Below are 70943 nucleotides of genomic sequence, written 5' to 3'. Positions count from 1 at the left end.
CAGGAGGGATGGTCGACCAAGTAAACAGACATTTTAACTTATTTAGTTTTACACAGTATGAAAAAAACTTTTGCAGACATTTCTCTGAAAAAATAACCTACAATGCAATGTATGGCCAAAAAGAGGCTCATTACCCATTCCACACAAGACACATGGACTCTATCCAACTGTGAACATAAAAAGGTTATGATAATTGCCTAGGGATGTTAGTTTCAATAATTCGATGTTATCTTGTATTGATGATGATGTTGTAATCGTGTGACTTCCAATAAAAGCCAAGGTATGAGTCGAGACTGCAGAGATCTCAACCAGCTCACAATTGGTCTCATCTCACCTGGGCATTATTTTGCCTCTGAACTTCCTACTTGTCGTGGTGAGGGCCATTCCACTAATAAGGTGTGGTTCTCCCTTGACAGTAGCGAACTAAGAAAAATACGTTGGAGAAATGGAGAACAATAACCATCTTAAATAAGTCACTTTACACTACTTTTGCCATTCTTACTTAAACTTCCCTTAATCCCAGTACCTGGGTGTGTCCTCTTCTGTTACAGCCTTAAGGTACCTTCGTCCTCTACCAATTTTCACATTACTGGAGGGCAGGAAAATGGGAGGATTTAGCCCTTTGAAACGGAGAGCCAGTCAGGAGCTATTTTAGTCCCTCGGGTAACCAAGATTTCTGCAACTGCTTTTTTTCTCTTTTTGGGATGACTGGAAAGCTGGAATCTGTCCCGTCTGACTTCACACTTTGGACTGGTCACCTCTCAATCACTGTGTTGGCTCATTGTTCTATAAACCTATTCAAAGTCACACTCACACAAACACATTTAGATTGTTCAACTAACATAAACTAGATGTCTTTAGGCTGCGACAGGAAGCTGAAGTACCTAAAGAGACCCCACGTAAATATGGGAAGAACCTATAAACTCCACACGGTAAGGCCACTCTTCCGTCAAAAAAAAATCTCTATTTCACAAGTACCTGATTTACAAAGAATGAGGGGTCCAATCAATCCTGAGTTTATATCTTTTGGAGTTGACACATGGGAATGATAGAATCTGGTCAGGCAGTTGCTCTCCGTTGGTTTTGGGCTGTGGGAATGTCGGAGGGTCCACTCGTAGGTTACTGTTGTACCAGGAGCCACCGAGTCATCTCCTTTCATCTCAGAGGCGGTACCATCAGGGTATAATGCCCCTAAAACACACACACACACACACACACACAAAGAATAGATTTCACAGTCATGCCTCAACTCATTTGGACGGCAAGATATGAATTTCTCACCCTCACTGCCTTTGCTGTAGTTCAGTCCATGAGGATGTATGCTGTACGGTCTGGATGCTGCATTTTTTAGGTGGACTATCAAAGTGTCTCCCTCTTCAGCCATCAGCAGGGGACCCAGGTAGCCCAACCAGGCTTGTTTCAGCACCTCATTTCGGTATGTTGCGTCACTGTACTGCTTATAAACAGCCTTCTTGTAGGTGGAGCCGATTCGCTGTGGGCCTTTCTTAAGAAAGACAGCAGCTTCTCTGCAGTGAAAATCATAAATGTGTGTCCATTCAGTTAACCATGCTGCAAAACACGGTGTAACATGGTCTGCCTTTGCAGGTCAAAATCGTTCAGAGCATCATAACAAAAATCATTTTAATAGTGTCTACTTACGGTTTATGAGTGAACATTGGTCCTCATTCCCAAATTCATTCAATGCAGACTTGACATTTGCAAGAATGCTTAGAGTAATTGGGGTCATTGCCGAGCTGGGGGCTATCCCAGCTCATTGTAGGTAATCTAGGGTCTTCAATTAGCCCCTCAAACATGGTTATGTAATGTGGGAGCAAGCCTGAGTACTTCAAGAAAACCCAACCAACAAAGGGAGAGCTGGCAAACTCCACTCTGGAGGACCAGAGCAGACATTGGAACCCCAAATCCTAAGACTTATAAAGCAGTTGTGCTATCCACTAGTTCATCATGCTGCCGCAAACTATACTAATATAGAAACAAAATCCTAAATTAAATAAATCTAAATACGTAGGCAGAGTTTAATTAACCTCTGCCAAAATGGTCATACTGATTGAGAGTGACGAGATGTTTTGATTGCTCAAGTTGATATACTGTATTTGGGGATTTCTGCTCTGATCACTACTTGCGCCATATTTACTGTAAACGTGGTACATACTATACATCTAGGCCAGCACGTGGCCCAGTCAGGCTGTCACTAATATTGACAGTCATGGGTACATGGAGTGGGAAGTGATCTCGTGCCAATTGCATAGCAATCATCTATGTAAAGCACGACACTTTCCAAGGTCATGACTTCAATCACCCACAACTTGGTCCACAGTCTAATTGCAGAATTTACAGACTGAGCCAGCGGTACCGCAGTGTTAATGGTTAAAAATACCATCCATTCATTTTCTGATCCGCTTATTCCCATAAGGATTCCCGGGGCATGCTGGAGCCTGTCCCAGCTGTCTTCGGACAGTAGGCGGGTGAAGAAATAATTATGTAATTTAGTTTTAGTTATCATACATTGCATATTAATAATGGTGAATTTATTATCCTTGCAATGAAAAATACTTATGCTCTTAATAAATGACAACGCTTATGCTCTTAATAAAGATACACTTATGCGCTTGATAAATATATGCTCATATTTAAAAATAAAAGTGCTTAGTGCACTGTTTGATAGTTAGGAGACACAACCATCTTTCTGAGAATGTGGTTGGAAAGACATAAGATAAGATCAAACAAGAGCATGGTTGGACGTGGATGGATCTGTCAACACCAGCTGCAGCTTACTTGGTGTTTTTGTCATGATTGCTCACGTGTATGTAATTTTCAGTCACATGCACACACATAGTCAAACAAGTTCAGTGCGCGTCTTCAACGGCCCTCACTCCTTAGGTTGGACACAGCCCTGTATACGATTCCCAATGAGAAATAAATGAGAGGGCGAGCGGTGAGATCCGTGGGTGAAAGAATTGAAACCTAATGCTTCTCTCCGTTCCCCCCTGGTACCAGAATCGAGTGTCTCCTCTCCTCCTTGGGACTTATGAATGTCTAATTGATAACTCTGACAGCGAGGTACACCCTGAACTGGTTGCCACTCAATCGCAGGGTTAAAAACACATCATGGAAAAAGTAAAGACTTACTCATCTTCCTGGATTGTGTGGTTCTGTATGAGGTTCATCCCACTAGGTGCATAATTCCAATTAACTTCCTCTATCTTGAGGAAATATTCTCTTCTCAATCCAGAAATGCATACTGGTGCATAGCACAGCAGAAATAAAACAAACACCGACCGTGGCATTTTAACAGAGTACTTCCACAGTCAGTTAGTCTGTCTCATTGGGATTTTGACCACTCTGTCTTTATACTTGCTCAACTGTCCGACTGTTGGTAACAGCCAATAATGATCAGAGGGTTGGTTCACTGACCAATAACCACCGTGACCCCCTGTCCACTTTACACAAGACCTGAATAATGTTTAACCTGAAAATCCTTTGCCGTCTTAGCTGTTGCTTTTTATGATTATATTTAAACCAAATGTCATGAAATCTGATTTTGTTGATCAGGGCATTATTGTAGGAGTAATTGTATATAATTTACCACTCTCCGCTTTTAGATGTATGATCAATTTACACTGCAAGGACCTCATTTACGTACAAAGCATCCAATCGAAGTAGCTTATCAGCTGAAGAGACAAGCTTGTTCCTGTTTGTTACACCTCGGATAAACCGAGTTTGGGGGGATCCAAAAAGTGTAGATAAAGACAAGGTCTCCGTAGGAAAAAAGACAATTTAATGTCTCAATCGCACCGAAAATAAGGCGACAACATAAAGCGCTGGTCCCCAATAAGGACCAGGAGACAAATCCAAACGAGTAACAAAAAGTGCCTGCACAAAAAAGCAAGGACGAAAAATAAAGATCACAAAATACGAACGAAAAACAATGTAACACCAGTACACGCACAAAAGCCAGATCATCAAAACAAAACAGTACTTACTCAAAAATGGGTACCGAGAACTATAACGCAAAATCACGACGAGGTCAAAAGCCAATAAGTCAAAGAACAGCGAAGACAGCATGCCATAGAACAATACTCCCACAACAGGTGAATGGCGGAGGAGTCCTTAAATGCTGAGTCTAATGATTACAGATTGGCAGCAGGTGTGCAGAAAGTCCGCTCATGCCACCTGCTGGCCAGACCGCAAAACCGAAACGTGACACTGTTCACAGCCTTAAAGTTAAGATCCCAGCCTCAGGATGGTGTGCCCGTGACACATCTACAGCTGCTATCACAAACCAACCGTTAGCATGACTTCAATTACCGAGGAATACATTGTGGGTGCGTCCCCTCGACGCAGAAGTTTGTGTGACAGGACATTCCCTGAGACAATAAACAGGGCGGAGATGAGCGAAGTTTATCCAGAGCTGTTTGGTGATTGTAATGGTTACACTCGTTCACTCTCCTTGTGTACAAGTTAAAGACAACTCTGCTTGACTACTAGTCTCTCTTGTGTTTTAAAATTTGTCTTAAGGGTCTGATTGCCTGATACATCTGACAATCATTATCTCTTTCATGTTGTTTTGTTTCTAGGTGTTTATAGTCGTTCCTCTTGTCTCATGTCTGCTCATTAGGTTTTTGTCTTCCCCTTCGTTGTCAGCCCTGTTTCTTGTGTCTATTAATCAGTTCACTCCAGCCACTTGTGTTATCCACCAGAGGTGATTGCTCTAAGACTGCAAGGGAAGCTCAGCTTCCTCTAAAATGGCAAAAAATAAGTGATCAAATATACGTGTGTACATACAATTGTGTACATGTCATTGACTAAATACTGTATGCGCGACAACGCGCTCAACTTTTGTTCCAAATCAGCTTCTTATTACTGGTTACGACGCGACTCTCTTCTCATTCATTCCCACAGCTTCACTGTGCTTTAAACTGTGTGGACGCTGACGTCGACCGCGCAGACCCTGGGCGTCTCGAGAGTTCGGAGTAGGTTGTCCCAAAGCATAGAAACGAGACGAGTCATTGGATAAATGCTGGTTTTGTCCCGCCCACCGGATGCTCAGCGTCTCTGGGAGTGGATGGACCTCGGGCGTTTATAGGCTGACCCGGACGCTCAGCTTTTCTGCATCATGATTGGATGATGTGTCTGAGGCTGAATCTCGTTTTGATTGACAGCAAAATGAGCCAATCACCGATCTTTTGGTGTAGGCATCCGTGGGAGCATTTTTCAAATCTGATTCTGTTCTGAGTTGAACTGGAGACGTCTTCTTATCTTAGCGACACTCTCTTTGTTGAAAACGACTTGCTACAAATTAATCTTTCATTTCTGGTGGGTTTTATTGTAGTTGCTTGTGCTCGCAGACTGATTTATATCACCACAGTTTCCCTGGAAAAGACACCTGGTTCGTATGACAGGGTCACAGATCATTTTCTTGAAAAGGAAAGGAGAGTAGAATTCATGCATAAATAAATGAACACATTTTATGATATAGGCCAAAAATGAGCTTCCCCTCCTTGACAGAACAGAATCCGCCACTGTTATCCACCTATGCCTCATTGTCTCTTTAAGTTGATGGCATTTAGCATGCTGATTTCTTTCAGTTTAGGTTTATTTATTGCTGTCACAACAACTGTGGTTGTACCAAAGTGCTGTAAACAAAACATGACATAACTGAACAAAGTCCTTGACTCCATCAAAAATACACAATGGTTCCCTTAAGTTTGGCACTTAGCATATAGGAAGTGCTGAGTTATACTCCCTCGTGTTGCACGTTTTGTTCGAAAATGAGAGGCGAGGGAGATAAAAATTTCCACGAACCAGTATTAAGGCACTCGTAACACAGATATCACTCACTTTTGCTACAAGCTAAATTTGAAAGTAAACAAGCAATGGAGTTTTCAAACAGCCCAAAGTTCGGTCGCCGGCGAATAACACATACAAAAATGAATGATGCAATTCTCCAGTCGCATTTAGTCATGCCTCTCGTTACACTTTACTTTTGAGCGCTGACTCGTTCCTCTCCACATCTCCTCTATGACACTCGGCTCCACATTGACGAGCTCCTTGCCCTACAGTTCCTCCAGCCATACCATCACAAACAGTCCTTTGCACTCTACATAAACAAGGCTGTCGATGATTGTTTTCTTTCCTTAAGTTGCTTTGTTACCTTGAATCTTTTTGGGGACTTTATTAATTTGGTATTTTGATTCTCCTGTGTGCCTTGTTTGTGGTTTTGAAAAAAAAAAAAGAAAATATTTTTTTTTTTATTACTCATGCTTCCAATGTCTTGCCTTTGCTGTACACCTGAAGTTGAGTCCACTCTTCATTCTCCATTAAAACCTCACATGCCTAACACCAAAACTTTCAACTTCTACAGAAACAGCACATTGCCATTTCATGAACATGCATGTCACAGTTATTTCTTGATCCAAAATTGATGAACTCTGAATAATGTAGCCATTATTCTCAACGAATGGCAAATTTGAATGACACTCAGAGTTTCCAAATCGTCTGAGTTAACAGGGGTCACGAACATGGTGCCCGCGGGAACCAGGGAGCCCTCAATCAAGGACAACATGAGTAGCCCGCGGGCCTTTCCCAAAAATAGCTCAACGATGATTAGACACTGCGACTCTCCAGGAATATTGCTGAAGCAGTTCAAACCGAGCATCAGTATGGGGAGGAATGGTGATTTGAGTGGCTTTGAACGCGGCATGGTTGTTGGTGCCAGAAGGGCTGGTCTGAGTATTTCAGAAACTGCTGATCTACTGGGATTTTCACGCACAACCATCTCTAGGGTTTACAGAGAATGGTCCGAAAAAGAAAAAATATCCAGTGAACAGCAGTTCTGTGGGCGGAAATGCCTTGTTGATGCCAGAGGTCAGAGGAGAATGGCCAGACTGGTTCAAGCTGGGGGCACTGACAGGCGGAGGGAGGACGAGGATGTGAGGGAGCGAGAGGGGATATGCACCTGGAGAAGGTCGGACAGGTAAGGAGGGGCCAGGTTGTGGATGGCCATATATGTATATAGAAGCAGTTTGTAATTGATGCGATGTTGAACAGGGAGCCAGTGGAGCTGTTGGAGAACGGGGGTGATGTGCTGCTGGGAAGATGTTTTTGTGATGATGCGAGCAGAGGCGTTTTGAACCAGCTGGATTTTATGGAGGGACTTTTGAGGTAGGCCAAAGAGGAGAGCGTTGCAGTAATCAAGGCGGGATGTGACCAGACTGTGGACAAGAATAGCAGTGGTGCGGGGGGTGAGGGAAGGGCGAAGTCTGGTGTTGATATGTGAGTGGAAGGTGAGCATGCTATCCAGGATGACACCCAGACTCTTGACCTGGGGGAGGGGGACACTAAGGAGCTGTCAATGTTGAAGGAAAAACTGTTTACTTTAGATAAAGTGGATTTGGTGTCAAGAAGGAGGACTTCAGTTTTATTAGCATTTAATTTAAGAAAGTTTGTTGTGAACCATGTTTTGAGTTCAGAGAGGCAAGAGGTGAGGGAGGGGGGTGGGAGTATGGAGTTTGGCTTGCAGGAGAGGTAGAGCTGGGTGTCATCAGCAAAGCAGTGAAAGTGGATATTAAATTTGCGGAGGATATGGCCAAGAGGCAGGAGGTAGATGATGAAGAGAAGGGGACCTAGGACAGATCCCTGTGGTACACCTGTGGTGACTGGGGAGGGCTTTGAGGTGAAGGATTTGAGCTGGACAAACTGAGTGCGGCCAGTGAGGTAGGAGTGGAACCAAGTGAGGGGAGTGTGGGAGAGACCAATGGAGGAGAGTCTATTAAGGAGGATAGGGTGAGAGATTGTGTCAAAGGCGGCGCTCAAGTCCAAGAGGATGAGGATGGAGACTAAACCGGAATCAGATGCTATAAGGAGATCATTTACATTACGGATTAGGGCAGTCTCTGTGCTGTGGCGGGGGCGGAAACCGGACTGAAAGGGTTCATAGAGAGAGTGAAGGGACAGGTGGGAGTGGAGTTGAGCAGCAACAGTTTTTTCTAGGATTTTCGAGATAAATGGAAGGTTGGAGATGGGGCGGAGGTTATCGAAGTTGTTGGGGTCAGAGCCATGTTTTTTCAGTGTGGGGGTGATAGCAGCGGTTTTGAAGAGTGATGGGACAATACCAGAAGAGAGTGAGGAGTGGATAACAGCAGATATGAGAGGAAGCAGGGAAGGAAGGCAGGATTTAACAAGGGATGAAGGGAGGGGATCGAGCTGGCAAGTGGTGGGCTTGGATTTGAGTATGAGGTTGGATAATTCAGCAGTCGTGGGTGGAACAAAACTGGAGAAGGAATGACAAGGAGATTTGGTTCAGATGGGGGTGGAGCAGGCAGGTTTTGATGGAGGTGGTGATGGATCTTAAAGGCCAAGTGTAATTTCATGAAATGCCAAATAGGGTCACAATGAAAGTACTTAAACATTGTCCACCAAATAAAGCATGAAAAAATAATTTATATGTTGTATATTTGACTAAATAATCGATTTTCCGAAGTTCCAGCCTGAAAGGGGCGGAACCCGGAAGTGATACGTCACATGGAGAACAGCGATGGCAGAGCTCCATACGGCCACATGCAAAGCATTTCAAACAATGATTCAAACAGAGATACAAGCGATCGATCGAGCGCAAGTGAGGATATCCAAGTTTTTGAAGAGTTGGATGAAGAAGAGGAGGTTGGAATTTTACATGTTGGACCTTACATGTAGGAGCCAGACGCTAATCAGGATGCAAACAATGTGCCCAGACGACCTGACATGGAATGGAGACAAGACCCATCAAGATTGGTAAGATATAGGCTGGTATTATTTTTATGATTTGAGGATGCAGGCATGTGCACATAATTTTATGTTTTTGTCTATCTGATGACATTGTTTAAAAAAAAAAAAAATCAGACTTCATGTTCAAGCAGTTAGCCTACTCGGTACTTGAGCATTCTTTCTAGGAAATCATTTTTTGACTTGTACTTGAGGGATTTTTGTAATGACTTTTTAAAATGTGTACAGTATTCCATCATATACTTGTATATTTTGAATCAAATGTTTTCATAAACAACAGAATTATTGATTGATGAGTATAGAATCAGATTCAGAATCGTCTTTGTTGGCCAAGTATGTAGAAGACACAAGGAATTTGTCTGCGGTATAACACGCTGCATTAGTATCATCATAAACAAGGACATGACAAATAAGTATGGCAGGACATTCCGTAATGTAAGTGAACCGTAGTGCGGTGCTACCACACAGTGACAACTGTGAGCAATACTTGTTCAATAAAATTTATGCTCATGGTGTCATTGCTCAGTATTTTACTTTTGTATTTTTTATTTTTTATTTCAGGTGTACTTGTGGTAAATGCCAGCAATTGCCTACAGCAGTCGAATGTGTTTGCTGCCATGAAATTCAAGGAGTGACTGTACGTCGACAAGGACAGGAACACTTCAATCAGGTGCTGGACTGCATCACTGACCATCCTGGACTCAATGCTGTGTGCCTAGACCCATATGGATTACAGGTGGCATGGATGACCTACAAGCAGCAGTACAAAGGCAAGGCATTTGATGGGCCACAGGATGCGCTGATGCTGGAAGTTTCTTGGTCAGGACAACCGTGTTGTGCTCCCAGCATGCGCCGTGTCTTGTATCAGGGCACATTTTCCACCACCACGACAAAAGTCAGCTGTATTTAAAGGGTTTTGTGTTTCACAGAGAAATGTTCCAGAACTGTGATTTGGACTGGTTTTAGAGTGGTTAATGTGGACATGTTGTCTATCATAACAAAATGCTGGAATAAAAATAAACAAATGAGAACAACTGAATACAGGGAATGCAATTTTTTTTTATTTCCTGAGGAATCTAGTCTGGTGCTCGGCAATAACGGTTGACTTGTCCGGTCTGGTCTGTTCAGTGCTGCTGTCAGAAATTGCGGGTCGACACACACATCACCAGTTCTGTACTTATTTTGTCACTTTCTGTGGTCTGCCAGCATTTTTATTATAATGCATAGCAGCAAGAATTATTCTGGAATAGAACAAAAAATGCCTTATCTTATTTTTTAAAAATTGTCAAATTTTGATGAAATAACTTTATATCTCAAAGTTCTACATTTCACTATAGTCTACATTTCATGCATATCAGTTTTCTTTAACACACATGCTTTTCATTCCTTTATACGAGAAGTGGTACATCTTTGGGGCAAAGTGATTCACCACACTGTGAAAAGCTTCCACGCCACTGGTCTGTCCGAGGTGAGACATCTTCATGACATCGTTGACAAACATGGTCTTTGTCAGGAGTTCCACCGCTGCAACATTGACTTCAGTACCTTTAAATGAATTTACAAGGTATGACAATATTTCTATTTTTTAGGGTTAACTAGCAGGCAACACCTAACAAAAAAAAAAAACTGGTAATAGCCACGCTTTTTCTCTAGTAATTGTAGGATGTAAACAACTATCGTGCAAGTTCTGCTGGTGGTCCACACATGCCAGCCACTTGTGCTTCTTTTCCTCCGGTGTCTGGGAGGAAAGTGCACACCAGTACAAATGGCACTTCAAACTTTGTACCCAATACTTCAGGATCGACATGCTCTTCTTTTTGGCCAAGGAGTCCAGTTTCTTGCACATACCTGTATATTTAATATGATATGAAAACTCGTGAAGTGACGTGCATGATATATGACATAATCCCAAAACTAGCGTATTTATAAACATTGAAATAAACCAACCTTTAGCAATGTGCCAATCATAATAATGGATGACTTGGGTCCAATTCTCCCTGATCCATTTCCCTACCTGGCGCTGGCGATGCCTGTCAGTGACGACAACTTTTGCATTGAAGCCTTCCAACTCCGAACGGCATCTTTTCAGGCCCTCCAGTTCCATTCCATAGCTTCCCCCAATCTCGTTACTCTAAAGGATAAGTTTAATACGCGTCATGAGACTAAAATAATTGTCATGTACAGTAATTATGGCGCATATAATCTACAAAGCAGTTCACTGCCTATGGGCTAGTTGCACAGTTTTCCAAGAGGACGTGTCATGTTCATTCGTCAACAAAGCAGCGCTGCCAACCTCTTGAAATGTACTTCCAGAACAATTTGTCTGACTGCCATTATTACTCATCGCTGATATGAATAGCATCGATCGGGGTTTGCCTCGAGCCGAAAACTAACTTCGCTATCGCTAGCTTCTCCTGTTCAACGTTGCTAGCTTCTCGAGTTAGCTTTCGGCTAACGTCGCTACCTTCTACTGTTCATTCCACAAGAGTTGGCAGCTATGCTTTGACAAATCACCATCCTCTATCCAAAAATCACACTTACTTTTTTGCAAATCCTTGATCATAAGCAGACCGGTTGAGAAAGCAGTCATCTTTGAAGTGGAGATGGCAGAGAACACTCGTCGATGATGGCGTGAAATTCATTCGCTTCGTGCGAATAAAAGATGTCCATTTAAGTGCCCTGCTATCCTTCGGCCACTGGCACAACTTTTCTGTCGATTGCGAACAACACATCGCCACACACCACCGTGGCATCTTACCAACAAGCAATGCAACAATGATGTTCAATGGAAGGACTTCCCTCGCATCTCTCCATGTGACGTCATTTCCGAAGATTTCCTAAGATTGCCGAAGAAAAGCATTTTCATTGTCAAGGGCGTTGCTACGGGTTAAACAAAGAATCTGGAAGGGTTGCGTTAAAAAAAAACGTAAATATGCTTATAATTGTTCAGCCATTGATATTACTCAAAAACATGGTTGGCCAACTTTACTTCACACTTGGCCTTTAAGGATTTTGTGATTGATTATGGAGTTGCAGGTTGCTGTGGAGTACAGGTGGAGGGGGATGGACTATAGCAGCAGAAGACCACACCGGGTGCCACTCCTTTCAGCTAAGAACAGGAAACTGAGGCTACAATTTGCCCAAGCTCATCGAAATTGGACAATAGAAGATTGGAAAAACGTTGCCTGGTCTGATGAGTCTCGATGTTTGTCTATTTCATAATTATTGCGATAAATCGCTCATGTGATCAGCATCTTCTCAGAAATGAATATCAATCATCATTAATTATAACATATAAAGGTAGCTTGAGAAAATGTATTTCAAAAGTGCATACTATCAAACACCCTCCACATTAATCAGTAGCCAAGAAGGAACTCTTAGTTTCAAAAAGGTTGGTGAACCCAGCTTTGGATCGCAGTGTCGCTCTATATTTTGAAATAATGGAAAGTCCTCAACCCAAGGTCTGACCCAGAAACTGATTACGAAACATAGCAGTTGGTGCCCACCATGCATACACACTTGAAATGAAAATATTTTTTATTCAAGACAGCACAAACAAAATTTATAAAAAATATGCCACAAAAATCTAGCTAGCTAGCTAGATCGATGGATAGATAGTATTTAATTTGAATTTAAGAGCCAAACAGCCAAAGAAATAGGCACAACAAAATACTTCAAAAATATAACCATTGTACAGACAACAAACACACATTTGTGTGTGGTAGTGAATTAACACTACAATATTGGATAGATCAAATACCTCCTGGCACATCATAATCATCTTGTCCATAAGTAGGCACATTGAAGTCAAACTGACAAATACATGACAGCCTTTCAAAAACATGCAAACGGCATCTTAAGTTTATTCGTGAACTAATAAGAGTTTGATGTTTGAATTGTGTTCATTTTGTCCCATCAGTTCCTATGAAACTCTTCAAATTAAGAGATTATAAAAATGAATGATACGATTAAAATAACAGAGAAGTAGGACACAGAATCGACTTCTAAATCGATGTCTCGGAGTGCTACGTTATTTCACCTTTTAACAAAGTATGAGCATTAGTAGACTTTAAACCGACCCAATACCACAAACTGTCATCGTCTGAGTCCTTTTTCAATTTTACATTTCATGGATAACATGGAAGGCAAATGTGTATTGTGTAATCTCAGTGATGATTCTGTGAGGTGCTTTAAAATGAATGCAATAATGAAGCTGCGCCGTAGACAACTGTGTGGACATTTGGCCTTCAGTGTGTAGAACTTGCAAGTGTATATTTATTTATTTATTTATGTAAATGTTGCGTGCGAGTGTCTAAGCATTCAAACTATACTCCTGCTTATAGCAACAAGGCCGACAGATGGCGTTAACTACACCGCTGGCCAGTTGTAAGAAGCACAGGATGAACTCCAGGACAGCAAGTCCCAAAAGCACACACAGAAGAGTCACGTTCCACTCGACAATGTGGAGCGGCTGAAGGCACAGAGACCACATCGCCGACTGCAGCAGATACCTGAAACCAAAAATTAGGAAAGAAAATCAAAAGAAATGCAGGAGCATAACCTGAAAAAAAAATCCATAAGAAAGTGCCTCTATTTTAAAATACAATAGGACAAGGTTGAAGGTAGATTAGTATTTGGTGGTGTGTTTCAAATGTCGGTAGTGTGGAGACTAGTGATTCACACCACCGCCTCACAGTTCTGAGTTTCTGGATTAAAAGTGGATTCACACTGGCTTGTTTCCACAAACCCATGAACTGAATCAATGAAGACTTGAAATTGCTCCGAGATGTGAATGTAAGATTTGGTGGGTATCTACATCCCCTGTGACTGGCTGGTGACCAGTCCAGAGTGTTGCTAATAAGGACAAACAAATATAAGGTGCATTATGCTTATGATTACAGGTAGTCATGGCATCACCTCAGTTACTTTATAAAGTACAACCATATTGGCCCAGGGGTGCCCAACCATTTTTGACTGAAGATCTACTTTTCAAGCAGCCAATCTCCCCTGATCGACCCCTTACTGCATGGATATATGCATACGTGCTTACATACACGTGCACGCAACAGAAATATTGTCATGCTCCTGTTCTTGTGTGTCTCCAACAGATGGCAGAGGAGGGCCTTTCCTCCAGCGTGCACACCTGTTGCCTTTTTGGTCATCAAGTTAGCCAAGTATTTAAGGACTGCCAAGATCCTATGTCTCTGTTGTATTATTGGTCAATGCTGTTCTTGCTCAAATTTTGTTTTCTAGACGTCTTGATCTCATTGCTGTCGTTTTTGCTCTTTATCTCTCCACTTGAAAGTATTTGTTATTTTGTCTTTGATCTTGCTCATATATATTTTTTTTGTGTGAAATTGCACTCTGGTCAGTTCGTTTATATAATAGGATTTACGATTTCCTTGCCTTTGTAACCTTTTTTCTTAATGTATTGTTTTTCCTGGTTCTTTTTGACCAGCTCTTTCTGTTTATACTTTGTCGGTATGCTTTTGTAATTAAATATAAAAATTTGGAACGGATTTTGTTTGTCTACGTTTGTGGGATCCGATCGTCATTCAGTTCATTCCCAAACTATGTCAAAAGTACAGTACAGTAGACACAAGAGTTTGTGAGTTTGGGAAAAGGAAATCACTGACTACCTTAGTGGGAGACCCAAGGTGGAGGCAAGGGATGCGCATTTGCAGCATGTTAACGATTGTAGCTCACGTGTACCGTTTTAAAATGCTTCTCCTGGCACTCCAGATTCCCATTTTTTTTCATCAGCGGATTGCAGATGAAACAAATTTTGAATGGGAGGAATAAGAAGGAGAAAAAGATATAGCGTATTTTCGGCACTATAGGGTGCACCAAAAAGTCTTCAATTTTCTTAAAAGCTCACCGAGCGCCTTAAAATACTGTGTGTCTTTTGTATGGTCATTACGGTAATACATCGACTCCAAGATGGCTCCTTCCTGGAGACATGCTTCCAATGTTATAACTTGCTGTTGGTTCAGTGAACTGTGTCGCTGCTTTATTAAATACGTTTTTGTTGCAGCTCCGAAAAAAAGGAGAGCTGTGGTGTTCATTTTTTAAAACAGTCTCAACAAATACAGGTATGTCTTTGTCTATCTGCGTGCCTTCTTCCGTTCGACTCGAGAGGCGTTCAAAACCTCCTCCGGAAAACGTAAACTAATCATTACTTCAATAAAACTATGAAAATTGAAAATAATACTGTACATCAAAACTGAAAAGCAAGCAAGGATATCACAAAATAAATTCTATAGCCACCCCTACAGAATTTATATTGTGATTTCATCATTTGTGAATACACAACAAAGGAATAAATAACTACTACTGGCATCTGATTGTTGTAGTTGTGGCGCTATGATCAAGGAAATGCCAATGCGGTCTGAACGCCTCTCGAGTTGACAGGAATAAGAGAAGGCACGGAGACGGACAAAGACTCACCTGTGTTGAAAAAAGGAGAGTTGTGGTTTTATTTTTTTTTAATGCAGACTTTATTCATGGTTTTCCCAGTGTCAACAAATACAGGTACTGTACGTCTTTGTCCGTATCTGTGCCTTCTTCCGTTCCACTCGAGAGGCGTTCATGGCCACCTCCGAAAAACGTAAATTAATGATTACTTCAATGAAACCACGAAGAAAATCAAGCGAGGAAATCACAGAATAAATTCTGTAGGGGGCTATAGAATTTATTTTGGGATTTCCTCGCTTTTCTGTTTTGATGCATTATTTTCAATTTTCGTACAGTAATTGTTAATTTACTTTTTTCAGAGGCGATCATGAACGCCTCTCAAGTTGAACGGACGCCTCTCGAGTTGAATGGAAGGAGTGTAGCACCATCAAGTGGAGGCATTGTAGATTGCGCCTTATAATGTGAAGCGTCGCTCCAATGTATGAAAAAATTTACAAAATAGCCATTCATTGAAGGTGCGTCTCATAATCCAGTGCATCTTTTAGTGCGGAAAATACGGTACTGCGTCGCGACAGCCCCAATCGCAAGCTGCAAAACGTCCGGTGATGCAGGTCACGGGCCATCTTAAAGGTGACCTGTTTTCTCATTTTATTTTCTTTTATTAAATACTTTTTTTGTGCAAGGAAACTAATAGCATGCTGAGGGTGCACTGTACAGTAACACAAAAAATATCATTTGAATAACACGCACACAGACAAACAAATCTTTTTTTTTTTCTTTTTCATTTTCCCCTTCACCTCTCAGGACCAGTCCACAGGCTACCGGTCAATCGCGATCGCTGGTTGGGCACCCCTGTATTAACCCAAGTCATAAAAGGCAGTATCTTGCTACCTTCCTCCTTGATCTGCGAAGGGGTACGACCACCCGAGAGAAGTGAAGCACAGTGGACCCTGCATCAAGGCGAGACCTGAAACGATGAAGCAATAGCTTGCCCCGACCAGGCCCACCACGGCTGCCAACACTGACCCACACATCTGGAGGGCAACAGGAACATATTACTTCAATGCATTCAGTTAATGCAACACGTAGAGGTATCCATGAATTGGTGCCCTTGTTCAGTTTAGAAATACGCAGAGGCGTGATATTATTTCCTCAATGTTTAAGAGGATTATTTTATTATGAGGGCGGCCCGGTAGTCCAGTGGTTAGCACGTCGGCTTCACAGTGCGGAGGTACCGGGTTCGATTCCAGCTCCGGCCTCCCTGTGTGGAGTTTGCATGTTCTCCCCGGGCCTGCGTGGGTTTTCTCCGGGTGCTCCGGTTTCCTCCCACATTCCAAAAACATGCATGGCAGGCTGATTGGACGCTCTAAATTGTCCCTAGGTGTGAGTGTGGGCGTGGATGGTTGTTCGTCTCTGTGTGCCCTGCGATTGGCTGGCAACTGATTCAGGGTGTCCCCCGCCTACTGCCCGGAGACGGCTGGGATAGGCTCCAGCACCCCCCGCGACCCTAGTGAGGATCGAGCGGTTCGGAAAATGGATGGATGGATGGATTTTATTATGAAACTCGAGAAAATCGAAGCGAGGCAGCTGCTCTTGACAGTCACACACGCACACACACAAACAGCAGCTGCGGATGTGGCTTGACTGGTGTGTGCCAAGCTCACTATGTTGCGTGTTAACAAACAAAGGGACCCTTGTTTAATCATCATGGTTGGATTAGCATTAGCATACCGCCTAGCAAAGGGCAGGGTGTAATATCGTAGTTGAGACAACCCTTCAAATGTACGTGCTGTGCTTTGAGGCAAGAGGGCCATGCAAAACACATTCCATTTCAATATTGGTGATGTACAATAATAACATGAGATGTGTTGTTTATTCTTACCATGAGGCTCTGGTTCCAGCAGCAACTACATTTTCCCAAAGTGATGAAGGTTACAGCAGGAACGAGCATCTAACATAGAACAGGAAAATAAAGTTGTCATGTGCCATACATGCCAGAATACCGTAATTCTTCGACTATATACTTCAGATCACAAAAATAAGGTGGGATCCAGTGTGGATGAGGGAGAGAGCTTGTGGCGACCAAATAATCTTTCCCAATTGATGAATGATAATCATTTCATATTCTTTTTAGTTTTCCAACGTTCCCTGACTGCCGAGTGTTGTCTCAATGCTCACAGGAAGTTCAGTCACATCCTAAAAGAGGGAGTGAAGTTCCCAAGGTCTCCCTTTTTCCCAAGCACACACAAATGCACGAACGTGCAATCACGAAACAGTCAGTTACAGAGACTGAAAGAAAGCAAAAAATAAAAAATAACCACACACAAAAAACACACTGTCAAAGATGAAAGTAACGGATTCAGATTTTGAAAATGAAAAATCAGCTCAATCGACGATTCAACAATCTAAGTCTTGTGCGGGAAAAATATAAGCGCTCATCTGTTTCTCTCCTTAAACCCAAACAAAGGGGCCGGCTCAGTGGGAGCATAAACCCCACAGATCAGAACTGTTTATTTAACACACAACCTCACTGTTCTCAGGGGACAAAAGTGAACACAAGCTGACCAAATGATGCCAAAAATAACTTATGCATGTCTAAATATGATTGAATAAACAAGCAATACACTAAATAATGCCAATGATAAAAATTGGATCATTTTCAATCAAGAATGTCCCCTCAATAATGTATCCCATCATACCGCATGCTTGTTTGTTTGTTTGTTTTTTGCAACGATTGCAAAGATTTTTTTCAGTGAATGCGGCATTTCATGTAGCTGTCGCTTTTGAGCAGTCAAGTTACTTGGATGTGAAAACTTTGTTTACGCTATATGCAGGTCAGAGCCAGGTTTCAAAGAAAGTAGCTTGTATTTATTAGGCGTTCAGGATTTTGGAGTCGATCACCCATCAGCGAGTTAAAAGACAAAAAAAAAAAAACCAAACGATAATCACCGATCTGAAGATGGACCACTCTATTAAAACAACTGCTTTTGTTGACCCTCGCTATTTGCGGGGATTGGGTTTGGCCCAGCCCACGAATAAACAACATTTGCATACAAATGACGCTCACTGAAGTGCACTGGGAAAAAGTAATAACAATTAAAACCTAAAAATTCTGATTAACATTCAATACGCATATAAAGGAGTGGTAAGAACTCGCCCATCCCAAAAATAAAAATATTTAAAGATATTGCGGGAAAATAGACATTTTTACTTGTACAGTACATGCTGAGAAACCTTCAATTATTAATGATGGCAGCACAGAACATCCCTGGAGTGAACCAGATTGTGTAATTGTGTTTGTATTCTTGTTAAAGTTTTATCGCACGTGTTTTGTAAGGTGCTTTGTTACAGCTGCAGCAGGTTGTGAAAGCGCCGCTACATAAACAATGTTGAATCATGTCTTATTTGGGGGACCCCATCAATGATGTCATTGTTCATTTGGCAATTTATGACATTGCAATCGATCACAGATTTTGCATCAAATGCAAAATATCTGCTGGTCCCATCCCACTGTGTAAAGCCTCGTTTTTATTCCGATGTAGAGATGAATCATGGAGCCTTCGACCTATTTGCCTATGACTACAATATTTGACTCTGGCACCAATTACATCTGTTTAATCCGTCAACCATTCTGTATTTTTTTTTCCTAAAATTGACCGAACACCAATATGAACTTTTGGTGTTTGGTTTAACAGCCTCACTGTTAAACTGACAATTTTATCACAGTAACCTATATGACATGTAACAAAACATCTGTAGTAGTTGCATTTCAAAATTGGTGTCATTTGTAACGCACGTTGAAATGCTGAAAATCAGACTTCCACATATGGTTTCCTGTTCACGTTCCAATGATCGTGTCAAATAGAGAATGACTTCAAAAGAAGTCATGCTTGTTTTCTTTTTGGGTTTTTTTGTTTCTGTTTTCCACTTACCAGCAGTCCTCCACCACCCAGTCCACCAAAGTACCAGATGTAGCTGGCCAGTCGCCCTTGTTCGATGTATGTCATTTCTCCCATCGGAAACAAGAGGAGCAGATTGGCCAGGATACAACAGAAGGCCAGAGGTAATAGAGCCAGACCCAAAGACCTGGCGAAGCCCACTGAACAACACATCACTCGGCTATCAAAAAATAAATAAAAATGGAAGATTAAACAAAATCCCACAACTGTAAGCAAGAGGACAAAAAATGGAGTGGATAAGGAAGCGAGTTGAGAAAGAATGTAAGAATAGGTCCGAGCAGCTGGCTGTGGTGGCAGGAAGCAAGCATACGTGGTGAGAGCCTGCGAGTTGTACAGATAATCCTTCCCTTTAGAGAGGCACTTCTACTACTGAACAACATAGGGCCAGGAAACACACACACACACACACACACAGAGGAAACAAGCTGACCAAGAGCTGCAATGGAGCATATGATTGGAAGTATGAAAACTTGTTGATTTTTATTTGGCTTGAAGTCATTTTTTGCAACAACTTCCAAACATTCCAAATGACGGCACCAGCTTCTACCATCAAGTTATTTTATGTTCGTGTGACAATTTGAGATCATGAAAACTGACTAACCCTCTCGATCGAGAGTTGCACAATTTGACATGACTTCTAATATCAGCATGTCAGGAAGCTGAAAAACTCATGGTGGGCAGTTATGCTTTACAGAGGTCGAAAGGGGTGGTTTACAGTTGCCTCATAATCCAAGTGGAATGCACCACACATCCAGATAAACCGCACGCTAATATGGAAGCCCAACATGCTGCTGTATGAAGCCTCGTTAATCGGGGTGATTAACCGGTGGAACAAAACACACGGCTTGTTATATAACCTTGTGATAAAAAACAAAACAAAACATGAGTTTGGAGATGTAAGTAGATCAACATGGAAGCCAAGTTTTTCCACACGAAACTGCAACCAGAGTTTCCACACAGGCAGATTTTGAAGGAAAAAAAAACTGACTGAAATGCATGTGAACGATCATTTTTAACTGTGACAATTAGGACATTTTTGAGCCTGATTTATTATCAGTATGAGTGTGCACATGTAAATGAGGTCAAACACTCATTGGATCCTTCGAAGAAGATACTGGCCGCTGAGCTGGCGGGCCGGGCTTTTAGCTCAGCAGCCAGTATCCTGTGCTTTCAAGGAGGTGACGTGATGGCTGCACGTTTTCAAATGCAATCGTTTGGACACACAAAAAAAAAAGGCTCGATTGTTCATGCAAATAGATGTAGAAGTTCAATGACTAACGCACCCAGGATTGCGTGTTCCATACAGGGAAATTTTTTTCACATTTCATTTTGCGCATTTTGAGAGGAGGAGGTGCAAACAGGTCAATTAAGCATCTAAAAAGGGATTTATCAAACCTGAGACAGATTGCAGTGGCTGATTTTTGCTTTTTAAACAATGAGACACAAAGGCAGGTGCAAACCAGCACAGCTGTGCAGAAGGGTTGTGACTGTGGTTACTGTGGCAAGGAAATGACAGGGAGAAGGGATCTTTTATCAACAGCACGCCACCAGCTCATCTCGGATGGACTGATACAAAGTGGAAAAAGTGTTCTTTGGTCTGACAAGTCCACATTTCAGATTGTTTTTAGAACTTGTAAACACTGTCCTCTGGGCCGAGGAGGAATAGAACCATCCCGACTGCTACGTAAAGCCAGCATCCGTGATATTATGGAGCTGTGTTCGATAGAGTGGTCACAGTTTGATGCGCACCGCATGAATATTTATTTTTTCTTTGCTCTATGGCGCTTCAAAAGTCACAATGTATTGTTCGAGACATTTAAAACAGAAAATCATCGGTCAAACTGCTCCAAAAAGTTAAAAAAGAGCAAAAGATGGCACATACAAACAGGAACAAAACCATGTAAAAATGGTTAGAATTGTGAAGAATTAAGAGATTTTTGTGTGATTGTGCTTTTTGAAAATTTGAATGAATGAATGAACAGTTGATCAGAGGATGCAAAATGGGGCCAGCCGTCGGTGGCCATTGATCACTCTGATTGGCAAAAGCAAAGCCATGGCAAAGAAAATACGACTTTAATGTTGCAGCTCCGAGACAAAAAGAGCTTGTGTTGTCTTTTAAGCGTGTGCTTTATTAATTTTTTAAACTCCCAAACGAATAAAAGCATGTCTTCCATTCTCCATTCTTCTCTTCTGAATTCGGCTCAAGGGGTGTTGAAAGACCGCCTCAGAAAAACATAGATTAATGATACCTTCAATGGCACTAAGATCATTTTAAAAAATGCACCGAAACAGAAAATCCAGCATTGAAATCACAAAATGAATTCTACAGGGGTGTTTGTAAACACACAAAAAAGGAATAAGTATTTTAACATCAACATAGACACAATTCTGAACGAGTCCAGTTTCCGAAATTAAGCTCAATAAAACGTTGCTTTGTACTTTGACTTCTTCCTGCTTAATTCTGAGTGTAATGGCCATTCATCTGGAGATATGTGAATTTTATTTCATAAAACCCTAACTGTGGACGGTATGATGAAGAATGATGCACGCATGTGCGGTATACTTGGCCACCCCCCACTAAAGGTGTCGTGTCACTCTGGTCACCACCTGCAAATTTTCTGGCTATGCTCCTGGTTCATATCGAGTTGCTCTGCTCCCTCACTGTTGCAAAATGTAAAAAGCTGAATTGTGTGTGTATTTGGAGTGGAAAATCGGGATATAGTGCAAATAAGATGAAATCCATTCATCCATTTTTTGATCCGCTTTATCCTCACAAGGGCCGCAAGTGTGCTGGACTGTATCCCAGCTGTCTTCGGGCAGTAGGCGGGGACACCCTGAACTGGTTGCCAGCCAATCGCAGGGCACACAGAGACAAACAATCATCCGCACTCACACTCACACCGAGGGGCAATTTAGTGTTCAATCATCCTGCCATGTGGGAGGACGCCCAACCCTAAGAAAACCCATGCAGGCACGGGGAGAACATGTAAACTCCACACAAGAAGGCCGGAGTCGGAATCGAACCCACGACCTTTGCATTGTGAGGTTGACGCACTAACCACTCGCCCACCAGGCCGGCCTAAGCTGTAAATTTCAGGTCTAATTCACCGTACTCACCTCATATTTCAAAAGATGAAAAAATGTAATCAACGTTGACAGAAACATGAAAAAAGAAAATGTTATGGTAAATCTTCCCATTTTCATGTGGCCGCAGTCGGAGGTGCATTTCTGATCCTTTCAACACAATGAATGACATGTCATAAAATCTATCAACAATTACTGCATACATGAGAATGAGATCAGATTAGTTTGAAAGAATTGGACAACAGCATTAAAAAATAAATTTCCACTCATTCAAGAACCACTTTTTAATGGATTCCTTCCATTTTCCACTCCTATTCAGAGTGATATGTGGGCGTCGCCGGTTACAAAAAGACTAACAGACATTCACACTCAAAATAATACCAATGGACAATTTTGTGTGTGTGTGCATGTGTGTGTGTGAGAGAGAAAGAGAGGAGGTTGGGGTTGTCACACATAGACGCATGAAGGGAGGTTGAAGGCATTCTCCGAGTGCTCATTTTGCAGCAGCCAACTTTACATAATCCACAAGTGTAGATCTTGCAGTTCGTCATGAGAGTAGTTTGGACGCGCTGATCTCCTGCACGGACTCCAGCGAGGCCATTATGCTTTCGCCATGTAGACTGCATACCTCTCTTGTGTTGAATTGAAAGGGAATGAGGGGAGCTACTGTATTTCGATTGCCCGGGAATCAAGTCAGCTGTGCTTGGTCCCACAAAATTGCGGCCAACTACAAAAATGCTAAAAGAAAGAAAACTTCACCCATACTCACCGTCAGGCTGCACTTTGGGCTAGACTTATTCTGAGTATGAAAACAGGGCCCAGTCTTAAATTAACAGACAATAATATGCATACTTTTGGAATGTAGAGAAAGAGGAAACAGACAACAATAAGCAAACTCCACACAGAAAGGTCTGAGGTGAGACTTGAACCCAGAACCTCTGAACTTTGAAGCACATGCGTTGCCACCCTGCCACAAAATTTCCACTTGGAGTAGTTGATTGCATGGATTCACTGATACTGACCACGCCATCATTAGATCTATAGCTGCTCAATGACCACAGTTGTGAATGTGAGTGTGAAGGGTTGTCTACACTATGTTCTCTGTGACTGGTGATCAGCATGTATAGCCTGTTATTGGATTCAGATTTTCTGTAACTAGCAGGGGCGGCCCGGTCGACTGGTTAGCACGTCTGCCTCACAGTGCAGAGGTGCAGAGTTCGATTCCGACTCTGGCCTTTCTGTGGGGCGTTTGCATTTTTCCCCGTGCCTGTGTGGGTTTTCTACGGGTACTCCGGTTTCCTCCCACATTCCAAAAACCTGCATGGCAGTCAAGTAGAACACTCTAAATTGCCCCTGGTTGGGATTGTGAGTGTGAATGGTTGGTTGTTCGTCTCTGCGTGCCCTGGGATTGGCTGGCAGCCAGTTAAGGGTGTACCCCACCTACTGCCCCAAGATGGCTGAGATATGCTCTAGCATGCCCTTATGAGGATAAGACAGATCAGAAAATAGATGAATGGATGTAACTAGCAGTCGATATTTGATGGATAGGTAATTTCGGTCGTTTCCAGTTTGCAGACTAGGTCAAAATCACAAATTAAATTTACGCCAATAAAACATGTTTGGTGAAACGCTGATGTGTTTATTGAAATAATCAGTTCTGTTTTACATTACACACTATAGCACTCAATAGAAAAGAAGCTCATCAGGTGACATTTATTTTTAAATAAATTTCAAGACATTTTTCACACACAAAAACAAACCTGTAATACAGTTAGACTGTGGGTACCCATAAATTGTCTGCATTGTGACAATGGCAAACACCAAATCGTAATTCATGGTTCCAATTCTCAGCTGGTGGAATAAAACGTCACCAAAGAGCAAGCATCTGTGATTTTTAATCGATAACCTCTTTTATACAAGCCAGCTAAGCATATTCACTGCTGTTTTCCATCTCGCCATCTTGTGTGTAAGGTACTGATGTTGGAAGTGGAGTTGAAGCTGAGTGTAGTAGCAGAATCAGAAGTTTACTGAGATATATTCAATCGTACCGCTACTGTTTACTGCCTCTGATGCTATAATTCACCGGCAGTGTGAAATTGGCATAAATCGAAATGAAATTAGCATGTTGCAGTGGCTGAATTACCGTATTTTCCGCACTATAGGGTGCACCAAAAAGTCTTCCATTTTCTTAATTTACGTTTTTTGGAGGCGGTCATGAACGCCTCTCGAGTCGAACGGGAGTAGCCACGGAGACGGCGGACAAAGACGTACCTGTAGCTTCATCTCGTGGATGCATTGTAGATTGCGCCTTATAGTCCAGTGCGTGCAATATATGAAAAAAAATTCAAATATAGGCCAATAATTGAAGGTGCGCCTCATAATCCAGTGCGCCTTTTAGTGCGGAAAATACGGTAATTGTTTACTAACGAATTACCTGAAGCAGTCTAAAATCCCATTGCACATCCATCTGATCGGGGGTCTGATCCTGCCCACAACACCCTGGTTGGATGATCCTTGTGGCTGGCCGATGGATTCCACCAATCCCCTATTGTGATGATCTGTCCCCTCCCAAACTGAGACCTCTTGTGACCTGGGTTTATGAACAGAAACAAAAATGGCTAGAGCCTCCGCACAACAAGCAACAAGGTAAGAGTCAATTCAAAATGCCATGTCGCATTCACAATAAATAAAAAAATTTCCATGGATGAAGTGAGATCCAGCTGGCTGTCACCAAGCTGTACCCAGGGGCAGGATGGCAATTGGGAAATTCGGGATAACCCCTGCATGGCAACAGCCAACCGGGGTTACGTTGGATTAACGTTACAACAGGTTGTCAATCAAGTGTTTCTTCATGGATTACTTTGATCAGGCTATTTCTTTATACAGCCAGAGAAAGCGCTGTTTCTATGTCTGCCTGTCTGTCAAAAAGAGGAACATTTTGAGAGAGGTACGAAACAAAATTATAAATTCTATTTAGGAATTACTTCATTGACATTCATATTTCATGAAAGCGGATCGTCAATTATTTGTCATGAATGGTTTTCAAAATGAACTGTTTCAAAATAGTGTTTGTACAGGAAATTGGGAAATTACATTTGAATACAATCTACCATAACATGGAAAATATGTAGGATTCATGCCTCACAAAAATATGAAAACAACCAAGATGAAGTTGAGCGTACTACATTTTAATATATTCTGCTGGGGGGACTTCAATGCTCATGTGGGCAATGACGGTGAAACCTGGAAGGGCGTGATTGGGAGGAACGGCCCCCATGATCAGAACCCAAGTAGTGTTTTATTACTGGACTTCTCTGCTTGTCACGGACTGTCCATAACGGACACCCTGTTCAAACATAAGGGTGACTAAAGTGAAACTCCTCTCTAACGAAACCTACATGGGCGAAAATAACCCCTCGTGTGAAAAAATGTTCATGCATGAAAGCCATTCCTACTTTTCTGCTCCCCCTACAACAAAAAATCCCCCTGTTCCGTTATACGAAATATTTTTCTCCGCTCTTGCCTCGCGACGAGATTCACAACAACGAAAGCAAGCCTTCCACAAAAGTCTGATCCAACCTCAGCCAACAGCGACTCTTACTGCTTCGCTCCGAAACTGCAACAGCAACCACCACACTGGTTTACACATGCACAGTAGTCCAGGAAGTATTTCGTTGCATTGCTAAAATGGCTACAAAACAGAACTTTGGATGCCAAGCAGCTCAGACAAGAAGAGCTCTGACACTGGAAGAGAGGGTAAAAGTGATCAAAATGAAAGACGGAGGAAGCAAAATAAAAGACATTATCCAAGAAATTGATGAAAGTGAAAGTGAATGCTGATCGTAAATTTTGCAACTTCTTTCCCTTTTTTTCTCTTTGTGTGCAACTGTACATTGGCTATACAGTACTGTACAGTATGAAGTGTCTTTGGGAATCGGATTGTTTGACTTCAAAAATCATTGATTTAAATTCCAATTAAAATGAGCTAAAATTAAGAAATCAATACTTTTATTTTCTCTCAATTATTTTTTCACGAATGGATAGAAAATTCAAATGTTGCTTTACAACATAACCAAAAAATGTAACTGATTTTTGGGTGGGTTTTTTCTTAGTTTTGTATCATTACATTTTTTCATTACATATTCTTTAAGTGTTACAGTACTGTATACAGTTTTCTGGGCGTGTCCCACTGAGAGGAGACCCCAAGGGCAACCTTTGACACGCAGGAGAGATTATGCCTCCTGGCTCCCTTGGGAACACCTAGTGATCCCCCAGGTCGAGCTGGAGGAAGTGGCTAGGGCAGAGGTGGGCAAACTACAGCCCGTGGGCCGAATCCGGCCTGTTGGTCTTTTTAATCTGGCCCGCCGAAGGTTGGTACACAATTAAGGTTCGATGTCAACGACTGCATTCATTTCATTTGCACTTGTAATGGCAGGCATTTCAACGCCAGGTGGCGCAGTTACTTGAAGTTGCAGAGCATAGGGAGGGAGAGGGAGACGATACGGAAGCCCGCAGTAGCGCCAAGTCAAGCAAATCCCGTTCGATACGACGGAATAAGTGTGTCCGTGCCACTATTTTCTATTATTGGATCCAAAACAGCAACATGCAAGTCACTCTTTATTGCAGTGAGTTTTACTGGATTAGCGAAAATTTTTATGTCCTGTAGATCATGGCATCCAAACGAAGAGGAACAGTAATGGCCGCGGAAGAGAAAGTGAAGTGTATCTGATTAAACGAAGAGGGTTACAAAGTATGAAACATTCAGGAGACGCTTGGAGTATGAAAGACTCAAATCTACAAGACTTTGAAAAACGAGGAAGTGATTCTTGCTCAGTCCGATTCTGGCTGCTTCCATGCTCAGTGAATTGCTTGCGGCTCGACAGACAGTCAAGTAAATAATAAACGTTTCCTGGAATGGTTTGACTGTTATCGTGCGAAAAACTTTCCGCAAACTGGACCACTAATAAGAGAGCAATCGAGTTCCATAGCGCTAAGACTTCGAAGCGTCCCGTGGCTGGGTTCAAAAGTTCGTTGCACGACATCAGCTGAGCAACGCTGTCTTGCGTGGAGATCGAGGGGAGGTCAAGTTCGAGACAGTGAGTGAGTGGAAAGAAAGCCACCAGGTCTTTTACTCGTCTCATTTTGTAGCAAATAGTAACTAACTTTGTTAGATTTTGTCATATACCTGTACTGTATGCTGCAGTTTTTGGACAATATATTGGTGCACTTTGTTGCTTGTGTTGTCACACATGTACAGTATGTTGTTAACATACTTGGACGTTCATACAGGACATATACCATAGTTGTGTCACTGTTCTCATTTAAAGAAAAGTATGGTAATACTTTAATGCTTTTGTTCTGATGATGTTTGGTATGGACCGTCAACATATAAAGTTTTTTATATGTACCGAATCTTGTGCTGACCCGGCCCACCTGTCAAATTTAGAAATCAATGTGGCCCCCGAGCCAAAAAGTTTGCCCACCCCTGGGCTAGGGAGAGTGAAGTCTGGGCTTCCCTACATAAGCTGCTGCCCCCGCGACCTGACCTTAGATAAGTGGATGAAAATGATGATGAAATAAAGAATAGAAGAATAGTTGGTCAGCAAAATCAGGATTCATACCATACATGTGTTCCACCTGGGGTGTATTCACTACAGTTTTCACTGGGTTTTATGGATAAGTAAATAGATAGGGGAGGGTGATATTACCACCAACAAATTGTCTGTAATAAACTGTCAAAAATAAGTACAAACAATAAATGACAAAAAGTACCAATGACTGGCCAGTTGACTTTATGACCTCGTCTTGTTAGAACCTCAGCCACCTCTTGGTCGATTCCCTCCTCCAAATTCACAGACCATTGATTTTCTATGCAGAGAGACAACCAATGTATGAGTGGGTATGCGCGAATGAAGAAAAGACAGACGGTGTTCCAAACATTCTAATACTTCTCAAGTTACAGTAGTATTGCCATGAAATACAGTGTACACACACTATTTGTGGGTTATAGGGACCAAGCGGGCCTGCGAATCGCTAAAATTTGCTTGTAACTCACACACATTGAAATGCATTGGGGGAAACAAATATATACATGTATTTTTTTAACCCCAAAAATTCTTCCATATACACTGACAAACATTCAATATGCACTATCCACAAAAAATGGGGGTAAATGGGAAATCACCAGGAAAGTTGAATAACCTTGTACTATTTTTTTGTGGAGGTGAGGTGAGACAACTTAATCTCTCTCACACGCTTGTTGGTATCCTCTTTACTTCAGCGAAGATCTTGTGATTACAATGGCAAAATTGGATTTATCCACGCATCCATTTTCTTTGTCCCGCTTATCCTTACGGACAATAGGAATCTGGAGCCTATTTCAGTTGACTGCAGGCAAGAGGTGGGGTGCGCACCTTGCCCTGGTCCCTTGTGAATAACAAATACAGGATCGAAAAACAATGACTGAGACTCCCATTTACACCTAACAGGTAATTTAGGAACCACCGTGCTTTCTCTTTGTGATTTCCAGATTGTTTTATAATAACGCTATTTCTTAACGTGTGACTATTTAGCCCAAGCTAAGCTACTGTCGTCATATTTACCTTTGAGATCATATTGTACAAAAATTCTTGGTGAATCGAGTGCTTGCTGTGGATTCATCCCAAACTCCAACATGTTAAACAACACCTAAACACATACAAAAAAAAACAATGTGTGGGTTAGAAGCTTTGTTATATTGTCCATTTCCACAAAACTGAAGCATTTTGCTGGTAGGATTTGTTTCATCCGCACACGAAACAGCTGGAACACAAAAAAATTGGATTCACAAAGCGTACAATTTTCAATGAGGCTTTGCTCAATGCAATGTCTAATTGTTGACCTGTTGTATTCCTCAAGTCCACAAATGCTTTCATCAGCATCTTTGACCACAAAGGTTTTTGTACATCTGATCTCAGCGAGGAATCACTCATTGCAAATTGGGTCTTTGTTACTCCATACCTGAATGTGTCCTTGTGGTTGCATCAAAGCGCCCATTACTCCCAAGGAGGCGAGGAGTTGTGGCTTTTGGGATTCAGATGCGCAGTCAGTGAGAAGTGCAGGTATTATGGTGTGGTAGGGCCGCTTCCCCCCGGCAACGCAGTTAACACTGTTTTGATGAAGAGAGAAGCTGGCCCCACGATTCTGTCAGAATTGGGAAAACATTTCCGAAAAGTGTTAACCTGACCAGAAATCAATACTTGATCATCAATCCAAGTTGATTATATGGACAAAAAGGACAAACTACAACAATCACTAAGCAAAGGAAAATAAGAAATGGGTCTTATATTTTATCTGACTGTGTAAAGATTATGAGAATTGCTGTCCTGTCATACAGAAGAACATTTAGGAGATCAAGAGCGAAGGTCATTCGCTCAAATTCATAGTAAATTCAAATGCAACAGGTAATCTGATTACCGGTACTGTAAATTCTGGTCTGTTGAATGCGCTGGTATATAGGATGCACCCAATTGTTTCTTTAGTTATTTAAAAAAGGCTCATTAAAAAAATAATAATAATAAAAAACCCTCTGGTTTGCTCACCTTAGCCTAAGCTTTATAAGCTTTATGCTGTGCTTGTTGGATGTTCAATTTGTATGTGTTACAAACAGTTTTATGCTTCTTTTATGGCTTAAAAACTGATGTCCATTTGTGTTAGCCTGTCTACGGCATTTCCCCATTCTCTGTTAGCGTTAAGCTAATAGAGTTATGTCAGGCTAAAAAAATCTACTGTGATGCTTTGTTGAAAGAAATTTGAATGAACATTTATAACAAATAAACAGTTTAAAGCAAAAACTCTTTCCCTCTCATTTGGACAACTGTTAGATGTCAAACTAAATATTGGGCAGAATGCATACAATTTACAAGAGAAAATAAACTGCAACTTTTATGTAGAAAATGAGTGGAAACAGCACAAGGTAAAAGAGGGGAAAAATACAGCAGGTTGGCGTGACAATAATACGCAAATAAGTCAGTTTAGACATATGAGGTTTGTATGTTTCAGCAGATATGAATGAATACCGATTCCGAGTGCTTCAGTGTGTGCAAATTTAAAAACATGAAGAGTTAACACTTGAACATTTAGCGCAACAATTTTTAAAAATCCTGAATTGTAAACATGATTTTTGTGCGTGGAGCTAAGAAAAGACGAGACTGTGACAATCCTAGAGTCAAGAAAATATGCATAGGTAGGTAGGTAGGGAGGTGGGTGGGTAGGTAACGTATACATAAGTAGACTGGCTTTAGTAGTTGAAGAATTATATTAGTCGCTCACACGTGACACACAAAAAGAAACATCAACAGACAGTTTTGTGCTGCATCGTCAGACCTGAAGAGAGAAACCGCAGTCCTTTGGGACAAGACCAGTCCCGAAGCCCATAAATGTGCTGTTGATGAAAGAACAGGCATTACCCTGACAGTCAACCACACAGAAATAGACTGTGTCACTTTCTGTCATCAGGGCGGGCTCCACATCTTGCATGACCCTAGGGCACAAACAATAAATATTACTCTTTGAATAAAGTTATGTTATTTGTTGTGTTTTGTTTTTTGCCTGATTGTTTTTTTTTCTTTCAGTGTTTTCCCGACATCAGTCAAAATGCACACAAATAATCTCCTCACTCAGACATGCCCAAATGCCAGTGTTAAGTCAACCTTAATGAGCCAAAGCGCATATTTAACATGAGAAAACTCTCACAGGACACCGCCAGACAAAAATGTTACAAAAAGTACGTAATGAAATCATGCAGAGCGCCTCTCAGTGTACTCATGAATGTATTCACTCACTGTGAAATCGGGGCTTGTGTAACAGGGCCAGTAAAACACTTAACTTAAAATATTTACTGTACTGCATTATAATTACACAAAATCTGTGAAATGATAAATACCTGACGTTTTGTTTTCCTCCATTATCTAAAGGTCGACCAAACATTTTAAAATGTCCCCCTACTTCAATAATTAACGTGGCCCTGCCTCTTTGAAATTGTGCTCATGCCTTTGACCCTCCCCTTTTTCTCTTGATGTCCATGGGGATGTAAGCATCTTTAGAGCACTTTTCATTTCAATTAGAAATCGAAATATTGCTGTGCCATATGTGTGTAGGTGTGTCTCACACCATAATTGACGGGTGGGGGGCGGGGGGGTTCTGTGATTCCGTCTGTGATTTTAGACGATGTGAATGTGACTCGGAATGGGTGTCTGTCTATAAATATTCACTGCCAGTGACTGGCAACCATTTCAGAGCAGAGTCTGCCAATCGCCTGAAGTCAGCTGGGAGTTAAAAATTTTAATAGAGTCAAATCTACAATACAATTGCGGCACTGAAATCCAAAGTCTTCTGAACTAAGCAAACACACCCTTGCCAAAATACACACACAGCAGACATGGCATTAAAAAAAAAAAGGGGGAGAGACTGCAAGGTGGTTGGGTCAAAGCATGGAGCCAAGGCAAACATCTACACTCCAATCGAAAGTCAACAGAGTGTGCCAGGCTCTCACTGGTACGAACTAAAGTGTGGAGACACACACACAATCACAAACATGTACCTGTCCATGTTGATGAGCTGGGCTCGCTGGCTGCTGAACTTTTTTTCCAATAGGCTTTGCAGTGGAATGGTCACATGGTCTGGGTCACCCACGTAGCTTTTAGCATCTGTTTGGGCTAAGCGAATAGCCTCCACCAGAATATGGATGTAGTCTGCACTATTATGACCTAAAGCTTTAAATAAACATGGGGACTTCAATTCTGTAGTTTCAATTCACTCTTGTATGTACAGCCCATATCAAGTCATTTTGCATGTGCAGATATTCGTCACACTGGTAGATGTGTGGCTAATTGATTTTTGTGGTATCATTTTCAGGATTATGTTAAGTAAATTCGCTGCACTGGTAGCTCAAATTCAAAACTATCCAAAATAGGAAGCTTACAACAGATGAACTTGTTTAATGACGCAACTGGTGGGTGGACAGGCACTCTGATGTTGTGAAGTGAAATTTGACACATTTACATCATCCCCCCCCCACCCCCCAGCTCCCAGTGTAATGGTTACCTTTGAGAGGGAAGTTCTCCAGGATGTTGAGAAGCAGCAGGGCAGCCAACCCTTGACTATTAGGAGGAGACTCCCATAGGCGCACACCCTGAGCACACAATGGAGTCATTTACTCTACTGACCGTGTTAGTCAAACAGAAATCCAATAAGCAAATGAAAGTTAAAAGACACCTTGTACTTTGTGCTGATGGGACTGACCACATCACTGTCATGGCTGCTGAGGTCATCCAAGGTCATGACTCCTCCATGTTGGACAATGATGTCAATGATGGCTTGGGCAACTCTGCCCTGGTAGAAAGCTGCCTTTCCATGCTCTCCTAATTCCTATTTATGTAGTGGCCCAAATATGTGTGTAATAATCATAAAATTGGGTGCAACATTCAACATTATGTGTGGTAATTGCAAGGCAAAATAATGAGCATGAGAAAAGGGAGCTAAACGATTGCATAGACAAGAAGAGCGGCTTGGATCAAGTTCATGCACCAGAAGTAATGAGTTGTCTTAAATGTCAGAGAAAATGACAACATCTATGGTACTACTGGAAATTGTGGAAGAAATTCCAACACGGACAGATAAAAAATAATTTACTGATGGTGTTTTCACAGACTTAAAAAAACTTTTGATACAATAGATCATAAAATATTACTGGAAAAATTAGAGAGATATGGTAAAAGAGGTTTGGCACATAAATGGTTGAAAAGTTATGTAGATGACGGTATCACTATGTACAGTTCAACAATTTCAAATTTTGCGAGTTGACACTAACTCACGGGGTGCCCCAAGGGTCTGTGCTTGGTCCTGAACTATTTATACTCTATCGAGGGGGGTTGGCCTCTCTTCCACTCTGGAGTTACCCGCGGCGAGAGGCGCAAATCAGGTGTGGGCATACTCATTGCCACCCAGCTCAGTGCCTGTACATTGGGGTTCACACCGGTGAACGAGAGAGTAGCCTCCCTCCGCCTTCAGCTGGGGGGACGGGACCTGACTGTTGTTTGTGCCTATTCACACAGCAGCTCAGAGTAGGCACTCTTTTTGGAGTCCCTGGAGGTTGTGCTGCAGAGCGCTCGCTCTGGTGACTTCCTCGTTCTGCTGGGGGACTTCAATCCTCACATGGGCAATGCCAGTGAGACCCAGAATGGTGTGATTCGTAGGAACTGATCAAACCTCAAGTTGTGTTTTTTTATTGGACTTCTGTGCTCATCAGGGATTCTCCATAACGAACACTATGTTCAAACATAAGGGTGTCCATATGCCGACTTGGCGCCAGGATACCCCTGGCCGCATTTCAATGGGTGACTTTCTGGTTGTATCATCGGATTTGAGGCCGCATGTTCAGGACACTCGGGAGAAGAAAGGGGCACAGCTGTCGAAAGATCAACACCTGGTGGTGAGTTGGCTCCAATGGTGGGAGAAGATGCCAGTCCGACCTGGCAGACCCAAAAGTATTGCGGTGCCTGGCGTAATGGCAACCCCCAAACTGGCTAGTGGACACTGGCAGTAAGAGATGCCGTCAAGATGAAGAAGGAGTCCTATCAGGCTTTTATGGCCTGTGGGACTCGACTCAAAAGGCAACTGATGGGTACCGGCTGACCAAGCGGGACACAACTTTGGCAGATGCTGAGGCAAAACTCTGGCATGTGAAGAGTTTGGTGAGGCCAGGGAAGGTGACTTCCAGGCGGCTTTGAGGAAATTCTGGCCCACCATCCGATGTCTCAGATTGGGGAAGCAGTGCACCATTAACACTGTGTTCAGTGGGGATGGTGTACTGTTGACCTCAACTCGGGACATTGTGACTCGGTGGGCAAAATACTTCAAAGACCTCCTCAACTCCACCAACACACATTCCTTAGAGGAAGGAGAGTCTGGGGACTCTAGGTTGGGCTCTCCTATCTCTGAGGTTTAAGTCACCAAGGTGGATAAAAAGCTCCTTGGTGGCAAGGCCCAGGGGGTGGATGAGATTCGCCAGGACTTCTCAATGCTTTGGATGTTGTGGGGCTGTCCTGATTGACATGCCTCTCCAACATTGCGTGGTTTTTGGGGAGAGTGCCTCTGGATTGGCAGACCGGGGTGGTGGTACCACTCAGCACTCAAGTCTCAGATTCAAGAGGAGCAGTTTGGTTTTCATCTCGGCCATGGAAAAACGGACCAGCTCGACACCCTTGGCAGGGTTCTTGAGGGTGCATGGGAGTTCGCTCAATCAGTCTAAAGGTGTTTTGTGGACTTGGAGAAGGCGTTCAACTATGCCCCTCTTGGAGTTCTATGGGGGGTGCTTCGAGAATATGGGGTATCGAACCCCCCTGTACCATCAATGTCAGAGTTTGGTTAACATTACCATCAGTAAGTCAAATTCGTTTCATGGTCATACCATGATCATACCATGGAAACATTCTGTCAATGAATCTTAGGTCACTGCTATTGTTTCAGTATGTTAGTTTGCCCTGAGCATGTGTGTGTGTGTGTGTGTGTGCGTGCGTGCGTGTGTGTGTGTGTGTGTGTAAGTCTTTCCCATAATATGACATGACGAATGACAAGCTTGTCTGATTTATCAATTCGTTAATCATCTCATGGTTCTTGCATACACTGACAGTTTCATACTTGGTGGGAGCAGAGAAGCACACACACACACACACACACACACACACACACACACACACACACACACACACACACACACACACACACAAAAAGAGGCATAAGTAGCAATCCCATCTTGAAACTGCAGAAAAGAAGATTATAAAATTCATATTAATGTTTACCTGTCACAGTTCTCTCACATGCTTACACAAATGGGACAGGCAACATGAAGCGAAAAGGCTAGTCTGAATGAAATACACTTCAAATGATATGTAAACATAAACTGCTTGTATTTTTTGCAATGTATGCCACATACAATCAGATTTCTGGGTGTCAGTTTACTGTCAAAATGACACATGCATATTGTTAGATGTTTTTTTTTTTTTTTTAAATTCTATTGTAGACTGTTTAAAACATTTTCCTGCTCTCACCGTTACTCACTGCCATGCCATTTTTGGTGCACTTATAGACCAAATTACAAACTCCAAAATTAAAAAAAAAAAAGGGAAAAAATGAGTACAATGCCTTGCACATCCTGTTCAAGTGAATACAGTACAAGGACAAGGTTGAGGTTGATATTGATTTTGTCAATGGGTGCAAATATTCTCAGATTTGAAACTTGATGCCTGCAACACTTTCCGAAAAACAGGCGAACAGGTTCAACCATTGAGTGCCATGATTGGGTTTAAAAGTAGTATCCTGGAAAGGCTGTGTTGTTCATGGGGCGAGGTTCACCACATTGTGAACGACTGCGTGAGTAAACAGACCAACAGTTAAACAGTGCAAACACTGGCAGTATTGTGAGACATTTTTAAACACGATCAAAGTCTGACAATTTAAATAATCAAGTATTAAAAATTACATGCTCATATTATTGAAGGTATTTTGGACAAAAATGTTATTTCAGACGTGTACAGTATTAATTTGGTAGCCCTTCACACAATCTGTACACATGAAATTGCTCTCACCCTCAAAAATGTTGGCGACACCTGCCGTAAAACAAAAATAAAAGGCCATCAAGATTTCATTAATAAACCAACATTGACCCCATAAAAAACTAAATTACCTAATATTTCCGAATATCAGATTTCGATATTGTCTGCAGTTCTTTGAAGGAATGCAGACAACCAGTGATTTTCTGGGCCACATTAATGATCCTTTGGAGAGCCGTCGTGTCTTCTATTGTGTGACTGGCAAACGAAACACACATACAGTAAGTGAGGACGCTTTCCATGGAACACCAGCTTTTATGGAAGATTGTTACTCTGAAGGACCCTCAAGAAATGGAGTCTCTACTGCACCATGTTCACAATAATTGTTGTATTTCTGCTCCAACTCAGATTACTTGTAATCTGCATACCCAAGAAGCGAACGTCAAGTACCCTCTCCATGGAGTCCTCGCCGATGAGCAGTGCCTTAATGTCTGTCTTCGGCCTTCTGTAGTCCACAATAATCTCCTTTGTTTTGGTTGTATTTGGGATGAAGTTGTGATGTTGATACCACACTACCTCCACCTCATCCCAGTATGCTGATTCAACCCCCCAGAGAGGAGCCCCACCACAGGGGTATCATTCGCAAATTTTATGACAATTTTTCATAAAAAGTATGCCGTTGACGGTTGAGCTGGATGAATAAAAGAGCTACTGTTGTGGTGGATGGGGGGCACAGTTTTAAGTACAGTTTACTGTTTATTGCGGGGGTTACGTTCCAAAAAGAACCAGTGATAAGTGAAATCCGTGAAGTAGGATTTATTTTAAATAAGCAAAAAATATGTGAGAGGGACGAAATTTCAAATGTGCTGTATGTTTCACATACAGCACATTTGACAATAAAGTTGTACTTGGTACTTGATAGTCATCTTTATTTTTTTACAGTTATTATACAATACTGAATTATGTATACAATGCAGAGGTGATTGCTCGAAGACTGCAAGGGAAGCTCAGCTTCCCCTAAAATTTCAAAAAGTAAGTGATCAAATATATGTGTGTACGTACAATTGTGTGGACATGTCATTGACTAAATTTGCGCTACAACGCGCTCAACTTTTGTTCCGAATCAGCTTCTTATTACTGGTTACGACGCGACTCTCTTCTCATTCATTCCCGCAGCTTCACTGTGCTTTAAACTGTGTGGACGCTGAGCGTCCACCGCGCGGACGCTGGGCGTCTCGACAGTTCAGTGTAGGTTGTCCCAATGCATTGAAACGAGACGAGTCATTGGATAAATGCTGGTTTTGTCCCGCCCATTGGACGCTCAGCGTCTCTGGGAGTCTATGGACAGTGGGCGTTTATAGGCTGGCCAGGAAGCTCAGCTTTTCTGCATGATGACTGGATGATCTGTCTGAGGCTGAATCTCTTTTTGATTGACAGCGAAATGAGCCAATCACCGATCTTATGGTGAAGGCATCCTTTCCATTTTTTTGAAAAGGAACGGAGAGTAGAATTTACGTATAAATAAACGGCACATTTTATGATGTAGGCCGAAATTGAGCTTCCCCTCCTTGACAGACAAGCATCCGCCACTGATAAAATGAAACCAAAGACCAAAAATTTGCATAGGTAAATTTGGGAAGCTGTACAGAGACGAGGTGCGGAAACTCTTCACGTCGGTCAGTGCCTTAGCCAATCACGATGCAGAACGCAATTCACTGTTTAAAAGCATTTTAAAAAACTTCACTAAAAATTTTCGTGAAACAGCAAAGCCGCGGAAAGTGAACCGCGTTAGAGCGAGGGATCACTGTATACAGGGTGAAAAGAAGAGGACTCGGTAATCAGCCCTGAGGGGAGCTTGTGCTGAAACCAAGGAGAAGTGGGGGCCTATTTTCACCCTCTTGAAGAGGTTCGTCAGGAAATCTAAAGTCCAAAGGCAGATCAAGTGAGACACAATCAGGACTTGCAGCTCATTCATCAATCTGCTGGGGAGAATGGTAATAAACACTGAGCTGAAGTGCACTCAGAGTAGCCGGACATAGCTTCTCTGCTGCTCCAGGTGGGACAGTGCAGAGATAAGCAAACTTGTGAGGGGAGCAGAAAGGAACTGATGTGGGTTTGGACCAATTTTTTAGAGCACTTCATGGATATGGGTTTCAGTGTGATGTCATGTGTGTCATTCAGTCCACTGATGTTCTTCTTCTTAGGGAGGGGGACAATGATGGAGGACTGCAGGCAGGGACGGACAGCCTGGCTTAGGGACTGGTTGAAAATGGTGGTGAAGATCTCACCCAGGTGATCACCACAGTCCCTCAGCACACGCCTCATCTGTTGCTCCTCCAGTGTCCATGTGTGGCTGGTAGGTGTCCGACATCTGTCCCTGGTGGATGCACTTCAAAATGAACGAGGAAGATGTTTTGCTCCTCTGCTAATGAAGCATCAACGTGGTACCCCGTCAGGCTGCCGTGGTGTATTCAATTGAATATAGGTTGAAAATGTTTGCCAAAAAAATTGTATTCTGTGTTTATCTACATTTTACACAGCATCCCAACTTCCTTGCAATTGGGGTTTGGAGTTTGTTCACACCAGCACTGCCATAAATCTTCCTAAAGGATGTCCCTTAAAAGGGATGTACAATTGTCTTAATACACTTTATCTGTTATTATTCATTCAACTGTAGTTGGTTTTTAATACAGTATTGGTTTTTGGGGGGGGGGGGGGTGTTAATATACATATAGTCAAATACAGGCATACCCCGTTGTGATTCTCAAGGAAGATTGGGTTTATTTGGATTTAATGTGGATATTGCTTGGAATTCTCAACTCAACTCAACTGTATTTATGGAGCACTTTCAAACAGCCATCGCTGCATACAAATGCTGTGAGCAACTAACATATATTCAACAATAAAAAAATAAATCAGTAACAAAGATGGTACAAGGCACCAAACAGCAAAACTAAGGTGGCGGTAAGGTGGCGCATGGTCATTTAAAGATTTGAAAACAAAGAATAGGATCTTGAAAAGAACTCTAAAATGTATCGGGAGCCAGTGAAGGGATGCCAGAGTCGGAGTTATGTGCTCCCTCTTACGAGTACCAGTCAAGAGGCAAGCAGCAGCATTCTGGACCAGCTGGAGATGCTTAATGGAGGATTGGCTGACTCCAAAGTAAAGTGCATTGCAGTAATCCAGCTGGGATGTGACAAAGGCATGATTTACTGTCTCAAGTGCTCATGAGAAAGGAGAGGTTTTACCTTAGCCAGCTGTCTCCGATGAAAGAAGCTGGAATTAACAATGGCACCAATTTGCCGGTCAAGTTTAAAATCACTGTCCAGTTTAAGACCCATGTTTGAGACTGTTGACTTAAGATAAGGAGACAGGGGGCCCAAGTTTACAGGATGGGATGTACAAGGGCCACTGGGACCAAACAGAATCACCTCTGTCTTCTTTCCATTGAAATTCAAGAAATTTTGTGCTATCCAGGTTTTGATTTCTTCCAGGCAGGATAAAAGTGGCCTTAATGAGAAAGCGTCTTTTTTGCTCAGTGGGACATAGATCTGACAGTTTCCTTAAGATGGAACCTAATGGGAGCAGGTACAGTGAGACCAGCAGAGGCCCCAGAATTGAGCTCTGTGGAACAACACATGACAGAGGAGCAGTACATGACTCAGAACAGCCAAAGCTGACACGAAAGGTTGTCAGCTAAATAGGACCTAAACCACTCAAGAGCACTACCACCAATGCCCACCAAGTGCTGCAAACGAGTCAACAGAATACTGTGATCCACTGTGTCAAATGCTGCAGTTAAATCCAATCAAACCAGACACATGTAGTCTCCAGTGTCATTTGCCAGGAGGGTGTCATTAGAAATGCGTAACAGGACAGACTCTGTGCTATGCATCGTCTTGAAATCTGACTGGAAGACCTCCAAGCTGTTTTGTTCATCCAAGAAAGATTTCAACTGCATATGCACCACTCAACAACACCAGTTCACCTAGCTTTGTCTTAGCAGCCATTTATGTACACAAAGTACAACAGTGAGAATGTATACAAAAAAATTATGGATTGCTAACTGGATGTTTGTGTTCTTTTTGTTGACGGGATATTTTAGTTTCATAGATGTACCTTCAGAGTTCGGGCTAGGGCAGGATTATGGAATACTTGTCCATGTTTGGGAGGATGACCATCAATCAGCAGGTCTCCACCAAGTTCCTTTCCAGCATTTCGCAGCTCAGCCACCCAGTGTGTCCATCCATGAGCTGTGATTTCGGCAACAGGAAACCCCACCTCAGCCAGTTCCACTGCCCCATTGAGCACCTCTCGTAAGGACAGCTAGAGGAAGCAGCGACAGGAAACACATGCGTATTACGTCACTGGAAATAAGACAGGAAGTATGAGTCATTGTTTTGAGAAGAAATATGCCATGGAGGGTTACAATATTGTCTGTGCAGAAGATAAATCTATTTTTATTATAGTATATTGTGCGTGTGTGTGTGTGTGTGTGTGTGTGTGTGTGGGCATGTGTGGATTCTGTGATTCACACTTTTGTGATTCATCACAAACATGGTACAAAGTACAGTCTTGATGGGTTCATCATCAAAAATATTCCTTTTGTTAAAGTCACTGCAGTGGAGGCCATAAATAAATAAATACATTGGAAAGTAAACATTGCTTTTAAATGCATATTTTTAGGGTTGTTGAAATGAAGAACATGTTTCACACCCTAAATCGGTGGTGGGCAAACTACGGCCCGCGGGCCGGATCCGGCCCCTTGGTCTTTTTAATCCGGCCCGCCGAAGATTGGTGCACAAATAAGGTTTGATTGCATTCATTTCGTTTGGACTTGTAATGACAGGTATTTCTACACCAGGTGGCGCAGTTACTTCAACTTGCAGAGCACAGGGAGGGAGGGGAAGACGAAGAAACGAAGAAAGAGGGAGAGAGTAATGACCGTGGAAGGGAAAGTGATATGTATCTGATTAAACAAAGCGGGTAACAAAGTACGAAACATTCAGGAGACGCCTGGAGTCGGAAAGACTCAAATCTACGAGACTTTGAAAAACAAGGAAGCGATTCTTACTCAGTCCGATTCTGGCAATTTCCATGCTCGGAGTGAATTGCTTGTGGCTCGAGTAAATGAACATTTCCTAGAATGGTTTGATTGTTATCATGTTAAAAACTTCCCGCAAACTGGACCGCTAATAAGAGTCGGAGAGCAGTCAAATGTGTAGAGCGTGAACAACAGGGGGCTCAGTACACATCCTTGAGGAGAACCGGTGCTGAGTGTGATGGTGGAGGAGAATGTTACATTATTACTGGCATACAAAGACATTGTGCTATCTTCTTTATTTTCTATTTCTATTTCTAACTTTTGGCCCGGCCCTCCACAATATTTTCTGCTTCTCATTTGGCCCCCCCGGGAAAATAATTGCCCACCCCTGCCCTAAATAAACATGTATGTGGAATATTGTGGCCCAGGCTTTAAAATTGAGATGGACTACAGTGTATCAACTTGCTACCATTGCAACTACAACAGTTATGATGTACAGCAGAGTACCGCAATTAGTTCTCAGTGAGGCCCAAATTGTGTCAAGTTTGTCAAATTGTGGGCCAAATTGTTTGGGAGTTGTTGTTTGTTTTTTTTCATTTGACTGGAAAATAATGTTTTATGTGCAGATGTTATTGTGTTGTGGTATTATTGTTATTATCAGATACCATAGGGTAGTAGTTATAGCCTGTGTTGAGGGAGAGAGGAGGAAAAAATTGCAGAGTTGAAAAAAAAATAAGTCCAACAATTATGTATTTTTCAATGCCCCTTTTAAATATTTTGGTCAACAGATCAATGAATTGAGCAATGAAACACAACCACAGCAAGTGGCACACAAGAGGGGGGAAAAAAGGGTGTACTCAGGTAAACGTAACTGATACATTTTCTACACGAAACCTGGAATATTCATGCTTATCAATATCAGTCACATTGTTGCTGATTGTTCAGCAGTTTAACCCCCAATTGTAAGTATAAACAATTAAAGCAGGGGTGCCCATTACGTCGATCCTGATCTACCGGTAGATCTAAGACAGGTCCCAAGTAGATCTGAGGGGTGTCGAGGAGAAAAAAAAAAAAAAACCAGTTGTGTGTCTTTGTACATGTTAGTAATATATTTTTTGTGTTAATGTACACTGCACCGTAATCATCCTATCAGTCTCATTTTCACACAAAAAAAAAGAATTAAAAAATAAAATAAAGCAGGTAAATCTTGAATTTACGGTGGCGCGTGATTACGTCACCGGAAGTTGTTAGCGCTCAGCAGTCTGCAATTGCAGCTTGTGATCAGAGCTGTTGCGCTCTATCTTTTATCGACATTATTCTCATTCAGAGTTTGCTTCGTATACAATTCACAGAGGGCACGGGCAAAGAATAGGAATCTAGGAGGGCCCAGGGAAGCACTTTAAAATGGTACGTGTGAGCTACGATACAGTTAACAGGCTGCAAAAGTGCATCGCATGCCTCAGTTTCAGGCTGTTTCTCATCATGGCGTGCGTGCGTGCGTGTGTGCGTGTGTGCGTGCGTGCGTGCGTGTGTGTGTGTGTGCACACGTGTGCCGGTAAGGGTAGATCCCGGGAGGTTAGTTGATCGAAAGTAGATCTTCGGTCCAAAAAGTGTGGGCACCCCTGAATTAAAGCAATAAACTATCAAAAAACAGAATGAGTGTGAAAATGTCAAAATGGCTTTGAGCATTCCACACAGACAGCTGTCAGCAGCATTTCTACCACACACCATACACGATATATAATACGCTAACAAAGACAAAATAAATTACATCCACAGTGACAATTTTACAGTTTACCACAGCGAGTCCCAGGGACTCGCAGATCAGAAAAGTGCGAGTCCCATTATGCATTTCTAGAGTCCCAAATTTCGAATTCTGAAATGGTCTACTTATTCAATTCATATCATATGATCATAACACAAACAACAACATATACATACAATTATAAATAAATGCTGCAAAATTTTAAATAATTCAGTAGCAGGCCTGAGGATTTCGGAGATTCACGGTCACCCTTTTTCGGTTCCGTCGGATTACCCAATGGGAAACCACGGTAACTAATTTTGGGTTCCGTAAACGTTCATCATGGGAACCCATTTATCTATTTTGTCTGATATTCATAATCAAGAATTCTGAAACTCAAAAGTATAATGCCGTCTTCCTCAACTGGCGGACCGCGATCCACGACCGGACCGCCGACCTCCTCTGTCCAGACCGCCGACCTCCTCTGTCCGGCCCTCCTCTGTCCGGACCCTCGGCAAATTGTATAAAATAATAAATTATAAAGTGATTTTTACGTTATACATTTTCTATTTTTGGACTATAATCTGCGCATTAGCGCGATCGCTTGTTAAAATTATCCGTTGTATTATTTGCGTGCACGAACAGATGTATTGCAGAGGACGCAGCAGCGCGACTGTGTGTGTATAATGTTTGACTCACTGTATACCCTGGCTGAGCAGGGCATGTCGGCGATAACGATGCGCTGATTGGCTCCTGTGAACTGAAGGTGTGCCCATACATAAGCGTCAGCATCTACGATGCGCTGATTGGCTCCTCTGAACTTAAGGTGTGCCCATACATAAGCGTCAGCACGCGTCTATCCCAATACACACGCATTCAAAATGGATGATCGTGTCAGGAAACAGACGCATGCGCGACGCCACAGTGTGCTCACAGCTTCAGCCCAGGAGAGCCGCACACAGACAATTAGACAAGACGAATCGCGGGAGGTTTCGATTGTGTGCAGTTTTGCTCCCGTCTACCCGGGGATCTTTGCAGCTGTTTAACAGCAGAACACCGCAACATGGTAAATGAACATCCCAATGGCGTCCTCAAATAATATTTGCATGCCTCAGACATTGCATTCACCTTTAGTGGAAGAACAGCACTGCACATTCCTGTGCTCTCTTGTGTCAATATTTAAAATGGTTCTTAACTCCTCTTCTGATATATTTTTCAGTGATTTCAGAGGGGATGTGAAAAGGGGAATTGTACAAATGAAAAGGATATTTTTGTTTTCATGTTTAGTATTTATTTTGGTAAAATTTGTATTTTGTTTTGTTTTTGTTAAATTAAGGGAAAAAAAGACAACTACTGTTTAACAAAGTTAAAGTAAAAATTACTTATTTCCCTAAAAGGGCTATTTCTATTATTAAGCAGGCACAACTTAACAAAATAAAAGAGTTCCTGTGCCTCAACACAATACCTCTCATTATTTGCTGTGTACTGGCAAAGTGAATAATTGTTATTTTCATGCACCCCATTATTGGTTGGTTGTGAGGAGTGTTGATTTGTATAAGCTTGGCTTGACCATACTAAATGGGCATATAGCCCTGCTCCCCATCACCGCCGTGCATGGGACCGGACCTTGGTCTTATTAAAAAAAAAAAAAGTGGACCGACAGCATTTCTAGTTGAGGACCACTGGTATAATGTTTCACGGGTAAATGTTTGAAAACTATGCATTATGCGGATTTGGAACTGGGAGTCGCGGCTTGGAGTTTGAAGCGGATTACGTGGGACAAGAGAAGTGAACTAATCTCTTTTCGTCAATGGGCGCTACAGCTTCGTGTTTGCTTTCAAAACTTAGCTTGGAGCAGACGTGTGCACGTTTTCAGCATGACGTCTCTGATCCACTGGTGAAAGGAAACTTTGATCCTCTCCTCTTTCATCTATAACTGCTTCAGACAACAAAGTGTATGCAGAAAATTGGTGAAGATTGCACGACTGTCTGTGTCCTATGTGTTTTGTTATTTTTGTTATTTTGACTTCAAAATGGCGCCGCAAGAGTGGCTGCCTTTCCAGCAGCTCCTATATTTTGTTGTTCTACTTCTTCCTTTCATAACTTTGCTGCTGTGAATTGGGAATTTCTCCATTGCGAGACGAATAAAGGTTTTCTTATCTTATCTAATTAACAATGAACATTCCACCAGTAGCTGTGTACTCCAGGTTTATTCAATAAAATAAATGGATCAAAATATGTTGTACTCATATGGCATCATGAATACAACATACCACAAAATCAGAGTATTTTTTCCAATCTCACACTGCAAAGACTAATTGACTGGTAATCATTAATACAGGTAAGTATTGATGTGGCTTGACATCCTCTTCCCAAAACGATGCATGTGTAATCTACTCTCAATTTGACGAAAGAATCTAACACACGTCATTATTAGTTCTACCAACAGTTAACATTAGCGTCGTCCTGGGTACGACGTTAAACTGTATGAAACTGGTCCTCCAGGTTGGGGGTTGGGCGTGAGGTTAACAATCTCACCCTGTAAAACAAAAACCTGTTACAGAAATGACGAGAGGAAGCCATTCTGGTAAACCACGGCGAAGAAGAGACGGCACATCCTTGGATGTATCTATGACGGGGCCGGGTGAAATCCAGCAGGAAGCCCGACCCCTGATGACCCCGATCTTTGGAACCAAAACCGACACCAGAGTAGGCACCTGGAATGTGCGCACAATGTTCCAGTCTGGTCGCATGGACCAGGTGCTGAAGAATATGAGGGACTATTGCCTGGACATCTTAGGCGTTAGTGAAATGAGGTGGACGGGGCAAGGGCGCCTCATGGTTGATGGAGCAACTTTTCTGTACTCTGGGAAGCAAGACCACCATTCCCATGGAGTCGGCATCATCCTCTCCAGTAGTGCAGCAAAAGCATTGATTGGATGGAAGCCGGTGAATGAACGGATTATTACAGCAAGGCTCTACACCAGATATGCCAAAGTAACCATCGTACAAGTCTATGCCCCAACCGAAGCTGCCTCAGTGGACGATAAAGACACCTTCTACAACCAGCTCCAGACCGTGCTTGAGGAGATCCCCAGACATGACATCAAAATGCTGATTGGAGACTTCAACGCAAAACTGGATAATGACAGAAGGGGCCTGAATGCCACAGTTGGACCACATGGGTCTGCGAGCTCCACGAACGACAACGGGGAGAGACTGTTGATGCTAACCAGTACCAACGGCCTCAGCATTGGCAACACCTTTTTTGAGCACAAGCGGATCCACAAAGTAACCTGGGTTTCACCTGGTGGCAGGACCCGGAACGAATTGGACTACATCTGCATCAACACAAGGTGGCGCTCGTCATTGCTCGACGTTCGCTCCTACAAAGGTGCAGATGTGGGTTCAGACCACTTCCTTGTGGTGAGTAAAATCAAGCTGAAGCTGAAGAAGGTGAAAAAGGTGCAGCCCAAGAGACCTTACGCAGTGGACAAGCTAAAGAATAACAACATCTCAGAAAGCTTCTGTGAGGAGTTGAGTAGGAAGCTAAAGGTATCACAACACCTTGCAAACATTGAGGAGCAGTGGAGTATGTTCTCTTGTGCCATTGCTGGAACTGCAGAAGCAGTTATAGGCAGAAAGAGGGGTACCAACAAAGAGAGATGGATAACAGACAACACCTGGAAGTTGATTGATGAAAGGAAAGTGGCCAAGATAAAAAGAGAACAAAAGAGGAGGCTCCGGAGCTGGAGGATGGAAGACGAGGAGTACAGACGCTTGGACAGGGCAGTGAAGAAGAGTTGCAGGAAGGATAAAAGACAGTGGCTAGAAGAGAAAGCAAGAGAGGCACAGGAAGCAGCAGAGAACAACAACACGACGACCCTATACAAGATCGTGCGGGAGCTAACCAACTCCAGGAGCAGCTCTAGCGTGCCAATCAGGAGCAAGGATGGCAGGACACTTCTAAGCGACGAGGAGCAAGAAGCAAGATGGCTGGAACACTTCAGGGAGGTTCTCAACCAACCAATGCCTCCCGTGCTCTTCAATTTCGATCAAGAGACACCAGCTCCAGCTCTAAATATTACATCGAAAGAGATATCCGAGACTGAGCAATCAAGGGCCTTAAGAACAACAAGGCACCGGGACTCGATGAGGTAGCTGCCGAGCTGTTGAAACATGGCCAAGACGCTGTTGTGGAGAGCCTTACCCACCTGTTCAACCTGATTTGGCATGCTGAAGAGGTTCCTGCCGACTGGAGACGTGGGGTCATTGTCACGCTCCCTAAGAAGGGAAACCTCGCAGACTGCAATAACTGGCGGGGCATTACACTGATGTCAATCCCCAGCAAGGTATTCTGCAGTGTTCTGCTACATCGCCTTAAAGATGAAGTGGATAACATCTTGAGGGAAGAGCAAGCCGGTTTCAGGAAGGGAAGGTCTTGCGCCGAACAGATCTTTACCCTTCGAAACATCATAGAGCAGTGCCAAGAACTTCAGATACCACTCATGATCAACTATATCGATTTCAAGAAAGCCTTCGACAGCATCCACCGGGAGTCACTGTGGCAGATCGTCCAGCTGTATGGTGTACCCCTCAAGTACGTCAACATCTTCAGGTCATTGTACCACAACTCAACCTGTTGTTTCAAAACCAACAGTGGCACAACTGATGATTTTGACATTGTCACTGGTGTAAGACAGGGTTGCATTCTGTCACCCCTACTCTTCATCATCATAATTGACTTTGTGATGAGGAAGTCCATCACAGGGGCAAAAGTTGGTATCAAGTGGGGAGGGAGCAGACTAGTTGACCTGGAATTTGCAGATGATTTGGCTCTGTTAAGTCACACCCAGCCCGCACTCCAGGAGTTGACCAACAATCTGCATGAGCACGGAGTTAAGGTCGGTTTACGAATTAGCCAGGAAAAGACCAAGGCCATGGCCGTCGGAAGCCAACACCTTCAACCACTCATTCTACACCAACATGACATAGAGTACATTGACAGCTTCACATATCTTGGGAGTAACATCTCAAATACAGGTGGTGTGGATAAAGACATCAACAGTAGACTTGTTAAAGCTGCGGGAGTGTTCCAACGCCTCCGCAACATCTGGTCATCGAAAGCCATCACTACGACCACCAAGCTACGCCTCTATATGTCAGTGGTTATCCCAACAGCGATTTACGCCTGTGAGACATGGATGAAGACAGCCAACATTACCAACAAGTTAGATGTCTTCCATCGGCGTTGCCTGAGATCCATCCTGAGGATCTCATGGAGAGACCACATCACCAACGAGGAGGTGATGAAGAGGGCAGGAGTGGCTGAACTGTCAGACATTGTCTCTGAAAGGAGAAGGAAAATGATCGGCCACGTACTCCGACTGCCAAGAGAGAGACCAGCAAGTGTGGCCGTGGACTGGATGCCAGAGGGTGGAAAGAGGAAGAGAGGTAGGCCAAAGAAGACGTGGAGACAGACTGCCAAAGAAGACCTCATTGAGATGGGTGTCAGCTGGCATGGAGCAAGAAGGGTCGCCAGTGACCGGAACAAATGGAGGAGACTCGTCGCCCAATGTTCCAAATAGGAGCAGGCGGAACTAACTAACTAACTAACTAACTAACATTAGCATTACTACACGATGTGACTAATGTTTTATTCCTAAAGTTACCATGCTAGAAAAACAAGTAAATTATAGAATAACCAATACTGTTTCATAATATTTCTCATAGTGATTAGCTGATACAGTGATCCCTCGCTATTGTTTTGTGTTTTTTGTTATTGTAAAGTGTCCTTGGGTGTCTTGAAAGGCGCTTATAAATAAAATCTATTATTATTATTATTATTATTATTATTTCGCGGTTCGTTTACCGTGGCTTCAGTGCATTGCGGATTTTTTCAAACATATTCATTTTGAAGTCCGCAAAAAGTCCGCAAACGGTCCGCGAGGAGCAGCGAAAGTCAGCAAAACAACAGTGAGTCACATAGAGCAACATATACAAGACATGTGGGGTGAGGGGGGGGGGGGGGGGGCTGAGAAGATGCAAAGCCATGTTGATTGGCTGTGCATCTTCTTTCTGTCTTATCACGTGGGTTACCCTTTGATCTTTAATCGGTGTGTAAGTGTTGTTTACAATGTGTGCTAGTGTGCGTGTGGCTGTGAGAGAGAGAGAGAGAGAAAAGAGGCTTATAAGAACAAAAGCAGGTCTCTCCATCCTCAATTGTCTAATCATCCTTAATTGACTAATCATAAACACGTCTGCTGCACTGCCGCGGGATCGCTGGCCTGTGTGGCCTGTATGTGTGTGTGTGTGTGTGTGTGTCGTAGTTTTTTCTTTGTTGTTGTTTTGACTGAGAAATTGAACGCACATTATTTGGAACTGTGCGTCCAGCGGGAAAATTGTGCGTCTAGGATGCGGGATGCAGAGGTAACGAGATGGCTGCATACAGGTCGCTGATGGTAGTGATAGTGGTACACACGCCTGACTTGTGTGCGGGTGGCATGTAATCGGTTCCCACTCGTTGATGGTGTGAATGTGGGTGTGAATGGGTGTCGCTATATGTGCCCTGCGACCAGTTCAGATTATAGTTTGTCTTCCAGCCAAAGTCAGATGGGATCGGCTCTAGCAACTCCCCGTGACACTCTTCAGCATAAGCGGTGTTGAAAATGGAAGGATGGTTAAAGGATGGTTGGTCCTGTCATGGATGTTTTCAGGCTTTTCAACCAGATCAAGCAAATATTCACATGCCCGATGTCAGTGAACAGACACTTTGTATCTTCTCCCTTCAATTTTAGTCCACAGTTAACTTGAAAGTGTGTTTGTGAGTGTTGGTGAGGTATTTAGTTTTTGTTGGAATGTAAATTATGATGTCAAATGGATTGGATTAATCAGGTGATGTAATCAGGTGATGCAATTGACATAAAGAACCACATAAAGTCAAACCTTGTGACTACCAAACATCTGAATGGTATCACACCAGCATGCAGGTGCCCCGGGCACTGTAACATTCAGAGCATCAAACACTGGAGGAGGGGTGTCAGTGCAGTACTTGCGACCTTTAAGGAATTCCCGAGTCAAACCTTTCGGAGAACGACCACTGTAAAAAAATAAAATAAAAAAAAAAGAGGAGTTTGCTTTTCGTCCATATGATGAAGACAAAACAAAAACATAGAGCAAATTGCTGACCTGCCGTTTATCCCTCTGATTTCGCCGGTGTCGCTGTTAAAGAACAGGCAGAAGGCATCTCCACCGAGGCCGGTGCTGCATGGCTCTGTAACTGCCAGAGCTGCTGCTATGGCGACCGCAGCATCTGCAGCATTGCCACCACGCTTCAGAACATCTGGATACATAGACAAGCCAATTCTTGAAGATAAATTGCTGCACACCCAGGAACTCTAGTCTGCTATCATATTAAATTTACAAATTTATCAAGGACCATTGTATAATGGTGGCGTATGACAAGTGAAGTATTTTTAAATGCTGAGATGAAGTGCAATGCAGCAGCTTTACAAAATTTTATATGAGGTTAGTGTTGGGGGAAAGTGGCCTTCTTTCGTTCGTTGAATTTCGGACGAGGAGGATGTTAGTAATCCAAATACAGGCTGAAGTCGGTGAACAGTTTCTTCAAAGCTTTTAATAACAGAATATTCTGGGCACCCGCGGTTTACAGACAATGGCTGAGGTGGTCACAAGTGCGAAGCAGGAAGGGATTCACATCATTTTCATATCATCTGAAGGGCGGCACCAAAACTCAAGGTGTAACATCAGAACTTTGGTTTCCTCTAAAACGATTCTCAGATTTTCATTTAACTCGCGCGTTACAAAGATCTGTGCGTCTCCACAAGGCCTCTAACAACAAGTGTACCAATTTTAAGTGATGATTGCTTCAAGGATGCAGAGTCTCACTGCATGCATGTGAAACTTATACATCATGACTAAATATGAGCAGAATACAGACTTCACTAGGCTTTTATCAATATCTCAAACGTTCAGCCCGGCCGTATTCTGTCATCCCTTAATTGGCGCCCTGTTAAATTGAAGATCACATACATTTTAGATGGGGTAACCTCACACTACACATCACGACGTTAAATTTTTCCTTGATGAGACCTTGCCAAACAGGTGGACTTAGATGGAAGGGTTTTGTTGAATATCCCGGTTTTTTTTGGGGGGGGGGGGGGTGCCTCAAAGACAAAGTCGACACAATGAGACCTGGAACAGTCAACAGGGAACGATTAAATGTAAATTACACCACTTTGCCGTGTTGGCAGAGAGAGAGAGATCGTATGTTAAATGTTCTGTAAAGCACTTTGTTACAGCTGCAGCTTGATGAAAAGCATCTCTCATTTCATTTTTCACTTCACATATTTTGTTTTATATTCATTGAATGAATGAATTTTGTTTTATAAAATATGAGATATTGAAGCCATTTTTATTTAAAATTATCATTATTACAGAGTTTACTTTCATTGCTTTCGGGACAATTCAAGTCAATTTGGGCAGATTCAAAACATAAATGTGGGATAAAATCTTTAATCCTTAACAAATTCTTACATACGTGGACTCCTTTTATCTGTGTCAAGTGATCCCTCGCTCTAATGCGGTTCACTTTCCGCGGCTTTGCTGTTTCACTGATTTTTTTAGTGCCGTTTTTTTAATGCTTTTAAACAGTGAATTGCGTTCTGCATGCTGATTGGCTAAGGCACTGACCGACGTGAAGAGTCTCCGCACCTCGTCTCTGTACAGCTTGCCAAATTTACCTTTGCATATTTTTGGTCTTTGGTTTCATTGTATCAGTGGCGGATGCTGGTCTGTCAAGGAGGGGAAGCTCAATTTCGGCCTACATCATAAAATGTGTCCGTTTATTTATACATGAATTCTACTCTCCATTCCTTTTCAAAAAATGAAAAGGATGCCTTCACCATAAGATCGGTGATTGGCTCATTTCGCTGTCAATCAAAACGAGATTTAGTCTCAGACAGATCATCCAATCATCATGCAGAAAAGCTGAGCTTCCTGGCCAGCCTTTAAACGCCCACTGTCCATAGACTCCCAGAGACACTGAGCATCCAATAGGCGGGACAAAACCAGCATCTATCCAATGACTCGTCTCGTTTCAATGCATTGGGACAACCTACATTGAACTGTCGAGACGCCCAGCGTCCGCGCGGTCGACGCTCAGCGTCCACACAGTTTAAAGCACAGTGAAGCTGCGGGAATGAATGAGAAGAGAGTCGCGTCGTAACCAGTAATAAGAAGCTGATTTGGAACAAAAGTTGAGCACGTAGTCACACATATTTAGTCAATGAATCCACTTCTAAATGTATGGATACAAACTAGCTACACAAGTACAAATCTGTCTGAGTGAGATTTTTGTGGGCAAAAGTCAAGTGCATGTAACAGCAACAGCACTTGTGACGCCTATTTGTGACTTCTTCAACTACAATTTGTTAACTACAGAAAGAAATTATTTTCGCCATAAGTATACATTTAATTTTACTTTGACTTAAAAAAAAATCCACACCTGTATATCATTTTTGCTCAAAGTAGAAATTTTTACAAATGTAAAATAAACAATTTTTCTAAGTGACCCCAAACTTTTGCGCGGTAGTGTAAATGGACTATGCAGTGAGACATGTGTTTCCCTGGCTTCTATAATTTGATTCGTGTTTGCACTAAGCACAAACTTGTTTGTTGTAGTACTTTTTTGTTTTTGTTGCTAACGTAATGGAAAAAAAAACATACTTATCAGTTTGTTCAGGTGTGATTTTTTTTGTTTTGTTTTTTTTTGCATCCAGGCTTGGTCTTGACTCTGTCTCAACACTCCCTAGTCACTATATCCTGGGTGGTATGGTTTTTGCCTCAGTTTTGACATTATGTGCAAAAAGCAGAGATGCAATACTGAGGCCATCAAATTGAACCCCTTCAACGCCTCGACTGTGCCGAGAAATTCATTCCATGAAGGTTGTGAACAGAATCTGTGACAAAGAGCAGCCTTGGCGGAGTCCAACCCTCACTGGAAACAATTCTGACTTACTGCTGGCAATGCGAGTCAAACTCTGACATCGGTGGTTTAGGGACCGAACAGCCCGTATCAGGGGGTTCGGTACCCCATACTCACAGAGGACCCTCCACAAAACTCCCTGAGGGATACAGTCGAACGCCTTCTCCAAGTACACGAAGCACATGAAAACTGAATGGGCGAGCTCTCATGTACACTCGAGGACCCTGATAAACGTGTACAGCTGGTCCACCACCTTTTCCAGCTACTCCCCTCAGGCATGCGCTACCGATCCATGTGCACCAAATCCAGCAGACACTCAAACGGCTTCTTCCCTCAAGCCATTAACTCTCTAAACAGTAACCCAAATCTAGCGTAGCTCTTTGCAAGTTTGCACAGCCCTATGGAACATTATCACCGCAATAATCATTGTAGCTCCAGCTCTGTACATACTGGAACAATTGTCACAGATCTATATTCTACAGCACCAGACACTTGCGGTGCAATTGCACACTTAAAAGTTGTTCTACAAATACTACTACTGGTCATTTGAAAATGGTGCAACGATTAACTGCACCAACGGCACAACCGTCATAGTATTGTATTCTACCACTGATCACTTTAGCTCTGCTTGATAACGTTGCACATTGTCTCACAGTTGTCATTGGGTGGAGTACTTCACAATGGTACCCTTACATTACGGGAAGTCTTTCGATACTTATTAGTCGTGCCCTTGTCTATCGTAGTTGCTTGTTATTGATAATATGAGTGTATCCTGTAATACCAGAGACAAATTCCTTGTGTGTTCTACATACTTGGCCAATAAAGATGATTCTGATTCTGATTCTGAATCTGACACCCGACGGACCCTCCTCTCCAGCATCCCTGATTAGACCTTACCAGGGCAGCTGAGGAGTGTGATCCCTCTGTAGCCGGAAAACATCCTCTGGTCCCCCTTTTTAAAAAAGGGGGACAACCACCCCGGTCTGCCAATACAGAGCTACTCTCCCCAATGACCACGCGATGTTGCAGAGGTGTGTCAACTAGGACAGCCCCAAAACATCCAGAGCCGTGAGGAACTCTCGGCGGATCTCATCCACTCCCGGGGCTTTTGCCACAGAGGAGCTTTTTAACCACATCGGTCACTTCAACCTCAGAGCTTAACAGCAACCCCATGTTAGTTATTGCTCTTGTCAATGTTCCTCTGAACGGGTTGTAACTGGGAAGTCAATTTCTTGTGTTTCTTGCATACTTGGCCAATATAATCTGATTCTGATATAAAAGAGCCCACCTCAGAGTATTCAGACTCTGCTTCCTCTTCGGACGGCGTGTTGGTGCAGTTGAGGAGGTCTTCGAAGTATTCTGCCCGCCGACTCACAACTGTTTCCCCCTTCTGAGACGTCGGCTGGTGGACTCAGTTCACTTTGTACCCGACCCCTTTGGCCCCTCCCATAGGTGGTGAGCCCATGGGAAGGGAGATCCACGTTACCTCTAGAGGGCTCCAGAGGGGGCAACCCGGTGACCATCATCATTATTCATTATAAGGGGTCTTTTAAGCCGTCCTTTGTTCGGTCCCTCACCTAGGACCTATTTGCCATGGATGACCCTGCCAGGAGCAGAAAGCCCCACGCAATTTAGCCCATAGAATCATTGGGACACACAAACCTCTGCACCACGGTAAGGTAAGGTAAGCTCACGGAGTGGGATCGACAGATTGATAGGCGGATCGATGCAGTGTCTGCCATGATCCACTTTTTCTATCAGTCTATCGTGGTGAAGAATGAGCTGAGCCAAAAGGCGAAGCTCTCAATTCACCGGTCAATCTACATCCCTACCCCCACCAAGAGTCACGAGCTATGGGTCGTGATCGAAAAAACGAGATCCCGGATACAAGTGGGATCTCGGACTCCGCAGGGTGTCCGAGCTCTCCCTGACAGATAAGGTGATAAACCTTTTCATCTAGGAGGGGCTCAGATTCAAGCCGCTTCTCCTCCACATTGAGAAGAGCCAGATGAGGTGGCTCATTAGGATGCCTCCTGGATGCCTACCGAGTGAGGCGTTCCAAGGATGTCCCACCAGCAGTCAGGCCCCTGGGACGACCCAGGACACGCTGGAGAGACTCCTAGCTGGCCTGGAAATGCCTTGGGATCAGGAATAGCTGGAAGAAGTCTGGGCTTACCTGCTAAAGCTGTTGCGCCCGTGACCCGACCCTGGATAAATGGTAGAAAATGAATGGATGAATGACTAAACGAAGAACGGCTCATTCCCGTTCAATGGAGACCGCAACACTGCCTCCTAGTGGATGGAGGAGGGATGGCCTGACTTTTACACTCGCCTGACTTGTTTGAGAGCAGCGTGGGTTCGGTTCCCACTCGGTGAAGATGTGGATATGGCTGTGAATGGTTGTTTGTCTCTCTATATGTGTCCTGCGACTGGCTGGCGACCAGTTCAGGGTGTAGTCTGCCTTCCGCCCGAAGTCAGCTGGGAAAGTTTGCAGCAAATGCTCGTGACCCTCTTCAGGATAAGCGGTGTTGGAAATGGATGGATGAAGTAATGATTAATGCAACATTTACAAACAGATGAGTAAATCCTGTATATATTTGTGTATCTAAAAAACACGTGAAATCGCACATTTATTCATGGATCTCAGATACACATCATGAATATAATTTTGTGTCAATAATTTTCTGACAAATCTCTCCCATACGGACGAATTTCTCACAAACGTGCGCTCTCCCAATCTCTTGCGCTCTCACCTCCTCTTCCGTGAGTCGCGTGATGCATTCAATAACACTCGGAAATAGCACTGATCAACAAAAACAACGTGTTCCCACCAACAACAACGACAACACTCATAACCTGATTCGTCACCATAAATTGGTTTTGTAAATCTAATTAATTCCTCTTTTGTTGTGGCTCAACATTTAAATAACTGATAAAAGATTTGATGGTTTAGTTACAGGGTTTCCAAATTATGTTATGCTTTTCTTTCCTAAATGTGGGATTAAAATTGCGCTACAATGTACAAAACAGTAACAGTTATCTTGTCTACCAGAGAGCAGAATTCATGTTAACTTTGGTTTTATTGTTTCTAGTCTTCAGTTACTGGCAATTTCTTGACCAAAAGAATTGCGCTTACTTTGCAAAATACACCCCCGGATACACACACCCACGAGGGGAAAAAAACTCGTCGGGATAAGGGGAAGACTCTTTGCTGTCGAGAAAAAGCTTTGCAGACTCACCCAGACCTGCGGCAGAAGCGAGGGGCTGGCTGGAAGCCACGCAGCCGTGTAAACATATCACAGGCGACCGACGAGAAGAGAAATTCAAATCGGCTTCCATGCCAACGTGTCCTCAAACAACTTTGCGAAGCAATTAAATGGTGTTGAGCAGCAATGCAAAGGAACAAAGGTTAATGTGGTGTCTGTCGAGCTGAGTCAATCGGTTTATCGGTGAGCGTTCGCTTTTTCCTCAGCCACGAGGCGGTCGACTGTGGATTACATCGATGGGTGGAAGCTGTTTTGAAATGAAGTGAAACTTCTAACCAATCACAGTGGAGTTGAAAGTGCCACTTTACAATTTATTTTTGTATTTTGTACTTTAGTCTTTAACTATACTGTATTAAAATGTATATGATGTATTTTTTTAATTGTAATTTCTTGTTTTTGATTAATTATTTTCATCTTGCAGCGGGTCTCTTTTTGGACACATTGAAAACTGTAACATGAGTAAACCCTAATCCGAACAGGAAAGCAGTATCATATTACAAATGTTATTTTTTATAACGAATTATAAATTGCACGCAGGCAGCCCAGTCCAATATATAGGTCGTGCTTCCGTCTCGTGTTTCAGGTTGGTGGTTTAAATCCAGCCTGACTTTGCGGAGTTTGCATGTTCTCTCCATGTTTGTGTGGGTATTCAACAGGTGTTCCATTTTACTCCCCCATCCTAAAGAAAGCCATGCTTCTTTAGGTGAATTGAAGACCATAACTTCTGCATACCTGTGACTGTGGATTGATGGTTTCATGCAATCTGCCTCTGCGGCTCTTCTATACAGACACACACACGCACACACACGCGCGCGCGCGCACACACACGCACACACACACACACTAAAGACAAGATCTATGGACTAAGTAAAATGAGTGCAAGAGTGTCAGTATTTTAGAAAAAGTGGTACAGAAAATAGATGGCTATATTGAGGATTAAAATATGCACAAATGTACAATCCATCTTAAAATTTATTTAATAGCACCATATATTGGTCGTCTAAAAAATTGGTCAGAGACTTGTGTGTTGGCACACACTGTAGTTTCAGTTGTCCGTCAGCCAAATTGATTGGTTTTACTCAGAGTATGATTGCCAGATGCACTGCACATGAAGAAATGTCGGTTACTGGGTCTATAAATAGTTTCAGGGAACTTGTGTTTGCATTTTTCATGAGGGGCTAACAAATATGTAAAAAATTATGCCCATGAATGCCATACATACACTGTGAGACATTACACCAATCCAATCCAAAGCAATTTTACTAGTTATTCTACATAGTTTACAGTCACGATGTGTTGTGTTAAAGTTTAATACAAGACCTGGACGTCTCACTTTAATCAATAGGCTTCAGATAATATTATAAAGACAAGACAGACCTCAAGTTTATCTGTTGGTCAGATCAATGTGACTCATCGTGAGGCATACTGCCTGTGTTCGACCAAGAGAGGTCCACTTTATTGATCAAATGTCTTTCTCTTTCTACCGTAGAAAAAAAAAACAAATGGTAGATTATTAACCACTGTGTCTTCACAAAGGTTTCTCTATACACACAGTGATATGCCACCCTTCATCGGTGGGTGGTGTGTATTTGCATGAAACCACGAGCAAGTGTATGCATGTTTGTGAGTGTGTGTTACTACGTGTGACTGCTTTATTGCAGCTTGCGCCTGAAAAAGCACTGATGTCACACGAAAAACAAGGTGGGGAGCTATAAAGGCTGAAATCTAACATCCTCCATCCTGTGTTGAAGTGTACATGTGGACAAGGTCACATCGAGGAAATATTTGGTATGTCTTGATATTGTATTTCATTTCAAAGGTTGCATTTTTAGGTAACAGAGCAGCTCAAAAAGATGAACTGCTTGAATTTTCCTTTTTTTATAAATTAATGTATTTATTTTTACGTGGTTCCTTGATGTGCATAACATTGAACATTCTCTGTTTTTGAAGCGCAAGGCAAAGGTTCTTCCAGCCTCAGAAATTGTACGTCGCAGCATTTGGGGTTTCAAGACGACCACAATGTGTTCTGGGGGCTTTGCCAAGTGTCTGGGGATCAGTTTGATACCCCTGGTAATTGTGTGTGTGCTATGCAACATCCTTCTCTTCTTTCCTGGTGGGGAGATCATAGACAAGGACAAGATCACTGAAGAGGTGTGGTACTTTGGAGGAATTCTTGGCTCTGGAGTTTTGGTAAGTGCGTTATATTTATGGCAAATGTTTAGCACCATTCCACTTGTAATATTTACATTTTATGTCAGAGGCATCATACAGTGATAAAAAATGTTGTGTTGAATTTACTCAATTTTATTTCGTCAAGTGGTTGCCCGAAATTCAAATCATCTAGAGCCAGATATCTTTTTAATGTTGACTATACTGTACATCTACGCTGATGGTGCAGTGGTACACTCGGCTGATTTGTGTGGAGGCAGCGTGGGATCGGCTCCCACGCAGTGATGGTGTGGATGTGGGTGTGAAGGGTTATTCATCTCTATATGTGCCCTATGACTGACTGACAACTAGTTCAGGGTGTAGTCTGTCTTTGCCCAAAGTCAGCTGAGAAAGGCTCAAGCAATCGTGACCCTGTGCAGTGTTGAAAATGGATGGATGAAAAATACATCTACTTTTACCATAGAAAATTTTCTAAATCTAAGTGATTCTATTTTGTGCCACCCCTTGACAAAATAAAACTGGATAAAAATTCAACACACCATTTTTTTTGTGTACTTCTTGAGCTTCAGCATTTGTCCTTTTTTTCTGTTCATTTATGTTTCGTTGTGATCCAGCTTTATACTGACTTCTGCATTCTCTAGACCTGATCTTACTTCTCAAATTGTCTTCCCTGTGTTACTTTTGGATATGTATTTACCATGAAAATTAAAATCAATAAAGTGTGCATTACTTGGTACAAAAACAGCATTCATCATGGTGAGTATGTGTTTGAACACGTGTATGTGTTTGTGTCTATGAAATATTCTGAACAATGCATAAGAAACTTCAAACTACTACTTAAAACTACAAAAATATGTATTCGAAAACAGCTTTGTCTTTATTGATGGCAGATGATTTTCCCTGCCCTGGTCTTCCTTGGTCTGAAGAACAATGACTGCTGTGGTTGCTGTGGCAATGAAAGCTGTGGGAGGAGGTTTGCGGTGAGGTGTTTCATATTTCCAGTTCCGTCCATAGAAATGTTTATCGTGGTGATTCTGAAAAGCCAAGAAATTATCTAAAAGACTGCAACTACTATTCTTCCAGTTTCCTGGCAACTTTTCTCAAGAGAGCAAAATTGTAAACTTGGGTTCATTCACAGTTCAAATCTATGAAATAATGTGTTGCTGTATACAAAATAGTGGAAACTCGACGTCAAACACAGTTTGCTTTGGGATGCTGGTCAATCTCAGGTTTGTTCATATTTAGTACAGGGTATGTATTATCTCTGTAGTAGTGGTGTGCGGTGATGTGCATGGTTGGTGAGGCACTGACTCTTTTGGTGTCAGATTTACAAATATAGTATATAAAGCAAAAAAGGGTAGCTTATTCAATTGGCTAAATATTATATTTGCGACATGCAGATATACGGCAAGCAGCACGAGCCAGTTGCACGTATCGACCCAGTTTGTGATGATTGCGCAATGCAATGCGCATTCAGAGGTGAGGCTCTGCCTCACCTGCCTCCCCTGATCGCGGCCGGCTCCCGTAACTGAGAGACTCTCACTTACGGGAGCCGGCCGCGATCAGGGAAAAGCCACGAAGGAGGTTTGCTACCCCCCCCCCCCATGCGCCCCCCCCCCCCCCTTTACACTGTGTAAGTGTATGTGGACTACATACTACAGCAGTACACATTTTATTTATAAGCGCCTTTCAAGACACCCAAGCAAGAACACTTTACAATAACAAAAACAACAAAACACAATACGGGTTGAGCAGTGGCAGCCAAACGCGCTGTTAGGGTTTGGATGTGACCCCAATAGCACGACAACAGGCAGGTATCGTTGAAGCCAACACTTGGCGTAGTTTATTGAAACGTCTTCACAAAGTCACTCAGGGAGAAGCACGAGGAGTCCACAAGGAAATGTCCACACAAGGAACAAGAAGCTGCAGGAGATGGCAACAGAGTCCACTGGCGTGGTGACGGCATGAACTTGCACTGAGGAATGGTCTGTGAGTCAATTTGTACCAGTCCAAACGAGCAGATAGGCAACAGGTGGGTGATGAGCTGACGAGTCTCAGGTGTGAGGTGCAGAGCACCCTGGCTGAGGAGGCTGCCTGGCTGGCCCCTCCCTAACAGTACCCCCTCCCCTACGGGAGCCACCCGGCGACCTGCCAGGCCTGCCGGGATGGGCACGATGAAACTCAGTGATCAGGACAGGGTCCATAATGAGCCGGGAAGAGACCCAGCTCCGATCTTCCACGCCGTAGCCCTCCCAGTCAACCAGATACTGGAATCCGCGCCCCCAGCGCCGGACATCCAGCAGTTCACGGACCTTCCACTGGGGGTGCCCGTCCACAAACTCGGGGGGAGGCGGGGCCAGGGTCGGAGGCAACAGGGGGCCGACAGAGACAGGTTTAACCCGAGACACATGAAAAACAGGATGGATCTTCATAGAGGGAGGGAGCTTCAGATGCACTGCTGCAGGACCGAGCACCTTCTGGATCACATAGGGCCCAACAAACTGGGGGTTGAGTTTCTTGTCACCTGAATGAAGAGGAAGATCCTTGGATGACAGCCACACCTTCTGCCCAGGTCGGTAAGCCGGTGCTGAACGACGACGACGGTTGGCAACACGACTAGCACGTTCCGTCGCACGGAGCAGAGCGGATTGGGTGACCTCCCAGACACGGCGACAGTGATCCAGGTGGTTCTGCACTGAAGGAACTGCCACTTCAGACTCCTGTGCAGAGAAGATGGGTGGCTGGTACCCCAGAGATACCTCGAAGGGTGAGAAGCCGGTGGTGGAGCAGACCAGGGAGTTGATAGCATATTCAACCCAGAGAAGAAACCGGCTCCAGGAGGCAGGCTTCTTCGCAGTCACACAACGAAGGGCGGACTCCACGCTCTGGTTCATCCTCTCAGTCTGTCCGTTAGTCTGGGGATGATATCCTGAGGAGAGACTAACAGAAGCGCCTAACCCCTTGCAAAATGCCTGCCATACACGGGAGACGAATTGGGGTCCTCGATCCGAGACATCATCCTTGGGAAGACCATGCAGGCGGAACACATGGGCCATGAGGAGCTCAGCAGTCTCGGAGGCTGACGGTAGTTTAGGCAGGGCCACCAGGTGAACTCCCTTGCTGAAACGGTCCACCACGGTTAGGATCACAGTGTTACCTTCAGAAGGGGGAAGTCCAGACACAAAGTCAACTGCCACATGGGACCAGGGCCGACTGGGCGTAGGAAGTGGCTGCAGCAGACCTGCAGGTGCCGGGTGGGAAGCCTTGCTGCGAGCGCAGACAGTGCAGACCGTGACAAATCCCTTAACGTCTCTCCTCACAGTGGGCCACCAGAACCTCAGAGCCAGGAAGGTGTAGGTACGATGGACACCTGGGTGGCAAGCAAACCGGCTAGCATGGCCCCACTGGAGTACCCGAGAGCGAACAATGTTCGGAACAAACAGACGGCGAGGAGGGGCGTTGCTTGGAGCAGGATGAGAGCGTAAAGCACGCTTGACAGCAGCCTCCAGGTGCATAGTTACCATGCCTATCACCCTTGTCTCAGGGAGGATGGGGAGGGGTTCCTCTGTAGCAGGCTCCTGTGGGTGTTGTCGGGAAAGGGCGTCTGCCTTAGAGTTGCGAGAACCAGGACGATAGGTAAGTATAAAGTCAAACCGACCATGGAAGTTGGCCCACCGCGCTTGTCGACCGTTGAGGCGCTTGGTAGCCCGGATAAATGTCAGGTTCTTATGGTCCGTCCAGATGGTAAATGGCTGCTCTGCTCCCTCCAGCCAGTGGCGCCACTCCCCCAAAGCAGCCACCACCGCCAGCAGCTCACGGTCCCCAAAGTCGTAGTTCACCTCAGCAGGAAGGAACCGACGGGAGTAGAACGCACAGGGGTGAACCTTTTGGTCAGTCTCCGACCATTGAGAGAGCACAGCCCCCACCCCGGTGTCGGAGGCATCCACTTCCACAATGAACTGTCTTTTGGGGTCAGGACGGAGAAGAACGGGGGCACTGGTGAACCTCTCCTTGAGCAACTGGAAAGCGGAGCGAGCTGTAGGGGACCAAACAAACGGTTGGGACCGGGAGGCTAAACTGGTGAGGGGTTCAGCCAAGCTGCTGTAGTGACGGATAAACCTCCTGTAGAAATTAGCAAACCCTAGGAAGCTCTGTAGTTCCTTCCGAGATGTGGGATCAGGCCAGTCCACTACCGCCTGTATCTTACGAGGATCTGCTCGCGTCTTGCCACCTTCCAGGATGAAACAAAGGTACTCAATAGAGTCTGAATGGAACTGGCATTTCTCAGCCTTGACAAAGAGCCGGTTACAAAGGAGTCGCTTGAGAACCTGCCGCACGTGTTGCACATGCTCCTCTAGAGACCTGGAGAAGATGAGAATGTCATCAAGGTAGACCACAACAAACCGGTCAAGCATGTCGCGGAGTATGTCATTCATGAGTGCCTGGAATACCGCAGGGGCGTTGATGAGGCCGAACGGCATTACCAGGTACTCATAATAGCAGATGTTGTTTTTGGTAGCAGGCTGCCCAACAATTTCAGACAGCCTTGAGTCTGTGGCTTGTGTCTCTTAAATGGCGTTAATCAGCCAAATCCGCGATTTCTTTCAATATTTGAGCATGGATTCCAGTTTCTCCAAGTTGTTGTCCATCTTGCAGTGACGCTCCAAAGCCACGATGTGATACAGTACAGTAAATATTCTCTAGTACAGACTCGTGTTTGCGCTGTCCAATTTGTCCTGATAACAGAAATTCCTCATTTGGGAAATGAGCATGGTACATGTCCTTTATGAACCTGCAAGTATGTTGACAAAATGCACGTGTAACAACACAATCAATAAAATACAAAAATATACTGTCCAAAAACTGTTTATATAACAAAAACTGCAATACAGGGGTATCCAAAAAAAAAAATCACAACAGTAAAATACGTACAGTATTTTCATGTTTATTTTTTCTGTCTTGGGAAAAAAATGTGTATTTTGGATTGTTTTGTTGGATGCATTCTTTGGTTTATGAGAATGTTTGCCTGCGTGTCATACAGTTTTCTTGCTAGTTGCAAGTAACTGTCCCGTTGATCACCGATGTCTGTGAATTCTTGTGCATACTGAAGGATTTTTGTTGCCATTTGTATTGCTTCCTTGCTGGATGGTGGCTTGTCATCAGGAGTTGAATCGATGCCTTGTTTTTTAAAGTTTCGTAGATTTGCGTCTTTCCGACTCCAAGTGTCTGCTGGATCTTTTTAACTTTGTGTCCAGCCTCGCTCAAACGGATGCATTTCACTCGCTCCGCTCCAGTCGTTACAGTTCTTCTACGTTTCGATGCGATGATCTACACGACGTAAGTGAATAAAATTAAAATCTTTCGCAATTACAGTAAAACGCACGCCAATAAAAAGTCGCTTACACGTCTTCGTTTCGAATCTGATGAATGAAAACGGCGAAGCGAACACGTTTCTTCGGTCATGTCGAGTGGGTGCTGCTTTTAAGATAGTGCCGCGTTCTCCAGGACGTAAGTGAATAAAGTTAAAAGCATTCACAATTACAGTAAAACGCACGGCAATAAAAACTCACTTACACGTCGTCGTTTAGAATCTGATGATCGAAAAACGCGAAGTGAAAACTTGTTTCAGCGTTATGTATTTTCCATTGCATCGGGTGGGTGTTACGTGTATTTAAGCTCCCGCGGCATTACACCTCCATCCGGGTTACGGGTAGTGGAATTTCCACTTACGCAAGTTCCGGTAACATGTAATATCGTAGTCAAAATGTTAATGCATAGGTTTTTATTCCGGGAGAAGGATATTCCTTTCCATAGAATTCCGGGGATGGGAATATTTACTGTATATGCATATCACAACCAATTTCAAATGTGAAAAATTGAAATTGAAACAGTCCTTGCCACCACTGAATTTTGCATGATAATACTTTGGTTACCTTTGAACAGAATATTAATTATAAGTGCCGTAACAGTTTAACGAAAATACAGAATATGTTTTTAAATATAATGTTTGTTTTCAATAGGGTTTTTCCCCCATTTTTAATGTATTCTTGTTGAATGTACTGTATACATTAAAAAAAATAATGTTGAAGTAATTTCCTCTTTTTCTTTTTTTTTGAATAGTATGATTATTCAAATGTCAATTCTCACCTCCCTCTCCTAATAGATGCTGAATTCCATACTGTTTGCAGCTGTGGGTCTTGTCGGAGCTGGTTACTCGGTTATAGTTTCAGCTGTTGCCATTAACCACGGACCCGAATGTCTGACTCTAGTAAACGAGACACAAACGTGGACATATCCCTTCAACGATGGGTATGACGTTGTTTGTTGGCCTAAAGATATATGGTGAATAGTTATTGATCATATAGAATTCAGCCATATACTGCATATTACAACACAGACATGTGAGAGAATTACATTTTGTGAATGTGCAATGTCATCCACAGAAACTTTTCATGCAGATGCTTTTTTTTAATCGAACGAGATTATTCCGCTCTTTAACGAATGAACTCAAAAACTTTGCATGTTCAATACACATGATTATTGAGGAAAAAAAGTGCCAAAAAGAATTTGCGGAATTTAAGTCACAGTGGTATCAACTGACCTGTGCACCCTGCAAAAATCATAATGGTGCCTTTGCCTGTCTGTTTTAGTCATATTTTGTTCTTGGGTGATTTATGTGGTAACAATAGCATCGCAAAAACATCATAAAACATACAATACCAATTTATGGTGCATAACAAAGACAAGTCAAATATATTCTTCTCTTTCATCTGCAGTGACTACCTGACCGACTCGACCATGTGGTCAAAATGTATCGAGCCAGTTGGTGTGGTGTCATGGCATCTCTCGCTGTTCTCCGTTCTGCTCGTCATGGGTTTAATCCAGATTGCGCTTTGCGCTGTGCAAGTGATAAATGGGCTGCTGGGAGCTCTATGTGGCGACTGCTGTGGCTGTTGTGGTGCGGTTAGTATGTTGTTGTTTTTTTATATATACAAAGTACACTAGACAGTTAACATTTTTGAAAGTATGTTCATTCATCTTGATATTCACATATTTGTTTTTCCGTGATATTTGTGACATCCTTAAAATGGTAACAGTATGTGGTTTTGTTTTGGGGTTTTTTGGTAAGAGCTCTTGAGAAGTTTAATCATGTTTGTATTTCAGAATGATGGAGCTGTGTGAACAGTTGTCGTGGCTGAGATCATCTTTGGGCAGAAATTTCCTCTGTATTTATTCTATTTTTAGAGTGTAGCAAAAAGAACTAATTGATTACAGTGTAATGTATATGATGTCACAACACTGTTAAGAATTTACAACTGGTGTAATGTATGTTATTTTTAATTGCTTATTTGCTGTGCGATTTCATGGATATTTTGAATTAATGAAAAATAAATGCTATTTTCACATGCATAATGCATGACTCTGCCAGTCCCAAAAAGCAAGCCATGTGACCTAGCACATCTAGATTCTTGGAGAAAACTTGGTATGACTGTCCCCTGGTGTTCACTTGTGGTGTTGCTGGTATCATTTCTGAGTGTTTGCACCTAATAGAAATCATCATAGGTGTCCAAGCACCAGCAAGTTGCACAAAATAAAAATATGCTTCCGTTAATTGAAGTTGGTTCATATTTAAATGACGGTGGGGGCCTCAGAGTTTTCCTGGTGGCGAGGCTGTGGCGGTGGTATGTGTGTGTGAGGGGGCTGGATATGATCCAGTGCTGCCACACCCTCGTCCTATTATACAGTCTTTCTCCTTTAGTTTGGCTCATGTTTTGAAACAGAGATGACATTCTCAAAATAATATGGACAAATCTCCAAACCACCTTGCAATCCTTCACAACAGGATGTCATTTGTCATTGATTTCATCAAATTGCAAATGTCTTAGTAGTCTCAAGTTTCTCAGTGCATTTTTGCAAATGATTATGGTGGTGAACAAGCAACCTACTGTTAGCACAATGAGACTACATTTGGCACATTTTCCAAATAAATAGATCTGGCTAATCTAAATCTTATTAGTTATCAGTCCCATGGTTCTTCTCTCCAAAACATGTCAGCATGATTTCATTGTATAAGTCATTCCATGCACAACAGTCTGTCCAATTGCCAAAATTAGTCAAGAACACAACACCGTATATGAATTCTTTTGAACATTTGACAAATGCTCATGGAATGGAGCTACTACCACTGTACTATCCTTTCCTCAACCCAAGGATTTTTTTTCCCCCACTTGGATGAGGAAAGTATACAACATCTGGCTCTGGATCCTGCTCCATACAATGGATGCAGCCTGCGAGGACATCCCAGGGGATCAGTGTAGGTGATGGGTTCAGACATTTGTGCCATTTCTTTCCTTGTTGCATTGCAAAGTATCCAATAAAAATGGTTCCAATTTCCTTGGCAGTATGAGTGCAGTGTGCTTGATGTCGAACTTTGGAGGCTGATTTTACTGTGACCCATCCATCCATGCATTTTCAACACTGCTTTCCCTGAACAGGGTCGCGGGAAGCTGCTTGAGCTTATCCCAGCTGATTTTGGGCGGAAGGCAGACTACACCCCGAACTGGTTGGCAGTCAGTTGCAGGGCACATATAGCGACAAATGACCATTCAAATTCAGATCTGTCACTGAGTCAGAACCGATCCCATGCTGCCCACACACAAGTGTACCACTACACCATTAGCGCCCCCCAAAAAAAAGAGAAAAAAAAGCATGGAGCATGATTTTATTGTGGGGCTGGCCTTGCTGGTGTCACCGGCAAGAGCAAAACAGCAGCAAAACAAAACAGCCAAAATTCTAACAGTCAAGCCTTGGTTCACTGGGCTACCTCATCCTACTGAGCCACAGCCACCCAGCAAGACCAACATGATCTTCCTTGTTACCCTGCTGGTAGCTGGTGCCACCAGCAAAACCAGTTGCTCAGCAGTTATCACCAGTTCTAGGCTGAGCCCCAGCAAGATGCTGGTCCTGCAGGGCGGCTGTAGCTCAGTGCATAGAACATTTTGTTGAGTGAATGAACGTTCGGCTGTTTGAATCTTGGCAGTTTTGTTTTGCTTTTGGTGCTGCTGTTTTGCTTTTGCTGTTGACACCAGCAAGAGCACCATAAAAACACAACAAAACCATGCTGGTCTATGCTGGAAAAAAATGAGCATGTTTGTCTGTGCATAGTATTTTGATCCAGCTTTATTGGATCTAATTACAGTAAACTTTAATCAAAGGTAGCTTTATCTGCTCCTAAATGCATTTTTGATGCTGATTCAAAAGAAAAGGTATTCACCTTTTCCCCATAACATCAGGTTTCTGAGATATTTTCTTTATTGTTTGTTTGTTTTTAAAGTTTAACCTGCAAAAACTGGGGCGATACACCTTTTACCATGCTTTGTAATTTATAGTGATGTATCAGAAAAAAAAATCACTTGCTGTTGAACCTAACCCTAAATTCGTAAATATTACTGAATATATTATTATTATTATCATTGTTATTAGCAAAAAAATAATCTTCATAATAATAATACTGTAATATGTGTGCTAGAGAAAAAACGACGGCAGATTCGTCGTCAAAAAAACATCTACAAAAGATTTGGGTATTAAAAAATGTCAAAATGTGTTGATTAGTGTTATTTGTATATCAGAATATGGTAAATGAGTGCATACTGTAATATTGCATTGATATTGTATAATCGTTAAGAAACCATGTGACAATTGAAATTTATTTTTTTAAATTAAATTTAAGATTAAGGGTGAAAAAAAGCTTTAAAATCTGCGAAAAAAATCACTTCTACTAAATGAAACGCTTTATTTACTTCTGCATCTGAATTTATAAATGATCTTATCGCTTTACTGTACTTTGATTCATACGTTATTAATTCTCGTAGCTTGCGAGTTTTCCTTCGTTATTTTGTGGGAACTCTGTTTTTGACAACCTGTTTGACACGGATGTTTTTGACATCGGACGTATTTTGTCCTGTCCTACCGTGGTCCAATCTGATGTGTGTCACCGAAAGTAAGCAACGTAGACGGTCGTGGTAATAATATGATTTTGGACTCAGTCAGAGGTAATTTTGTCTTTCTTGATTACCATACTGTTTTAACTGTGAAATGAACAATTGAGAACTGACGGAAATGCGCCATGTATACGGTCATGTCGTTTAGAAAACCCAGGCTGTTTGACCTCATCGAGTTTTTAAAAATATTCTTAACATTTTTATGTGATGTCTACCTGGTGAATAAATTGCAAATGATTTGAAGCTTTTCATTTTGAATTTCAAACAAGGCATCATAATCGTATCGATTTATTTTTAATGGGCATTATAGTAGGTGTTTTTTGTTGAATCTCATTTGCATTCATATAATAAATTATGTGACCTTAATTGTGCATATTTATGTGTTTAACCAAATGGGTGATCTGTTTACATCTTTCTTTAGATGCTGTCTGTTAAGTTAAGAAAAAGCATCGTAACTGCCCAGAAGGTATATACAATTTGTGGTCCTTCTTCGGTATGTGTATGAGAGTTGGAAATGTAAAATTTTGACTTGGATATATCTTTTCTCAGCTGTTGCACTTGGCACGACCCACACCAAAATGTTGGCCATTGGCACTTATCAAGGTTCCTGATGGTGGATCAGATCTTCAACACGTCAGCCGGCCCTCCTTCGCCAGGCCACCAACAGAATGGCCTCGGGATTCCTGGGACAAGTATTGTCCTGGTGTCAGTGCATCTGTGAGGACCGGGCTCTTTTCGAGCACCCCATTTCATGCACTGGTTTTTATTGCGAGGAATCAATATTTCCATACATCTGTTGTGAGGCTCAAGAAGCGACAACAAACTGAACCTCCTCCCAGAGAGCTGGACCTGCTGCGCTATGACATGAAAGACTTTTGGAAGAGTCCCAAACCAGCTCTGTGGCTTGGGTTTGCAGGACTGATCCCCTTTGTTGCCCCTCCTCTCTTCATGGGTGTCACTGAAAGTTACCTTCCCGAGTTTGCCTATACTCAGTTGGCTTACAGCGTCTCCATCGTTTCCTTCCTGGGCGGAGCTCGTTGGGGGTACGCCCTACCTGAGAGCAGCCCGGCCAAACCTGACTGGATAAACCTAAGCAACAGTGTGGTTCCTTCACTCCTAGCTTGGGTTACCATGCTCATGGCTGACAGCATTGTTCCTGCAGTGACCATGGTTATCATGGCGCTGGGAATCTCGCTTCACTATGATCTGTCACTGCTGCCCACTTACCCAAGCTGGTTTAAAGCACTGCGTGCTGTCTTGACAATTGTGGCGTTTTTCTCCCTAGTTGGTACCCTCGTTGCACATGGAATGTACCCAGAGAAGAAATTTTTTTCAGAGTAAGAAATCCTGCAGAGATTGCAGACAGTCGTGTTGCATTCATGGCAATGTAACAGTGTTGACATTTTGCTGAAAGAAGAATTCATGTCATTGTTGTATTTTGAGTGAAAACTGAAATGGCATTAAACAATTTGAGATGGTTTTGGAGTTTGACACAATTGCTTGAACATAGGGTACATTTAAAATGTAATCAAATCAAAATGAACAAAATAAAATGGAAAAAAATATATAGAACAAAATCACAGAGCTTGAAGTTTTCGAGGAGCACATTTTCCAGGTCAGAGGTAATTGGTATCGGACAGGTCCAACGCTGTTTCTGTGGTCCACGGAGAAGAAAAGGGGCCTTCCTTGCATATTTCGACAACGTTGAATGCATAAAATTCTCTGAAATGTGCGAATGAGATTAAAGATTGAGGGGAATTAAGGAGTCCAACCCAATCCATGCATTGTTGTCTGGCCATATGTTTTTTGTTTTGGTTTTTTTTTTCTTCTTAAATCATGCCCTGGTAGTATACAACTTTTGCACAATACAGTCACTGTTACATCTTCGTAGGCTGGTTAAGACAAGTTGGGAGCAGTGACATCAATGAGGTAAATGACATTATGTAAGATGGAATCTAGAGTAATCACTACTTAGAGCTTTTGTGCTCCAGTGCGCCGTGTGAAAAAGGGGATATGTGTAACATGGTAAGTTCATAATCACATGCAATGTGTGCGTTCTCTAGTGACAATATGTAAGTAGGATCCAGTCGAAGAACGATTATCAGTTCTTCAGTTCTCCCACACATATCGGTCAGTTTGGAATGTTGTGCACATGAACAGAATGGAGCGTCATGTGAGTTTTTATGGTTTTGAGTTAATCACCCCCAAAAAATAATCAAATGCAATTTAAGCGGAGATTTAAGGTTTCACTAAAATAGAATGCTCCCCGGTTTGGGTTTACAGACTTTTTATATAGAATACATTATTGAGACAAAATATTTAAAAACTAACACAGTAAAAGTAAATATGGCCTTCATTTTTAATACCCTGATGATAGTCCCACAGGCACGATTTGGTGATACTCTGCTCCCTGCTGGTACACTGCCACGTTTCGGCGTATTTTTTTTTTCAAGCATATTAATTTTACTTTTAAATTGCTTCGCAATAAAGAGTTGTGTCTGTGGACTTCCTGCCCCCGACTCCAAGTGTGACTTTACACAACCAAATAAATCTCGAAGCCTCCGCATCCAAGTTTCCCTACCCGTGACATGGCAGCTTGGCTGGCTGAAGATCTGCCATTTTTAATACGTCAGACAAGACTACCTGGAAACACTGGTCGGTCAAAGGAAAAATCGAAATCTAAAAATCTACTCTTTTGGAATTACAGTTTAACGTTAGCTCATTGGATTTTTCAGGGCAATCGATGCTTTAACAGTTTTATGTGGGCTTCGCGCTTACTTTTTTAAATGTAATTTTCTTAAGACACTGTGTTCGGCAAAGCTCCGCCTCTCGTGGTCATGCTTGCAGACAAGACCGACAACCCCTTTTTCATCAAAGCATGTC

The 70943-nt window shown here is 42.8% G+C and overlaps 5 protein-coding genes across 11 annotated transcripts in view; 2 read left to right on the top strand and 3 right to left on the bottom strand.

Moving 5' to 3' along the window:
- cp (ceruloplasmin) overlaps window positions 1-3384 on the bottom strand; it is a 26995-nt gene extending 23611 nt beyond the window's left edge. The window contains exons 1-3 of the mRNA XM_086114890.1: window positions 3151-3384; window positions 1282-1526; window positions 979-1191 (exon numbers count right to left, since the gene is read on the bottom strand). Of these exons, the coding sequence (XP_085971016.1) occupies window positions 979-1191; window positions 1282-1526; window positions 3151-3308 (616 nt within the window). The 5' untranslated portion in view covers window positions 3309-3384. The remainder of the gene's footprint in view (window positions 1-978; window positions 1192-1281; window positions 1527-3150) is intronic.
- An 8919-nt stretch (window positions 3385-12303) lies between these two features.
- Window positions 12304-19546, bottom strand: tm4sf1 (transmembrane 4 L six family member 1). Its single transcript, XM_086115212.1, has 4 exons — window positions 19131-19546; window positions 17081-17149; window positions 16090-16232; window positions 12304-13295 (listed from the first exon to the last, which is right to left on the bottom strand). Exons 1-4 carry the CDS (start codon window positions 19308-19310, stop codon window positions 13097-13099), a joined length of 591 nt encoding a protein of 196 aa, XP_085971338.1. The 5' UTR covers window positions 19311-19546; the 3' UTR covers window positions 12304-13096.
- Window positions 16154-56121, bottom strand: LOC147201994 (uncharacterized). 5 transcript variants are annotated; one of them, XR_015101344.1, is made up of 14 exons: window positions 55864-56120; window positions 49807-49960; window positions 49564-49717; window positions 39950-40156; window positions 32496-32648; window positions 32325-32412; window positions 31822-31993; window positions 30606-30762; window positions 29241-29423; window positions 28844-28928; window positions 28014-28109; window positions 24676-24831; window positions 17081-17149; window positions 16154-16232 (listed from the first exon to the last, which is right to left on the bottom strand). XR_015101344.1 is itself a non-coding variant. In XM_086115209.1 (14 exons), exons 1-12 carry the CDS (start codon window positions 55961-55963, stop codon window positions 24686-24688), a joined length of 1695 nt encoding a protein of 564 aa, XP_085971335.1. In that variant the 5' UTR covers window positions 55964-56120; the 3' UTR covers window positions 23860-24239; window positions 24513-24549; window positions 24676-24685. The 5 variants fall into 5 exon arrangements, 4 of the variants coding, with proteins under 4 accessions (XP_085971335.1, XP_085971336.1, XP_085971334.1 ...); XM_086115209.1 differs by lacking the exons at window positions 16154-16232; window positions 17081-17149 and adding exons at window positions 23860-24239; window positions 24513-24549; XM_086115210.1 differs by lacking the exons at window positions 16154-16232; window positions 17081-17149 and adding an exon at window positions 23860-24239 and having other exon boundaries at window positions 30606-30663; window positions 55864-56121.
- Window positions 56122-57463: 1342 nt separating this feature from the next.
- tm4sf4 (transmembrane 4 L six family member 4) lies at window positions 57464-66460 on the top strand. 3 transcript variants are annotated; one of them, XM_086116051.1, is made up of 6 exons: window positions 57464-57591; window positions 57841-58080; window positions 58950-59039; window positions 64223-64368; window positions 64836-65022; window positions 65224-66460. In XM_086116051.1, the coding sequence occupies exons 2-6, from the start codon at window positions 57910-57912 to the stop codon at window positions 65239-65241; spliced, it is 612 nt and encodes a 203-aa protein (XP_085972177.1). In that variant the 5' UTR covers window positions 57464-57591; window positions 57841-57909; the 3' UTR covers window positions 65242-66460. The 3 variants fall into 3 exon arrangements, with proteins under 3 accessions (XP_085972177.1, XP_085972178.1, XP_085972175.1); XM_086116052.1 differs by having other exon boundaries at window positions 57471-57678; window positions 64836-65017; XM_086116049.1 differs by having other exon boundaries at window positions 57472-57678.
- A 1541-nt stretch (window positions 66461-68001) lies between these two features.
- LOC147201992 (transmembrane protein 69-like) lies at window positions 68002-69540 on the top strand. Its single transcript, XM_086115707.1, has 3 exons — window positions 68002-68111; window positions 68482-68526; window positions 68610-69540. The coding sequence occupies exons 2-3, from the start codon at window positions 68482-68484 to the stop codon at window positions 69399-69401; spliced, it is 837 nt and encodes a 278-aa protein (XP_085971833.1). The 5' UTR covers window positions 68002-68111; the 3' UTR covers window positions 69402-69540.
- Window positions 69541-70943: the final 1403 nt, after the last annotated feature.

This window comes from Hippocampus guttulatus, chromosome 7, assembly GCF_054856545.1.
Source record: "Hippocampus guttulatus isolate MCC_2025c chromosome 7, RoL_Hgut_1.0, whole genome shotgun sequence".
Lineage (NCBI taxonomy): Eukaryota > Metazoa > Chordata > Actinopteri > Syngnathiformes > Syngnathidae > Hippocampus > Hippocampus guttulatus.
Note: the sequence above shows the minus strand (reverse complement) of the source record. Positions and strands in the feature narration are given on the sequence as shown.

Bases quoted from the DNA above. Each gene is read 5' to 3' on its own strand.
- tm4sf1 (XM_086115212.1), bottom strand. From the start codon at position 19,310: ATGTGTTGTTCAGTGGGCTTCGCCAGGTCTTTGGGTCTGGCTCTATTA. The intron at 16,233-17,080 runs GTAAGAATAAAC...GTTGCCCTCCAG, and splicing joins GCTGGAACCAGAGCCTCATG to ATGTGTGGGTCAGTGTTGGC. The intron at 13,296-16,089 runs GTAGCAAGATAC...TTTTGGTTTCAG, and splicing joins TTCGCAGATCAAGGAGGAAG to GTATCTGCTGCAGTCGGCGA.
- LOC147201994 (XM_086115208.1), bottom strand. From the start codon at position 55,963: ATGGAAGCCGATTTGAATTTCTCTTCTCGTCGGTCGCCTGTGATATGT. The intron at 32,649-39,949 runs GTACATCTATGA...CTACATAAATAG, and splicing joins CCCTAGCCCGAACTCTGAAG to GAATTAGGAGAGCATGGAAA. The intron at 29,424-30,605 runs GTCTGACGATGC...CAATTCTGACAG, and splicing joins ACTGCGGTTTCTCTCTTCAG to AATCGTGGGGCCAGCTTCTC.
- tm4sf4 (XM_086116051.1), top strand. From the start codon at position 57,910: ATGTGTTCTGGGGGCTTTGCCAAGTGTCTGGGGATCAGTTTGATACCC. The intron at 58,081-58,949 runs GTAAGTGCGTTA...TATTGATGGCAG, and splicing joins TTCTTGGCTCTGGAGTTTTG to ATGATTTTCCCTGCCCTGGT. The intron at 64,369-64,835 runs GTATGACGTTGT...TTTCATCTGCAG, and splicing joins ACATATCCCTTCAACGATGG to TGACTACCTGACCGACTCGA.
- LOC147201992 (XM_086115707.1), top strand. From the start codon at position 68,482: ATGCTGTCTGTTAAGTTAAGAAAAAGCATCGTAACTGCCCAGAAG. The intron at 68,527-68,609 runs GTATATACAATT...ATCTTTTCTCAG, and splicing joins GCATCGTAACTGCCCAGAAG to CTGTTGCACTTGGCACGACC.